This window comes from Lepus europaeus, chromosome 21 (genome assembly GCF_033115175.1).
Source record: "Lepus europaeus isolate LE1 chromosome 21, mLepTim1.pri, whole genome shotgun sequence".
NCBI classification, from domain to species: domain Eukaryota; kingdom Metazoa; phylum Chordata; class Mammalia; order Lagomorpha; family Leporidae; genus Lepus; species Lepus europaeus.
In genome coordinates this window covers 53,183,407-53,250,451 of record NC_084847.1, presented here as the reverse complement: position 1 = coordinate 53,250,451, position 67,045 = coordinate 53,183,407, and the positions used below count along the sequence as shown (strand labels likewise).

At 60.0% G+C, this 67,045-nt stretch overlaps 5 protein-coding genes and 1 long non-coding RNA gene across 7 annotated transcripts in view; 4 read left to right on the top strand and 2 right to left on the bottom strand.

The window, feature by feature from the left end:
* The window catches only part of MUC17 (mucin 17, cell surface associated), a gene marked incomplete at its 5' end in the record, with an annotated part of 29,899 nt that extends 28,834 nt beyond the window's left edge, over window positions 1–1,065 (top strand). The window contains 2 exons of the mRNA XM_062180118.1: window positions 1–23; window positions 1,024–1,065. The exon at window positions 1–23 is cut by the window's left edge and continues 51 nt beyond it. Coding sequence (XP_062036102.1) covers window positions 1–23; window positions 1,024–1,065 — 65 coding nt within the window. The remainder of the gene's footprint in view (window positions 24–1,023) is intronic.
* A 10,035-nt stretch (window positions 1,066–11,100) lies between these two features.
* Window positions 11,101–14,383, top strand: TRIM56 (tripartite motif containing 56). 2 transcript variants are annotated; one of them, XM_062180579.1, is made up of 3 exons: window positions 11,101–11,229; window positions 11,898–12,015; window positions 12,096–14,383. In XM_062180579.1, exon 3 carries the CDS (start codon window positions 12,097–12,099, stop codon window positions 14,371–14,373), a length of 2,277 nt encoding a protein of 758 aa, XP_062036563.1. In that variant the 5' UTR covers window positions 11,101–11,229; window positions 11,898–12,015; window position 12,096; the 3' UTR covers window positions 14,374–14,383. The 2 variants fall into 2 exon arrangements, with proteins under 2 accessions (XP_062036563.1, XP_062036564.1); XM_062180580.1 differs by having other exon boundaries at window positions 12,093–14,383.
* A 19,750-nt stretch (window positions 14,384–34,133) lies between these two features.
* SERPINE1 (serpin family E member 1) lies at window positions 34,134–42,197 on the top strand. Its single transcript, XM_062179897.1, has 9 exons — window positions 34,134–34,278; window positions 35,226–35,497; window positions 36,078–36,311; window positions 37,470–37,664; window positions 38,129–38,327; window positions 39,364–39,464; window positions 39,584–39,670; window positions 40,198–40,281; window positions 40,530–42,197. Exons 2-9 carry the CDS (start codon window positions 35,227–35,229, stop codon window positions 40,565–40,567), a joined length of 1,209 nt encoding a protein of 402 aa, XP_062035881.1. The 5' UTR covers window positions 34,134–34,278; window position 35,226; the 3' UTR covers window positions 40,568–42,197.
* Window positions 42,198–42,739: 542 nt separating this feature from the next.
* LOC133750928 (uncharacterized) lies at window positions 42,740–50,894 on the bottom strand. Its single transcript, XR_009864746.1, has 4 exons — window positions 50,848–50,894; window positions 49,431–49,538; window positions 48,657–48,757; window positions 42,740–43,159 (listed from the first exon to the last, which is right to left on the bottom strand). It is a non-coding gene; the product is annotated as an uncharacterized LOC133750928 (long non-coding RNA).
* A 70-nt stretch (window positions 50,895–50,964) lies between these two features.
* Window positions 50,965–56,702, top strand: AP1S1 (adaptor related protein complex 1 subunit sigma 1). Its single transcript, XM_062180447.1, has 5 exons — window positions 50,965–51,069; window positions 52,615–52,793; window positions 53,354–53,462; window positions 54,835–54,972; window positions 55,982–56,702. The coding sequence occupies exons 1-5, from the start codon at window positions 51,067–51,069 to the stop codon at window positions 56,027–56,029; spliced, it is 477 nt and encodes a 158-aa protein (XP_062036431.1). The 5' UTR covers window positions 50,965–51,066; the 3' UTR covers window positions 56,030–56,702.
* A 1,193-nt stretch (window positions 56,703–57,895) lies between these two features.
* On the bottom strand, window positions 57,896–60,364 carry VGF (VGF nerve growth factor inducible). Its single transcript, XM_062180775.1, has 2 exons — window positions 60,242–60,364; window positions 57,896–59,760 (listed from the first exon to the last, which is right to left on the bottom strand). Exon 2 carries the CDS (start codon window positions 59,744–59,746, stop codon window positions 57,896–57,898), a length of 1,851 nt encoding a protein of 616 aa, XP_062036759.1. The 5' UTR covers window positions 59,747–59,760; window positions 60,242–60,364.
* Between the last annotated feature and the right edge of the window lie 6,681 nt (window positions 60,365–67,045).

Genomic DNA, 67,045 nt, shown 5'->3' with positions numbered 1-67,045 from the left:
GCAACATTGACCCCGAAACAAAGGTAAGAGGGGCCTGGAGGAGGTGCCCCCCCCATCTCCCCCTCCTACACTCTAGGAGCTTTAGGAAAGCAAAAACCCTGGTTTTGGTTGGTGGGTCCAGGCTGTTGTCCCAGCCTACACTGGCGGGCTGGGGAAGAAGAACAGGTGGAGTCCCCTGAGGCTCCAGGCTCTGGGCTCCTCTTCCACGTTATGTCCTGGATGGCCAGCTAATCCGGCTGTTTTCACTTAGAAAACACACAAAAGTCAGAAATAATGAGATGTGGACACAATAAATTTCATTCTCTGCCCCCCCCCCTTTTTTTTTTCCTGTCCTTGGGTCTTTAAATCTAGAGCTGGCTCTTAGCTTTTCAATACCCTGATTTTTTTTTTTTTTTTAACATGTCTGGGATGACTGTTTGCAGGAATGTCCCATGCTCTGGCTGTCTGGTTTTCTCTGGTGGTTTCCTCCTGGGGTCATTCACCCCTCAGCCTTCTGTAATTCCCATAAAGGAGGTTAGGGCTGTAGCTTTCCTTACGGTCAGCTGAAACATTTTGATTATGTTACAGATGTAGCTAATGTGTTCCGTGCAAGGGTGGGGAGCATTTTTTCTGCCAAGGGTATTTATAACATCATTCCTGAGCCACACAAAATTATCCACTTAAACATTAGCCTGCTGTAGGTTTATTGGATTTTGAGTCCCACCTGCGGCTGCCTTGGCAGGGCCGGGCCAGATGACCTCATAGCCCTGGTGCAGCCCTGGGGCCAGACGTCCCCGGCCTCGAGACACCTGCTCAGGTTTTCAATCTATGGCTGAAGCCAAGATTCTTGGGCAGGGGCCCCAGCACCTGGGCCGGCCTCCACTGCCTTCCCAGGCACATCAGCAGGGAGCTGGATTGGAAGTGGAGCAGCCGGGACTCGAACCGCTGCCCACACGGGTCACAGGAGGCTGCTTAACCCGCTGGCCCCCGGTCCCAAACTTCTTAATGCCCTGCCCTCACCTGCGTCCCTCTCTCTCTCTCTAGATCCGAATTCAGAGGCCCCAGGTGATCATGACGTCCCTCTGAGTGCAAGGCAGCTCCGCAGGGAGCCCTGGAGTCTGGGGGTGAGAAGTCCCCAGCGGGGCGAAGCCTGGCGGAACACCTCCCCGCCGAGAGCGCCCCACGGACGCACGCAGCCCGAGGAAGAGGAAGCAGAGGCAGCAGCCCGCACGCGGAGCCCTCGGGACGCTGTTGCGGGGCTCATGAAACCGGGCCAGGCCTCCCCGCCGGCGCCGGCAGAGGCTCCCCGCGCGCCGTCAGCACCAGGGACAGCGCGCCCTGCCCCGGGCACCCCCGCTTCGAGGACGTGTATTTAAACACATAGACTTTATCTCTAGGTTTTTAAGGTCATGACTGTTTTATTTAAAGTTCCTGTTTGTACGGGTTCTGATATTTGCGTGTAAATATGATAGCATTGTAAATAGGATGGTACCTACGAGATCTGCCTCCCGCGTCTTCCTGTGCCTCCTGGGTGACATGGGGTGGGGGAGACGTCGTGCCACCCACCACTGGGGTTCAGCCTTGCCCTCTGCCCAGTAAGGCCTAGCTTGTTTCTGAAGTCCCTCCCGTCGCTATCATTTTTAACATTCTCACGATGTTGTACGATGAACCCGGGCCGAGCAGCTCCGGTTCCTCTTGTTCTGGGTGGGTGGGTGGGTGGGTGGGGGTCTCTGCCTCCAGCCACCCCATCACCGCTTAGCCCTAGCAGAGCCTGGATTCTGCTGCCCCCTCGTGGACGCTCTGAGCATCTGCAGGCGCCCTTCTCTGCCTTTGCCTCCCCGGATCTCCCCAGGAGATATCCTTAGCCTGCAATCGGTCCATTCTCACTGTTGGCCTCAGCTCCCTAAAACTGGGCTGAATTCATATGTCTTCACTTTCGGGGCTGCCTCCTTCGTCGCACAGGCCCAGGGTACCCTTGGTAGGTGTCCACTTCCCATCTGGGGCCCTGTCATCCAGCCCTTGGCCATTTTCTCCCTCGTGGAGCTTGGGGAAGCAGCTTCTCTCTGGGTCTCCATCCTAAAGCTAAGTGTGTGGCCAACACTGCTCCCGGCCCCAGTCTGCACACAAGGGCAGCTGAGGCAAAGAGGAAGGCCTGGCGGGGGTGGGGGGGTGGGAGGGGGTGCGGCTGGGGCCGGGGAGAGGATGTTCTTTCTTCCTTTCAAAAGATTTATTTATTTGAAAGGCAGAGCTACAGAGAGAGGTATGGATGCACGGTCGTATGCAAACCAAGGCACATGGAGGGGAGCTGTGGGGGCTCTAACAGCCCGCAGCAGCTCGGGCACAGTGCCTCGGCGCTCCTTGGCCAGCTACAGCATCCTCCTTGGCATGCAGACCCGCTCCCGCCCCTGGCTTCTGCCCACAGATGGACCCACAGGTCTGCGCATGGGCACCACCTCAGCTCAGCCCCTGGCGCCCGCGGGCCTCACGGTGCTCTCCCTAGGGCCCACCCTCCTGCCAATCACACCAGCAGTTCCTGTGCCCTTGCTCAAAGCATTGCCATCGCCCACCCCCCCCACCCCCCCCCGCAATCTTATCCAAGCCAAACCCACACTGCTGGGCTTGTGTGAAGATCCCTGGAGTCAGGACTCGCCCCCAGCCCTGGCTCCATCTCCCCCTCCATCCCATGTCCCTGCCACAGGTGCAGCCTGACTGGCAGCTTTCTCTTCCTCTCTAGACCCTGGGCCTCCTGTAACTCCAATTCCACTTCCTCCAGGAAGCCCTCCCTGATGTGACCCCTCTGTGTCTCCGTGACACTGTGCGTCCTTCCCCCGGCTGGCTCGCTGTGCCATGCACAGCATAGCAGCTATCATCGGTGCCTGTGAGGCTTAATCGAATCAGAACTCCTCTCCCCATCTCCTCTCTTCCCATCTGAGCCCTTCTCTTGCTGCAAACGGTCAAGATGAAAGGCATGGTCAGATGAGCTCCTTTGAGAATAAAACCAGCAGCCTGGCCTTTCTCCTTCTTCTCCGGGGTCACTCAGGTCACCTGCTGAGAACAGCAGAGGCCCCAAGGGTGGGTCAAGCATGGGGGGAGACCAGAACTTCAACGGCCCTCTCTTGAGACCCCCTCCAAAATAAAAACCCCATACTAATGCGCCTGCCCACCCCCTAAATGTGCAGAGCAAGAGGAATTGCCCGAGGGGTGAGACCTCTGCCGGCTGTGCCAGGCCCCCTGGTGGGTGCTGATTCTGCTATGATGATACAGCAGGTGGGGGCTGGGGGGGGCGGTGGCCCCTCCCTCAGCCGGGCTCCCTGATGGAGGCAGGACTCACGGGGGAGCCGGGCAGCTGAGGAAATTTACTGCGTGTTGGAGCCAAGGAAAGTGGAATTGAACTTGGGCGATAATCAGGCTGATTAGCTCAGTGCCTCCTGGAGGGAGACAAGGGCGGGAGGCAGAGCCGGCGAGGAGGGGGTGAGGGCAGCCGGCATCAAGGTGGAAGCCCGGGAGCTGGGGTTTGCCAAGGTCAAGAGCGGCTGGCACCCAGAGGCAGACTCAGGGAAAGCAGGACCAGTGTCTGGTTGTTGGAGAGAGGGTAGGGGAGTGGCAGGGGGAGCCAGGGTTGCCAGGCCAGTGCTGGCCAGCAGAAAGGACCAAGGTCAGTTGCCCGCAGCCCCCTTGAAGACACTCGGCTTCAGCCAGTGAGGCTTGGTGCGTGGCTGAGACCAGCAGCCAGCACTCGGTGTGGCGGCCGCCAGCTCCCTGCAGGGGCGCCTGCAGCGCCAGCTCGTGAGGTGCACCTGCTGCCTGCCGTCTCTGTCTGGGACCCCACGTGTGGCTCTCTCTTAATGCCCGGTGAGGACTGAGTGACGGTCCACCGATGGCCGGGCTCCGGATTCCCAGTACTGTCCGCACTGCAGTGACAGCTCGTGTCAGTCCGATGCCCCCTGTCGGAACAAAGTCCCCGCCGCAGCGACCTTGATGAGGACGGGAGGTGCGTTCAGCTCACAGCTCTGGAGTGTTCTGCCTCTGATGAGAGCCCTCTTGGCTGGGTCACGTGGGCGGCCGACATCCTGGTCGGGCAGGTGCTGGGGAAGTGGGGGTGGGGAGAGACAGAGAACTGGGGGGAGGGGTGGCACAGGGCAGTCTTGTTCTTCTATGACAGTGCTCTCTGGAGTCTCCCAGGAGGGCAGGGCCCCTGACAGCCCCCATGACCTGGCACTGAGCCTTGGCTCACAGAGGCCCCAGGCGTGCCAGCTTCGCCACCCTGAGCACCAAGCCTCCTGCATCTCCTGGGCTCCACCATTTGTGAGGCCTGGGAGCGGTCAGCCTCCCAGTCAGCAGCACACACGTGGGGATCCACAGTGCCCCAGCCCTACAGGTGCTCAGGTGTGCAGAGGGAGGGGGCCACTAGCCCCCTCCAGCCAAGCCCCCCCCCCAGCGGTCCCTCGGGGGCTTGGGGGTCGGCTTCCTCCTGCTACCTCTGTGAGGATGGAGTTTCAGTGAGAGATCCTCCCTCTGCACACAGGAGTTGACCAGATGAACCCAGGAGCGATGCTGCCCCTCCCTCCCCTGGCTGTTCCTGTGCTTGGGATTTGAACTAAACCCCCCTGGGGCATGGCTCCCACACTCAGCTGTTTCTGCCTCATCACTCCCCAACCCCCTTTACTGGATCCAGCCGGCCACGGCCATGCAGAGATCCAAGCTGAGAACAGCCAGGCCTGAGATCTGGTCCAGTAAGTCAGAGATGCCCCGAGCATCACCACCTCCATCTGTGACGCCCAGGGAGCCAGGGGTGTGCAGTGGCTTCGCAGCTGAGTCTGGGGGCCAGGGGTGGGATAGGGTCGGGGGAGCCCCAAAGATTTGAATGCCAGGCCCCAGATCAAGGCTTCAGACGCGCTGGAGAGGGGCTGAGCTCTTCCGTGGGTCTCTGTGGCTGCCCTTCCCCAGGGAGCACAAACTGGTCTTCTCCGAAGTGGGGGTGTCGGCAGGGCTGGTCCCGCCCCGGCGTCTCTGCAGCTGCGGGGTGCCTGGCTGGCCAGTGCTCCTCGGCTGGCAGAAGCGTCTCTGCCTTCCTCTTCCCCTTGGGGCTCTACCTCCAAGTGTCCGTTTTGTAGGGGCCCCAAGCGACGTGGGGTAAGGCCCCCCCCTCTCCTTGTATGCGCTCGTCTTTAGGAACTGCACCTGCCTTGAGCCTGCTTCCACGGAAGGTCACGTGCTGGGCTGCTGGGGTTCCAACTCGGACGTGGGACGCACAGCACCTCCCCTCTCCCAGGGTGGTGGAGCTCACATCTCAGAGGTCCTTAGAGCTGGAAAGGAACCCAGAGCCTCACGTACACGGTGGGGCAGGAGGGGGCCAACGGGACTCAGAAACCGCCAAAACCTGAGAAGGTGGGGCGGGGAGAGCTACAGAGAGGTCTTCCCTCCGCTGGGTCACTCCCCAGAGCTGCCCGGGCTGGCCCAGGCGGACGCCAGGAGCCAGGAACTGCATCCAGGCCTCCCACGTGGGTGGCAGGGGCCCAAGCACTCCAACAGTCACCTGCTGCCTCCCAGGGTGTGCACCGGCAGGAAGCTGGGATGAGGAGCAGAGCCGGGACTTGAACCCAGGGACTCCCATGTAGGAGGCAGGTGCCCCCCATGGCACCTTAACTGCTGAACCAAGTGCTTCCTGCCAGGGTCTCCACGTTGGAGGACTCATGATGCCCAGAGGACTGAGTCTCGGGGAAGGGAGCCAGCTCCTCTCTGCCCGAGGTTCCAGTGAGGCCAGACCAGCTGGCCCGAGGTGGAGACAGTGGACGACTTTGGCCGGAGCAGCCGCCTGGGAGTGCTGGGAGCAAGAATCGGATTGGAGCTGGTTTCAGAGCAGGACAGTAGAGGCAGGGAGCCAGGACCGGGGGTGGGGGTGAGGTCGGGCATCCAGGGGAGGGCAGGGGAAAGATGCAGAAGAGGCTCTTGCCCGAGCAGGAGGAGGCAGGACCCAGCAGGGCTGAGCCAAGCCACGGGGGAGCCCCAGGCAAAAGGGAAATCCAGTGGTGCCCAGCCCTGGCCGGCGCGGATGTTTGTCTTGATGTTTTCACGTGTTGCACTGCAATATGCCAGCTTTTAACACAGCCATTCAAATGCATGGCGATGCTGGCTGTGTTTCAGCTGCTTTGGCATTTGTATCTGAGGTGCCCAGGGTGCAGGGTGGGGTCCTGGGTCTCGCAGCCCAGCGGGGTCTCTGACGATCGGCAGGTGCCACCCACAGGCTGACAGCCTCACCCAGCCCTGCCTCCTCTCCGGCTGTCCTGTGCAACTGACCCTGCAGGGATCCAGGCTTGTCCTGGGGCCAGAGGCAGAGATTCCGGGGGTTGGGGGGGGCACAGATGGGGAGAGGAGCCGTCCAGGACACAGGATTCCCGAATACACCAACAGGATCGGCTACGGGAGAAAGAAGAGGAAGGCAGCAGTTGCCGTGGCAACGCTATGATGAGCGGAGAGGCTGCAGATGCTGGAGGAGGGGCAGGAGCACCCACGCCAGATTCAGAAATGGGTATAGGTGGCTGTTGTGGTACCTGCCGCTTCCCAGAGCTGGCAGGGAGCTTTAGCAGGGGACAGCGCGCCCTCTGGTGGGCCAGGATGGCAACGACAGCGCCGAGAGGATGGTGCTGCCCGGCTCTGGCATGGCAGGTGTGGCCGGCACCTGACAGCCGGCAGGCAGAGCAGAGGTATCCGCTGCCCGTCTCGCCCGGACAGCTGCAGGGAGGAACAATGTTTTTGGAGCAAGAGCATCAGTCCTAGCCGCACACCTGCTTCTCAGCACAAATGAACACCTCCAGCCGGATGGGTTCAGGACACAGGCACAGGCCACCGCCCAACACCAGGGCTGCAGGCTGGGCCTCGAACTATGATTCTGCTTTTAAATAAATATTATGAAATCATTGCACTCTGAACTATGTTGCAGCATAGAACGGAATGTTCCTTTTTATATCTATTTATTTATATATGTTTATTTTGTGAGAGACAGATGGATAGACAGAGCTCCCATTTGCAGGTTCACTCCCCAAATGCTTGCATTGAGCAGGACTTGGCCCAGGCAGACGCTGGGAGCTGGGGAACTCACATCCAGGCCTCCCACGTGGGTGGCAGGAACCCAGCCACTTGATCCGTCACTGCTGCCTCCCAGGGTGTGCACAACGGGAAGCCGGAGCCAGGAGCTGAACCCAGGCTCCTTCATGTGGGTTGCAGGTGTTCCAACAGGACAAACACCTGCCATGGAAGCAGTTCAACGATGCTGGCCTGGGATGCATTTGTCACCGAGTGTCCCGTTAGACCTGCCTGTGCAGGGGACACCCGAGGGAGCCAGCAGCTGGTACCAGGAAGCTGGGGAAGACTTGAGTACAGCCGGACCCTAAATGTGCTCTCCATTCCCACATGGGGCACGCGACAGAGAGCAGAAGCCCTAAAGGCTCCAGCGGTTGAGCAGAACCTCTGCACAAAGCACTGACGTCCACTTCCGATCCAGCTCTGCTGTGGCCTGGGAAAGCAGCAGAAGATGACCGGAGTCCTTGGGCCCCCGCCCCGTGTGGCAGACCCGGAAGAAGCTCCTGGCTCCTGGCTTCAGATCAGCACAGCTCTGGCTGTTGCGGCCATTTGGGGAGTGAACCAGCAGATGGAAGACCTCTCTCTCTGTCTCTCCCTCTCACTGTCTGTAACTCTACCTCTCAAATAAATGAATAAATAAAATCTTTTTTAAAAAAAACACAAACCCAGTTACAGTCAGCCCTTGGATTTTGGGGGGCTCTGCGTTCACGGGTTCACCCATGGAAAATGCAGTGAGGCCGCTGATGGCTGCGTGGACGCTGGTTCTTGTCATTATTTCCTGACCGGTGCAGCCTGCCAACGAGTTCCCGTGTGAAGCACCAGCGTGTGTCAGGTAGAGTTATAGACAGTGAGAGAGAGAGACAGAGAGAAAGGTCTTCCTTCCTTTGGTTCACCTCCCAAATGGCTGCTACGGCTGGCGCTGTGCCGATCCGAAGCCAGGAGCCAGGTGCTTCTTCCTGGACCCCGCTGGGGTCCCTCCCTAGGAAGCCTTTCCCGGAGTCGCCCCCTGCCCCACCCTCTTCCTGGAGGCCACGGTGCTCTCTAGCTGCTTCTGTCTCCATGGTAACCGTAACCGCTGGGCAGCATCCAAGGATTTAGGAATCGGTCCTCCCCATGGGGCCTGGAGCACACTGTGGGTCTTTGAAGCAATTGTTTCATGTTGGGGGCGGGGCACGAAGGGCTGCCTCTTCCAAGAAGCCTTCCAGATTCTTTGGGGAGATGGAAGACTTCCCTCACGTGTGAAGTGAAGATGATGTTGCCACTGTCTCACCAGGCCACTGTGAGGATGACGGGGGGGCGGGGGGGGGGGGCGGGGAGGTTGTGCTTATGACTTGCACACTGAGCTCACTGTGAACCCCAAATAAACCAACCCTGAGGGGTGGGGCTGGCGCTGTGGCACAATGGGTTAAACTGCCACCTGCAGTGCCGGCATCCCATATGGGCATGGGTTTGTGTCCTGGCTGCTCCACTTCCTATCCAGCTCCCTGCTCATGGCCTGGGAAAGCAGTAGAAGATGACCCAAGTCCTTGGGACCCTGCACCTGCATGGGAGACCTGGAAGAAGCTCATGGCTCCTGGCTTCAGGTCGGCCCAGCTCTGCCTTTAAGTAATTAAGTATATATATATACTTAATTTATATATATATTATATATTATATATATATAATTTATATATATATATATATATATATATATACACCTAACACTGGAGTGATTTCTTTGAGGCCTTAGCGTGTCATTTGTCTCAGAATCTCACACGGCAACATATCCATGTCCCCCCTCCCTCTCACTGCCAGCTTATCTACTCTGCAGAATTTCATCTCTCTGCCTATTTCTATCAGCAGCAGGCACTCAGCAACCCCATCTCAGAGGAAGCCACAATCCTCCCCTTGGTCTGGGGCCGTGTCCCCAGAAGCCCATGGTTACTTGGGAGATGCTGGGTCGATCACCCCCATGCCTTGAATGTACCGAACCCACTGGCCATGGTGACCCAGCCTGGCCTGCTTCAGACGTGTTGGGAACCCATGGGGTAGCCCACCGTGGGACTAGGGGAGCACATGGCTCGGGGCCGTGGCCCAACATGGCAAGAGAAGGATTGGGCCACGCTGCAAACCCAAGGTCGCATCTCTACTGAACGCTTATGACCGTCAAACACCGCTGGGGTGCTGACCAGGTGCAAGTGCGGGGCAGGCGCTGGGTGCAGCAGCTGAGCCAATGCTTGGGGCAACCGAGGGTCTGGGTCGGGGGTCCCAGTTCCACGCCACACTCCAGCTTCCTGCTGATGCACAGCCTGGGAGGCAGCAGGTGGTCGCTCAGAGAGGTGGGCCCCTGCCACCCACGTGGGAGACCCAGAAGGAGTTTCAGTCTCCTGGCTTCAGCGCCGCCCAGCCTCAGCTGTTGTGGGCATTGGGGGAGTGAACCCCAGAAGAGGGAAGTGCTGTCTGTCTGTCTCTATGCCTTTCAACTGAATCAACAATTTTAAAAAAATGCATAGTCAAGCCATCGTAAGTTGGGGGCCATCGGTACGTTTTTTCCAACCTCAGCTTGGGTGAGCGCCTGGCCTGGGGTGTCCAGCAGCTGACCCGCCCTCCTCCCCTCACCCTGCTTTCCCAGCCGTGGGTCCTGGGACTCCCTCTCTCTTGTGGATTTCCACCCCTTCTCTGGCACTGTCTCAGCCGCTCCATTTCTGCCTGGGCCCTGGATCTGTGTTCCGGCTGCTGCTGGGGAGTGAGCCCTTACCCCGTCTGGTAGCCGACGGACGCGCTCGCGGAAGCGCCACGGCTGCCCAGACGGTGGGGTGCAAGAACGCACGGCAGTGCTGTGAACTTCTTTAAAATGCTGGAGAAAACACCTTTCAGGGGTTATTTTGGCCTTTTCAATAAAACACAGCTGAGGCTAGCCTTGTGGTGCAGAGGCAGGGTAAGCCAACGCTTGTGATACAGGCATCCCACATGAGCAGTGGTTCAAGTCCCAGCTGCTCCACTTCCTACCCAGCTCCCTGCTAATGCGCCTGGGAAGGCAGCTGAAGATGGTCCAAGTGCTTGGGCCCCTGCACCCACATGGGAGACCCAGATGGAGTTCCTGGCTTTTGACTTTAGCCTGGCCCAGTGCTGGCCATTGTGGCTATTTGGGGAGTGGACCAGCAGATGGAAGACCTCTCTCTCTGCCACTCTGTCTTTCAAATATATATCTTAAAAAAATGAGAGGCCAGTGCTGTGGTGTAGCAGGCTAAACCTGTGCCTGCAGTGACGGCATCCTATATGGGTGCCAGTTCAAGCCTTGGCTGCTCCACTTCCCATCCAGCTCTCTGCTATGGCCTGGGAAAGCAGTGGAAGATGGCCCAAGTCCTTGGGCCCCTGCACCCACATGGGAGACCCAGAAAAGCTCCTGGCTCCTGGCTTCAGATCAGCGCAGCTCCTGCCATTGCGGTCAGCTGGGGAGTCAACCAGTGGATGGAAGACCTCTCTCTCTCTCTGTGTCCCGTAATTCTACCTCTCAAATAAATGAGAATCTTAAGAAAAAAAAAAAAAAAGTTAAGAGGCAGCCTCCCTTACACACTGCCTCCCTCTCTAACCTTATCTGCTACTGCTCACACCAGCTGACGTAAACAACCTGCAGCCCCTGGGGAGGCCCGTGTGCATTCCTCTGGACCCACACACCTGCTGCTCCTGGTTCCCAGGATGCCCTCCCCACGTTCCCCCAGAAGCCCAAGGAAGCTGCTGCCTCCTGTAGGAACGCTCTCTGGTCCCTGTAGCCTTTCCTGTACTCAGCAAAACTCACCCAGGTCTGGAACTGTGGCACAGCTGAGGTCTGGCCTGCAGACTCGGAGCTGGTTCCCTGTCTCGCTCTAATCTCTCCCCCCTCCAGTAAACTCTCCGAGAGCCCTCAGGCGGCTCTGCGGGTTAATCCGAGGCAGGCAGACCTGGCTGCGGCTGCAGGGGGCCCTGCCCTGATGGGGTGGGGGCCCCCGCGAGGGAGAGCCTCCCAGCTGGGGTGGGGAAGAGGGCGGGGCCTGGGCCGGGGCCAGTCCGGGTCCGGGCTAGGGACGGAAGTTGCACCACAAGTACAATTAGTTTCAGTTTTGTTTCTCTTGCAGGCAACCAGCTACAAACAACCAGGTCCAGGCCTGGGAGTCTCTCTAGTTCCTGGAGCCCAAGTTCATCTCTGGCTAGGTACCGGGTGGGAGGCTGGACTGGAGGGAGGGGGGGAGAGGGGAGGGGAGAAGAGGAAGGAGATGGAGAGAGCGAGAGAGCTCGGGAGCCAGAGGAAGAGGAAGGGGAGGGAGGGGACCAGGGGCCGGAAGGCCGAGGAGGGGAGTCGGGAAGCAGCGCTGCCCCCCGCCACCCGCCCAGGCTGTGATCAGGGGCTTCCCCAGGACACCCCTCCAACTCCCCAAGCCCCCACCAAGGGGAAATGCCCCCAGGCCGGCCGGCTGGGCAGGCAGTTCCTGCTTGCAGCGGTTTCTGGAATGTGCTCACCAGCAAGAGAGCCAGGGCAGGACAGAGACGGAGCCTTCTTTCTGCCTGCATCCATTTCAGGAAAAGTCAGGGCAGGAGCGGGGCCCCCACCACCCGGAATGCCCCCCAGGGCAGGTGTATAGGCCCCCGGGGGTCCTGGGTCCCAGCCACTCTGTCCACCAGACTTGAATCTGTGAGACTTCCTGCCCGCCCCTGGTACCCCAGCCCCTAAACCACCAGGACCCCAGGACCTCGTCCCGCAGGGAGGGCGTGCAGCACACTAGCCTGCAGCCCGGCTCCCTGTGCAATCCTTGGCGCTCCAAGATGGGGTGGGGGTGGGGGTCCTAAGTCAGCGGCTTCTCGCTCTTGCCCCCTGCACACAGGCGCCACTCTGCAAGCGGCATTACTGAATGTGTCTCAGGAGTGGGAGGGGAGTCCCCTAGCTGGAGAACAAGTGGCCCAAGACGCCCGGGGACCAAAAGGACCTTCCTGGCCAGTCAGGTAAGGCCACAGGCCTGGGGGTCCTGTGGGGCTCGGGGAGGGGGCCCCCTGCGGCCCTGACCGTGCCCTTCTCCCAGCAGAATGGTTTCCCAGGGCTCCGCGCCCTCCCTGCTGGAGGCCCTGAGCAGCGACTTCCTGGCCTGCAAAATCTGCCTGGAGCAGCTCCGGGCGCCCAAGACGCTGCCCTGCCTGCACACCTACTGCCAGGACTGCCTGGCGCAGCTGGCCGACGGCGGCCACATCCGCTGCCCCGAGTGCCGCGAGACCGTGCCCGTGCCGCCCGCCGGCGTGGCCGCCTTTAAGACCAACTTCTTCGTCAACGGGCTCCTGGACCTGGTGAAAGCCAGGGGAGACCTGCGGGCAGGCAAGCCAGCCTGTGCCCTGTGCCCTCTGGTCGGGGGCACCAGCGCCGGGGGGCCGGCCACGGCCCGCTGCCTGGACTGCGCCGACGACCTGTGCCAGGCCTGTGCCGACGGGCACCGCTGCACCCGCCAGACCCACAGCCACCGCGTGGTGGACCTGGTAGGCTACAGGGCAGGCTGGTACGACGAGGAGGCCCGGGAGCGCCAGGCCGCCCAGTGTCCCCAGCACCCGGGGGAGGCCCTGCGCTTCCTGTGCCAGCCCTGCTCACAGCTGCTGTGCCGCGAGTGCCGCCTGGACCCGCACCTGGACCACCCCTGCCTGCCCCTGGCTGAGGCGGTGCGCGCTCGCAGGCCAGGCCTTGAGGAGCTACTGGCGGGCGTGGACAAAAACCTGGCGGAGCTGGAGGCCGCCCGGGCGTCGGAAAAGGAAGGGTTGGCCCGGCTGCGGGAGCAGGCGGCCAGGGTGGGGTTGCAGGTGGAGGAGGCGGCCGAAGGCGTCCTCCGGGCCCTGCTGGCCCAGAAGCAGGAGGTGCTGGGGCGGCTCCGGGCCCACGTGGAGGCTGCCGAGGAGGCTGCCTGGGAGAGGCTGGCCGAGCTGGAGAGCCGGGAGCAGGTGGCCCAGGCGGCCGCCGCCTTTGCCCGCAGGGTGCTCAGCCTGGGTCGCGAGGCCGAGATCTTGTCGCTGGAAGGAGCCATCGCTCAGAGGCTCCGGCAGCTACAGGACAGTCCCTGGGCCCCCGGGCCAGCCCCGTGCCTGCTGCCCCGGCTGGAGCTCCACCCTGGGCTCCTGGACAAGGACTGCCACCTGCTCCAACTTTCCTTCGAGGAGCTGCCGCCCCGGGAGGATGACGAGAGAGCAGGTGCTGACACCCAGAGAGGGGACGGAACCCAGAGCCCCAGAGAGGACCGGGCCGAGGCCCAGCCCCCGAAAGAGGAAAAAGCCCAGGCAGCCCCGGAAGATGGAGGCTCCCAGGCTCCCAAAGAGGAAGCCACGGCCAAGGTGTCCCAAGCAGAGAAGGCCCAGGTGACCCCAAAGGAGGACAGAGCCCAGTCGCCCCAAGAAGACCGAGGAGCCCACACAGAGAGGGGTGCCAGGGCCAACAAGAAGAGGAAGTTTAAGGGCAGGCTCAAGTCCATTTCCCGGGAGCCCAGCCCCGCCCCGGGGCCCAACCTGGAAGGCTCCGGCCTCCTGCCTAGACCCATCTTCTTCTGCAGCTTCCCCACGCGCATGCCGGGAGACCGGAGGTCCCCGCGAATCACGGGGCTCTGTCCCTTCGGCCAGCGGGAGATCCTGGTGGCAGACGAGCAGAACAGGGCACTGAAACGCTTCTCCCTCAACGGCGACTACAAGGGCACCGTGCCTGTCCCCGAGGGCTGCTCCCCGTGCAGTGTGGCCGCCCTGCAGGGGGCGGTGGCCTTCTCGGCCGGCGCCCGGCTCTACCTTATCAGCCCCGAAGGCGAGGTGCAGTGGCGCCGGGCGCTGAGCCTGTCCCAGGCCAGCCATGCGGTGGCCGCGCTGCCCAGCGGGGACCGGGTGGCGGTCAGCGTAGCGGGCCACGTGGAGGTGTACAACATGGAGGGCAGCCTGGCCACCCGCTTCATCCCCGGGGGCAGGGCCAGCCGCGGGCAGCGGGCACTGGTGTTCCTCACCGCCAGCCCCCAGGGCAACTTCGTGGGCTCGGACTGGCAGCAGAACAGCGTGGTGGTGTGCGACGGGCTGGGCCAGGTGATCGGGGAGTACCGGGGGCCGGGCCTGCACGGCTGCCAGCCGGGCTCCCTGACCGTGGACAAGAAGGGCTACATCTTTCTGACCCTCCGAGAAATCAACAAGGTGGTGATCCTCGACCCCAAGGGGTCCCTTCTTGGCGACTTCCTCACGGCCTACCACGGCCTGGAAAAGCCCCGCGTGACCACCATGGTGGACGGCAGGTACCTGGTCGTGTCCCTCAGCAATGGGACCATCCATGTCTTCCGGGTCCGTTCTCCCGACAGTTAAAGGGGTCGGGGTTGGGGTTGGGGCCGGGGCTGGGGCTAGGGTGGGAGGGCAGGGGAGGTCAGGAGGGGAGCAGGGTGGCCCTTGGGGTGCGGTGGCCAAGGAGGGGGCCCATTTTTGCAGAGGGCAGGGGCTGGCAGCTTTTCGAGGTGAGATGACGCTTGGGGACGGGGACCAAAGCGGCAACGCAGCAGCAGGGAGAGGGGAGCGGAGCGGGGCGAGTGCTGTGTCTAGTTCAGGTTTCTGGAATCGATCGATGCGTTCTTCAAAACCATTCCTGGTGGAGTAGCCGAGGCAGAGTCCTGGGAGCTGGGCCAGGGCATCCTTGAGCCCAGGAGGGGAGGCCAGATGAGCACATTCCAGAAGGGAGCTGGGAACCCGGCCCCCCTCAGCCTTGCCCGGGTGCACGTGGGGTAGAAGATGCCTGAGATGTGGAGCTGGCGGGGAATGACCCCGTCTCCCCGGTGAAACGCAGGTGCAGGCACCGGGGTAGGAGGCCCAGGGAAGCCAAACCCTGTGGAGTTGGGGTTCTGAGTATGAGCAGTGGGGAGCCCGCCACGCCGCTCTGTGGGCTGTGACGTCTCCACGGGGCAACACTTGTGTTTGGATGGCTTTGCGTTTCCTTGAGTCTAGTTTTTATTTCCTCTTTGTTTTCCAGCAAAATTTCCTTTTGGGAAAGGTCAGTTTTGGTTTGACCAAACTAAAGGGGAAGGGAAGGACCCCCAGGATCTTAGGAGCCGGGGGTGGGGCTGGGGGGTGGGGGAACCTCGCTCGCTGGGAAAGCAGTGCGGTGGGAATGGAGCTAGTGAGAGGTGAGCCAAGACCCCGGGTCCTTTCTCTGGGCAGAGGTGGCGATGGCCGTCGAGAGGGTGGAATCGAATGTTAGCGCTGGGATTGGGAAGGAGTTGTGAGGGGCATTTGGAGTTCAGATGCAGGCAGGGCATCAGGGCGGGAGAGGGGGCATCCTTGGTAGGAGGCCTTTCCTTGTTTGTGGAGACCCTGAGGGACAGCAGCACCGTCCGAGTGGACAGGCTCAGTTAGGGAAAGACGGGAGACGCACGTACAGCGCATCGCAATGGAGATTTCAAAACAAAACAAGCCGGTGAGGAAAACTGCGCAGAATTGATTGGATGATGGAGAGAGGCGAGACTCCGATACGTGCAGGGCCGCCTGCGGGCCCGCTGGGAAGAAACACACACGGGCAGGCTGCAGCAACATGAGAGCAAAGTGAAGCCACTTGCATTCCTCAAAAATAAGCTTTCAAAAATGCTGTGGAGAAATCCGTAGGCTCTTGGCACTGTGTAGCGTGATGTGTGAGGGAGAGGAATTTGCAATACTTGACAAGTGTCAAAAAAATGTAGGAATGTTTTATCTCACTTTGGGGAAATATATTCTGGGAAAATAAACTCAAAAGGAAAAAAAAGAAAAACAGTTGCATAGAGATAGCCAGTGACCACCTGGTATATTACAAGTCAGTAACTGGAATTGCCCGAATGTGGGGTGATAGCTAAGTACATTGCGGTCTTTGGGAGAATGAGCTGCTACTGTCTTTGTACATGACAGCTCTGAGGACTATTTGCAAGACATAGTTGTGTGGTACAGTCATAAGAAAGAGAGAGTGAGCGAGAATCTGGAATGACCATCACACTGTGATAACAGGGTAAAAGTATGTCTGACTCGTGGTCGAGTGGAAGCAGGTTCCGGCTCTGTACATAGTGACTGGGGGGGATTGGGGCCCTTTGGAGTTCTTTTGTGCTTTGATTCAGACCTGCATATTTCTGCCACAGTGATGATTAGCCATGGTGTAACGTACATGCTCGAATATTTATGAAAATGCACCTCTTTAACACCATTCGGGAGTAGCTAATGGCACTGCCCTTTCTGAGAGGAGACCGGAGCCCGGGGAAGGGATTCCCAGCTGGGCGGGGCTCTGCAGGTAGGCAAGGGCTTGTGTGGGCAGGGCCGTGTGGTCCCCTGGTGTGGGGCCCCCAGAAGGCAGGGGGAATGACATTGATGTCGGACTAACTGGGAACCAAGGGCTGGTTCTGCAAAGCCAACATGCCTAGGACTAGGTTGCATAAGGCTGGGGACCATGTCTGTTTTCATTGCAACTCTCTCCCTGCAGAGCTGGCTTAGTGGTAGCTCATGGTAGGTGTTTAGCAAATGCCTGTGAACCGAATTAGTGTCAGGAAAGGGATGAGACGGTGGTAGGAGCTGGCCTGTCTCAACTGCCATTGTCCCAGCCAACCAAGCGGTCCAAAACCTCAGCTTGTGGCGATGTGGACATGGTCTACCAGTTGCCCCCCGACCCGGGGCTCCACACCAGAGAGGTGAGATTGGGGTGTATTGGGGGCAGTGGCTGGGAGACATGGCCTGTGGGGGCCATGCACCGTTGGGTTGGGGCAGCAGGTCGCCAGAGCTGCATAGGAACCATGGGCAGAGGGCCTGGCTGGGGAAATGGCTCCAGCCATGTGGCCCAGCCAGGGAGCAAAGCAGGAGCAAAGATCTTCAGGAATGAGGTGTCACCTGGGTGCAGGAGAAGTGCACAGGTGGGGAGCCAGAGGGCCTCTCGGGGGGCACTGGGAGATGGAGGGAAATCCCAGATGTTCTTCCTAACGAGGTAGGAAGGCCCAGAACCCTGGTAATATGGGAAAGGTAGTTGGGAAGGGTGGCGTCGAGCCAGAACCTTAACCATGACCTGCGACTCCTGGTGAATCCCACAGGAAGTGCCGCCCGGCACCGAGGGAGACGTCCCGGGTTAAGCCACAGGTGTTAAGAAATCAGGAAAGACACAAGCCCTCCCCCACCCCACGGGGGACAATGACAAGTCCAGGTTGGGCAGGGCCTGGCGGAAGGAGCATGAACCTGGGGTAGGGAGAAAGGGAATGGAAAAACCTCTTTCCTAGTCTTTGTGTGGAAAAGCAGGAAGCGAGGAAGGTAGCAGAGACCTGGGCTTCATGCTGGCTTCTTCCTTTATTCCTTTCCCACTCTGAGCCTCCCCGTGTGCGTCTGTGACATGGGAATAATTAGTATCCACCAGGCCCGCCCTCCATCCCTGTAAGCTCAAGTGGGGCTGTCAGGTGCGCCGCTACCTGGAAACCTCCCTACCCTTCGCGGAGACAGGTAGAGCTACCTGCAGGAGCCACAGGCAAGGACACGATGGGCACTGCAGAAACAGAAGGGACCAAGGGCCAGCTTGCCGGGACTCAATGCCATTCCTAGCAGCCAGCTGAGAATCAGATGACTAATTCAGGACCAAGAACTCTAGCTTTTAGAAAAAAAAAAAAAAATTCTAAAATGGCAAGCGAGGCCCGAGCTTTTGATAGTTCTGAGAAACGGTTTTCCGGAGGGAATAGCTCTCCTTTCACTCATCTTATTATTACTGTGTCTAGGATGTCATAGCCTAAATCTATAGAGAGAAAATTCCACAGAGGCAGAAGTCCGAGAGAGAAGCCAGGAGCCTTCAGGGGAAATGGGTGAGCTTGATGACCCGCGCTGGGCAGGCTTTGCTTTGTGGGTTTGATCTGTCTCTTCCCGAGGAGGCCGGCTGGGGACATGAGATGGAGGTACAGGCTTCTGTGCTGGGGAGGAAGCCGTATTGGACCAGCTGGGGCAGACAGCACACAGAGAGATGCTCTCTCCAGGAGAGAGCCACATCCGGGTGCAGGCTTGGGACGACAGGTAACTTGGGAGCAGGGAGCAGGGAGCAGGATCCAGCCTGCCCAACGGGCTCATGACTACAGTTTAATTAAATGGATCAGGATGGGACCGAAGAAATAGGTTTGCTAGGGAAGATGCCAGAGAGCATGCAAGACCTCACCCGAGGGCTGGGTGAGGAATCTTGGGGACCAGAGAGGGGGCCTGTGCAGAAAGAGAGGAGAGGGAGGCTTGGGGGCAACCTGGCCGACCGAGGCTTGGGTACCGGTGTGTTCGTGGCGTCCACCCAGCCCGCCTCTCTGGTTGCCATGGGGAAGCTGTGAGCTGTGAATGTATCTCTTTGTATTTTATATCTTTCCTCTGTTTCTGAATAAAGCTCTTTTGGAAATGTCACACCTTGTCTCAGATGGCTTTGTGGGTAGGTGGCCCCTCAGTCACCCAGGCCTATTTGACAATGAGAATCAGTGCTCCATGGCCACCCAGTGGCGACTCCCAGGATGGCCACACACATTTTTGGGGGACAGGAACAAGAGCAGCCAGTCCCCTATCTGTGATACCACCCTGTCCTGTTGGCCACTCCCTCCTGCAGGGCCTCTGGGCAGAGATGTGCCAGCAGGTGCCTGCCTGTGCCCATGGGTGGGGGCGTCCCCCACAGGCTGTGGGTGAGGGGGCACAGAAGAGGGTGGCTGTGCCCACAGGTAGGGAGGCAGGAGTGTGACACAGAGGGTGTGGGTGAGGGTGGACAGAGGGCTGGCCTTGCCCACCACGTTGGTCTTTGCCAGTTTTCTGGTTTGCAGGAGCCAGGACAGCATCCGGGGCCTCCATCCAGCACATTGCACACGTCCTCCCTGCAGGGCTGGGGGCACCGGGGCCCAAGCCACTCCCCTGCCCGATTCTCAAGCAGCTTCCTCCATCTCCCCTCTGAGCTTCCCTGAGCCAGAAGAGGAAAGGCCTTGGGCTGTGGCCTCCTGGTCAAACACAAAGGGTCAAATCCCAGCAACTGAGTGCCGGCCCCAGCTGCTCCCAGAACCCCAACAGCTACAAAGTAGGGACCATCCCTTGATTTCACAGACAGCGAAGCTGAGGCCGGGCACGCTTGCCCGGGGAGAAGATCCAGGCGAGGGTTTAACGCCACTGCTTCCCTTCCCAGCATTCATCAGCTTCCCCTCCATCCTCCCAGACTGCTCTGAGCTCAAACCACACCTGGCTCGACTCTGTCCTCCTGTTTGTAAAGACAGGGCGAACGACATGAAATCGGGGCTTCCTCCTCTACTGTCACCACCCCCCTGCCTACCCCAGGCCCCACGCACCCCACTGCTGTTCGCCCGAGCCCCCGAGATGGGGGGGTGACAGCCAAGGAGGGAATGCTTTGAATGGCTGGGCCAGCACGCAGCGCCCTCCGCCACTGTGGTGACAGCCTGAGCAAGAATTCCACATTCATCACGAGATGACTCAGCCGGCTCAGGCCGGGCGCCTCTGAGCGTGACTCAGCAGCCGAGGGGGCTGGGTGGCAGAGCAGGCCTCCGTCCATGTGAGCGGTGACTGGCGGAGAACAGCCTGTTCCCAGCTCTAAACCCCAAGGCGGAGCGTCCGCCTCTGCGGTCAGACACACGAGGGCCTCATGTTCCCAGCCATGTGGCCACGCTTCCTCCCTGAGACCTGGGGGCTGCCTCCTTCGCCGTAGCCCTGGGGAACCGCCTTGGGTGCTGCGAGAGGCCTCTCTCCTCTGCACCGCCTTTCCCGGGTCAGGCCGGCCTCCCAGAGAGAGCAGCAGGGGCCCCCACGTAGGGGTGGCGAAGGCGGGATGTGTCACAGGCTGGGCACCCGCTGCACAGATGGTCACAGCGTCCTGCTCTGCTCCTGGGGGCTGGGAATGGGGCTCCCTGGGCTTGTTGGTGCTCAAGGACTCAGCTCAGAAAGCATCTCTTCTCATTGGGAAATTTCCCAAAACCCGAGTAGCAGGTTAGGGACAGTCTGTCGGCTCATCGGGAGAAAGCAGCCTGGGCTGGGGGTTATGGCGCAGTGCGTGAAGCCGCTGCTTGTGACCCGCACGTCCCATATTGGACTGCCTGGGTTCCAGTCCTAGGATCTGCTTCTGATCCCAGCGTCCTGACAATGCACCCTGGGAAGGCAGTGGTCCCCCTGGGGCAAGGGGGCGTTACTATAAGCCCTGTTTGAAAGCCAAGGACGATGAGGTGAGACTTAGGGAACTTGTGCAAGACCACCAGGAGCTGGGCACGTGTCACTGGACAGAGGCCAAAGCCAGCCACGGCCAACCTGGGCCAACTTCACCACACCCTGACGAGGGCTGTGCACCAGGCCATTCGGGGAAGCCATGCTCCACTGAGCCTGTTCTGGTCAAAATATTTTTCTATGTCGTGGCTTCTTCCGTGCGGGGAAGATCGTCTTCCTTGTAGGAGAACAAGGGTTGGCGGGGCCCTGGGGCAGAGAGGGGATGGGGTGAGGTGGAGGGAGCCAGGCCGATTCCAGTTCCTGTTGGTGTGGACCCTGGAAGGGTTCCATCCCTGGCTCTAGCTCACCGCTGATGCAGACTTGGGGATGTAGCAGGTGAGGCTCAGGTTCCTGTCACCCACGTGGGCGACCTGGATTGAGGTCCTGGCTCCCGGCTTTGCACCAGGGCCATGGCGGGGCCCTCCCCACCCCTCCCCTGCAGTCCTAGACTTGTAGGGTGAGCAAGGCCTCCCCCGCACTTGGGCTCCCCCTCGGGCGCCAGGAGCTTGCAGCAGAGTGATGCGGGCGACCCTCTTGGTGTCCTGGGAGGCACCATGAGGTCTCAAGGGGAAGGAGTGAGTGCCGGGGAGTGAGCTCCATCAAAGGGCATCTCCTGCCAGTGGTGCAGTGGAGGGCAAAGAGAGCCCAGCCTGGGGGCCTGCGCGCGGACACAGGCCCGCGCTTCTGCCTCGCCCTCTGCCCCTCGTCCCCGACTCTGCCCCAGGCCTCCATCAACTCTTGGTTCCACCTCTGGGCCCCTTAAGTAAAGAACCAGGACCCCAGAACAGGGAAGAAGGAGGAGCAGCCACAGGGAGACGGGAGCAGCCCCGGGGGCGCGCAGGCACCGGCCGGGAGAGACGCAGTGCCCAGTGCTGGAGAAAGCTCCGAGCCCCTCTGGTGCTAGTGTTGGGGGCCGGGCAGCCTGGTCGCTGCTTCCAGGGGAGCAGGGGTGATTCCTTGTGGTCCGCCTGGGTGTTCCTGGGCAGGGCGCTGGGCCAGCTCCCGCCTCATCAAAGCATCAGGACTGGAATTCCCCAAAGCTCATTTCCTACCATTTAATCTTCCGCCGAGGACCACAGCTGCCAAGGCTGCCTCCCAAAGCTGCCGCTGGAGCAGAGCCCACCTCCAGCCCCTCCCTGCCCCGCCCACCTCCTCCCGAGCCCGGGGAGGAAGGCACAGCGCCCCCTTCTGGGACTTTGCTCCCCCCTCTCCAAGGGCGGGGTTCCTGGCACAGTGGGTTAAGCCACTGCCAGCGACGCCTGGCATCCCACAGGGGTGCCAGTTCGAGTTCCAGCTGCCTCACTTCTGATCCAGCCCCATGCTGATGTACCTGGGAAAATGGTCCTAGTGCTTGGGCCCCTGCCTCCTATGAGGGAGATCTATTTGGAGTTCCAGGCTCCTGGCTTTGACCTGCCACAGCCATTTGGGGGGGGGGGGGGGTGTGAACCAGAGGATGAGAGATTTCTCTCTCTCTTTCTCTACCTCTCCCTGTGTAACTCCTTCAAACAAATAAAATCTTACATAATAGAGTAGGGCTTAGGGCAAGGAACACATCGTTTAATCTAGCTCCGCCACCATTCACTGGGCAACCTCTCTGAACTTCTGTCCTGGGGGCCCCAGACAAATACACGAGACTAAGAATGGAGAGGCACGGAGAAGCTGCCTCAACGTGAACCTGCTCGTTCCTGCCCTGGCACCTTGGGGCCCTACGCCTTCCCCTCATCCCTTTCTGACACCAAGCTCTGGGACTGGGTCTTGCGCACTCAGGCATCAGGCCACGGGCCCTGCCTCCAAGGACCCAATGGAAACAGCAAGTGTCAGGTCACCCAGGCCAGGGAGCACGGCCCAGCACCTGGACATCAGCTGATGTCTGCATAGCACGGACGGACCGGTCCATCAATACGAACCGGATAACACAAGAAGCAAGGCAGGAAGCCGAATGCCAGCTTCCTGAGGGACAGAGACGCAGTCCCCAGAGACCCAGGTGGACACCTCTCTCCAGGGGGCCTCGGATCAGAACAAGATCAGGTGCTGGGTGATCTCAATGGCTGTTGTCATCTGACCACACCACCACCACCACCACCACCACCACGGGACAAGCCGACCCTGCCCCGGGGGGCATGGCCACTGGTGTGCACCGACTCCCCCGGCTAGTCTGGGTGCTAGCACCAGATCACGCCTCTCTCTGGATCCCCTTCCCCAGGCCCAGCTGGAGCCCCCTCCCCTGCCCCATCACCCAATCACCCATGCTGGCATTTTCCTCTATACAGAGGCCCCGGCAGTTCCCCCATCAAGTCCCAATCAGAACAGCATCCGTTCCTCTGAGGTTTCGCCCAGGTCTCCCTAATTGGATCTGGGCTATTCTCAGACAGACAGTCTCCTAGGTAATTTCCACAGAGAGCTAATATCCTCCGCTAAGCTGGGCTTCTTCCTAATTGAATTCCCAAATGCGGTGTTGGGCCCAGGCCCCGTGCACACCGCGCAGTGGCGAGGGACGCAGGTGGAAAGCAGACCCCCCGCAAGCGGTTCTGACCCCCGCGGGGCTTCCAGTCCACTAGATGTGTATATACCAGGCGCCATCCACACCTAGACGTGCAGCTCAACGGAGAGGCAGCTTCGGAAAAGGGTGGACCCTAAGTGGCCAGGAGGAGGACAATTCCAGGGGCCAGTAGGCATGGGGGGGGGCAGCTGAGAGGACCCCAGAGGCAGGCGTTGGGAGGAGGGAGCTGTGAGTGCTCCTACGCAGAGCACGGTGGAATGAAGATGCTGCAGATGGAGGTGAGGGGCAGCTGTGCCCCCAAGCCCCTTGGCGAGTGCTGTCCCCCCTCCCCTCTCTCACCCACAGGGCTCCTGCTGACGCCTGTTGAGAAACAGGAAGTCCAGGGAGGCCTGCGGTGAACACAGCCCTGGTGGGTGCCCTGTCCTCACAGTCTCGTCCATCCAGATGGTGGGACCACGGGGCCAGAAAACTCTGTCTGAGAGGAAGGGCCGGAACACTCTGCCCAGGCCAGGAGAGGCGGCCCCTCTGCCTCCCACCTGCTGCGGGGCTGCTTCAGCGAGGAAGACCAAGGCCGTGATAGAGATGGGACACGACCTCTCACCTGCCGGCTCCCTGGAGTTCTCAGAAATGGTGGCAGGGGGTTCCCAGGCTGGGACTTTCCATCTGGGCTAAGCCCCCGCCTCCCAGCTCCTCGCCACTCTTCCTAAGTAAGCCCTGACCCTTGATGACAAAGGGCCCCTGCACTCAGATGCATGACACAACCAAAGGAAGGGCTCAGGAGGAAAAAAAAAAGGGCACCCCCACACAGGCCAGACCCCAAAGACCCTCCGTGGTCTCTCTGTAAAACTCGGAAGGAGCTGGACCACAGGGACCCTGACAGCTGCCCCTCTGCTCCCTCAATGGTCTGATCCTTAGCAAAGCTGCCCAGCCAAGGACTGGAGGGTTCAAGAGGAAGAAGTCTCTGCCCACAGGGCCTCCGGCTGACCCCGGTCCAGTGGGAGCTGTCTGGGGCCGGGGCCAGCCCCATGGCAACAGAGTGAGCTGGCAGACCCGGCTGTGCTGGAGGGAGCCGGCTGTCGGCTCAGGCTGTGAATAACGGGAGCCTCATCGCCAGCCCGGAGCTGCAGGGGAGGGAGCACCTGGTACACAGGTGCTGACTCAGTCCGCAGGTCCAGGCAGGTGGCTGCCGGGCTGGGAACGGGGAAGCTCCTCCAGGCTCCCCCTCTCTGAGCACACCCTCGGGACCCTGGGCCTCCGGGCCCTTCCACCCAGTTCTGGCTGAAATGTCCACCCCTCCTCCACTCTGCACCAAAGTCCAGGTCCAGGTCCACCCCTCTCTGGATTCCCATCGCATGTGTCACTCAAGAGGCACGTGATCTTGACGACCTTGGAAGCTTCTGATCCCTGGGGCGGGACCCTGAGGCCCCCCAGACTAAGCCCTGTCTCCAGCCCCGGCATCTGTCCATGCCCCGGATCAGAGGAACGCATTCTCCCCACTGCTTGCATGACAATCCCGAAGATGACGGTCATTCTTCAGGGTCTATCTCCAGGCTGCAGGGCCCTTCCTGCACTGTTTGCTTCCAGCTCTGTCCAGCCATCTAAGGCCTGCCCGGCCTTCCACCCTAAAGGCGGGAGTCCCTCCGATCTCCTGGAAGAACCCCTGTCTCCTCTGTCCCTTCAGCTCCCACCCCAGAGCACCGCCTCAGGTCCAAGGCCGGCCTATGACCTGTCTGAAGACAGGGACAGCACCCGGGGCAGAGACAGAAAACTGCTCACCAAGCAAGTGGTCAAAGGGCAAGGTGGCTCCTCCCCCGCCCTCAGGGTGTTGTTTCTCGTTCCCTGGAAACCGAGCTCTGGAGAAAAATGACTTCTTCCCCAGCTGGCTCCTTTTAGTGTGATATGAGGATCTGTGGCCCCCATGGCCGCTGCAGGCAGCAGGTGCCTGCAGTTCCACAGCACTCCCTCACCGGGACTGACACTGCAGGCTCAATCCTAGAAGAATGAGCACAAGCAAACCGAAATCAAAACCCCAGGGTCAGGGTTAGAGGTTAAGGTTAGAGTGAGGGGCTAGGGGTTAGGGTTAAGGGTTGTTAGAGGTTAGAGGTTAGGGTTGGGGTCAGGGTTAGGGGTTAGGGTTAGAGGTTAAGTTTAGAGTTAGGGGTTATAGGTTAGGGTTAAGGGTTAGAGGTTAGGGTTAGGATTAGTGTTTAGCGTTGGGGTTAGGGCTTAGGGTTAGGGGTTAGCGTTGGGGTAAGGGTTAGAGGTTAGAGTTGGGGGTTAGAGTTAGTGGTTAGCATTGAGGTTAGAGGTTAGAGTTAGGGGTTAGGGTTAGCATTGGGGTTAGAGGTTAGAGTTAGGGGTTAGGGTTAGTGTTTAGCACTGGGGTTAGGGCTTAGGGTTAGTGGTTAGGATTAGGCTTCTGATCTAACTCATCAGGGGCAGGGGTGGTGCTCAGGATTTTAGGGGAGCTCCTGGGTGCATCTCATGGGCAGACTGGGTGAGAATGGCTGGCCAAAGCACAGAACTTCACAAGGCAAAAGCCAGAGGGCTTCTGGTGGCCTGAGTTGGAAACAGGCCCTTGACTTGGCAGGTACTGGGGGCAGAGAGGTGTGGGAAATAGGGGGACACAGCATGAGGAGCCCGGACCTGTCCTGGCTTGGGGGCACAGGGGCCAGGCACGCAAGAAGGGACACCTAAGAGGGCAGCTGTGGTCTTGAGAAACGGACCTGAGCGGCTGCTGCTCTCTGGGAAGGCAAACATTTAAAAGCAAAGCAAAGGCAAATGGATTCCAAAAGTCTTTGAAAAACGACTGGGCAGGCAGGGCAGGAACCACTGAGAGGGGCCAACAAGGCCGGCCCCAGTCCAGACTTGGCCGGAGTGTGCCCAGGCTCGGCATGGACCCTTCCTGCAGCCTGGCCTGCCTGCGGTCCCGGGGGCCGTGGGGCCTGTGGGGTGTGTGTGTGGGGGGGTGGTTCACTGCCCTTTCTGCACGGAGGCATCTTCTCCAGTCCTGGGGGCTGCCTCCCTTCCTGCTCTGCTGCCTCTCTGGCTTCTGAAAGGGTCTGGGGTCTGAAAGAGAAAGCGAGGGTCTCCCCTCTGGTGCTCCCTGAGCTGGCCTGGTCCACGCCTCATGGAGCTCTCCTCAAGTTCTGATGCCCGAGAACCCTGCCCTTAAACCCAGAGCTGGCTTACTGCAGGGGGCCACGGCTAGCCTGGCCTCAGCCACAGCTGGGCTCCTTTAGCCAAATGACCTCCATTCCCTCCACCCCTGGCCCACTTTGACCTCCCTGCAGCCTGCCTGACCTGGGCAGTGGGTCCTGCTCTCCCCATAGGAGCTCATCTGCTTTCTGAGCCCAGAAAGGGGTGCAGGGGCCATTTCTCCAGGGGCCCCAGGTGGTCCCCTGGCTCTGCACGGCTGCTCTCACACCTGGAAGACCAGAGGGGGCGGGGGCTGCCCCGGCCGGGCTGTTTACCCGGCGCCGGGCTTTGCCCAGTGGCTCCCTGGAGGTGACTCTGTCCCCTGCGCATTGTTTCCTTTCCGGTGGAATTTCTGCTCCTGAGGACTCACTGTCCAGTTCCCCGCATCCCGGTTTCCTCCTGTCCAGACGGGCTGGCCCCTGGCCATGAGCTTGACCGTCCACGGGGAGGCTGAAGACTTGAAGAGCAGGCAGGAGGCTGATGTCCCTCCCTGGACTCGGACGGTGGGGTGTGTCCCTGGCAGGTGGGCGCTGTGTCCACCGTGGGCAGCAAGCCCTCCCACTCTGATGCAGGCAGCCAGATCAGGTGGACAGGTGAGGAGGGCCCACGCAGCGGGGATACGGCCTGCCACCTTGGACCACACACTGCCACGTGGTTCCTTCCCCTGTTTGTTGCAAGACCCTCCTGGTTCAAGAGGAAGGCAAGGAACGCAGACAGACAGGCGTCAAGGCCACCCCCCAACGTCATCACAAGGAGGCGGTGGCTGTGCCCCACACCTCTGCCAACTCCCCTGCCCCGGCCCTTCCTGCGGGGATCTGCAAGGTGGGGGGGGGTGAGGAGGAAGCTCTGCTCCCCTGTCCTAGGCCCTGGCCCACGCTCCTGAGTCAGATCCCTGGGGTGCCAACTACACCCCCCAGACCAGTGGCTTTCGGGCCTCAGGGGGAGCAGGGGCGCAGGGCCCACCGTGCAGTCTGCGCTGCCTCCCATCAGCCACCTCAGCTCCTCTGGCCCTGACTGTGCCCCCAGGCGGTGCTTACTCGCCTGCCTGCATCAGCCTTACTCACTCGGTCCTGTTAGTTCTTGACCCTGAGGGGGCCCAGCAGGGGTGCAGCAGAGCCCTCCCCACCCGGCCCCCAGGAAGCGTCTGCCCTGGGAGGAGAGGCAGACAGCAGGGGTGGGGAGGTCAGCTTTAGATCCAGGCTCATTTACTGTATTGTATTTTGTTGTGTTACTTTGAAAGATGTATTTATTTATTTGAAAGGCAGAGTTAGAGAGAGAGAGAGAGAGAGAGAGAAACAGGCAAGATCTTCTATCTGCTGGTTCACTCCCCAAATGGCCACAGGATCAGGGCTGGGCCAGGCTGAAGCCAGGAGCCAGGAGCTTCATCCGGGTCTCCCACGCTGGTGCAGGGGCCCAAGCACTTGGGCCATCCTCCACTGCTCTCCCAAGCACATTAGCAGGAAGCTGGATCAGAAGTGGAGCAGCTGGGACTCGAACCTTCGCCCGTATGGGATGCGGGCACTGCAGGCTGTGGTCTTAACCTGCCGCACCACAGCACTGGTTTCATTTTACTTTGTTTTGTTTAAAAGGCAGAGAGACAAAAAGAGAGCTGCCAGCCAGTTCACTCCCCAAATCCAGCAACGGCTGGGGCGGGGCCAGCCAGGAACTCAAGACAGGAGCCCCACGTGGGTGGCAGGGACCCCAGTACTTCAGCCGTCACCTGCTGCAGCTGGAGTCAGAACTGGAGCTGGAACTCGAGGGAGGCCTGACTACAGGAGGAGGCAGCTATGGGCACAGAGCTGTTGGGAAGGGAGTGGGTGCAGGTAGCAGCAGAAGGAGGAAGGGCTGGACCGGCTCGGGGGAGCCCTGCCCCGTGGCCTCCAGCTGCCCATAGCCAAGCACAGCACAACCCCCACCCCACGCTCTCATGAGGACCCGACAGCCCCATCCCAGAAAGACCTGTGCAAGCTCCTGTGTGCCCACGCTGGCTGTGCAGGAGGAAGGGCGAGGTGGCCACCCCGGGGCCCCCTGGCTGGTAACAGCCCCGCTGCCTCCCTCTGTCCCACGACACCTGCCCCTTACAGTCCCTAAGCCCCACAGGGGGTAAGGAGGACCCTGGGCCCAGCCCACCCAAGCCTGGCTGCCTCACACTGGTGACTCAGACCAAGAGACATGCGAGAGGTCTGCTCCCATATAGACAGAAAGGACTGGTCAGTGACTCGGGGTGGGGGTGGGGTGGGGGTGTCCCTGGGGTCCCTGCGGGGCAAATTCCATCCGTGCTGTATCACCCAAACTGTGCATCCCCCGCACGTCACCCACCCCCGCTCAGCCTCCCCTGACCGGGGGTCACCATCCTCTCCCTGGGCGCCTGCCCAGCCTGGTGGGAGCTGAACGGAAGAACCACGTCCAGAGAGCCAGGCTGCAGCCCCGCAGAACACCCATTTCCGGCGGACGTGTAGGGGATCAGGAGAACTGAGCTCTGTAACACGGGTTCATGAAGGGTCCAGAACTGGGTGGGGGGAGGGTGCTCCCCGGAGGTGGAGACGTGGCAGGTGAGAAGGAGACCTGAGCCACCCCAGCACACCCACTCATACTGCACGCTGCCCCACAGACTCCTCCTTGAGACCTCCTACCCTCCGCGCTGCTTCCTCCAGGAAGCCTGCCATCCTGCACCAGCCCCCATGTCTCTGTCTTTATTACCTGGCTTCCTGTCTTTTCTAATCACTGCATACATTCGCTCTTCTGCCCCAGTGAGTGTGCCCATTCCTGCAAGACAGGAAGGAACTGATATTCTTCCGCGCTGCGCCACTCGGCCGTGCGGGCTGGCCATTCTGGGGTAGCCAAGGACCACACCGGAACCAGGGTAAAGAACAACAGGACCGTATACGGGCAAGTCAGAAGAGGGGGTGGTCAGGAATGTCGAGAATGAGGAACGAGGCCTGGTAAAGATGAAGGCGCGTGAATCAGAGTCAGATAACCCAGTTACAGGGCAAGAGAGGAGGATGCTGGGCCGGGCCCCAGCCAGCGCGGCCTGGAGGTGCCCCCAGGGCCCGCACTGGCTCATCTGAGCCGCACGCACGCCACCCTGCCGTGGACGTCCGACTTCCTGCTGCAGGCCACCCTGCGCCCAAGGGCGGCGAGGGTCTTTTCTGCTCACGGAACGCCAGCATCAGGAGAGGCTCGGCTGGAAATGAGGAAGTGAGGACGCCCAAGGCCCTAGCTCGGCCAAGCGCAGATGGGAAAGTGGCAGAGGCCCAGGCCGGGGGAAGTTGGTGCAGGAAGTGACGGGGACCAACAAGAGCAGGGAGAGGGCCTGGCCTGGGAGGGTAGGCCAAGCCCTGCTCTGTTTGCACCTGGGGGCCCATAGCTGCCTCCATCCTGCTGCTCGAGGGACTGGGATGCATGGCAATGAGAATTTTGACCCTGGGACCCAGAGAGGAAACTTCCTGGGAGCTAATGCCTGCAATGTGGGGCTGGCGATGTGGGTGCCATGGGGTAAGCTGATGCCCGGCATCCCACACAGGAACGCTGGCTTGAGTCCTGGCTGCACCGCTTCCAATCCAGCTTCCTGCTCACACACCTGGGGAGGCAGCAGAGGCTGCACCCACATTGCCAGGCCCAATACTTGGGCCCCTGACACCCACATGGGAGACCCAGATGGAGCTCCTGGTTCCTGGCTTTGGCCTGGCCCAGCCCTGGCTGTTGCAGACATGTGAGGAGTGAACCAGCCAATGGAAGATTCTCTCTCTCTCTCTCTCTCTCTCTCTCTCTCTCTCTCTCTCACTTGCCTTTCAAATAAAGAAATCTTTTAGAAAAACGATGAAGCTTGCAGAATCAGCCTGTGAGGGTGTGTTGGGGCTGGGGTGGAAGCAGGAAACAGATGTGCAGGAGGGGACCAGCAGGCATGCTCTCCTGAACCAACCAACCTGCTCCGGGGCACAGAGGGCCCACACTGCCAGACACCGGGGAAGTCAGTGAGAACCCTGGGAAAGGCCCCCACCCCACCCCAGGGAGCTCTCACTCTATCAGAGTTGGAGCTCGGGCTGCCTGTGGCCCCGTGCTGTGCTCTCTGAGAGGCTGCCCCTCAGTGAGAGCTTAGCCCGTGCCTGATGGCTCACACCCCATGATTCTCACAACAGCCCAGAGCCTGAGGATCACAATCTGCCTTACAAAGAGGGAAACTGAGGCCCAGTGGCAGGCACGTGGCCCAGGGAGCACCTGACCCAGCTCCCTGCTCACGCACACCCTGGGAGGCAGCACGGATGGCTCCAGTCCTTGGTTCCCTGCCACCCACGTGGGAGCCTGGATGGAGTTCCAGGCTCCTGCCTCTGGGTTGGCCCAGCCTGGCTGTTGCAGGTATTCGGGGCGTGAAGCAGGAGATACAAGATCTCTGTCTCTCCGCCATTCAGATAAAAGGAAAACAAATACATTTAAGAAAACAGAAAGGAGACCACAATTTAAAAAGAAAAAAAAGGAAAGAGAGAAAACTGAGCCCCCAGGGGTAAGGTTTGCCTAAAGACACACAGAGGACAAGGGTCACCTCCCCGCCTGGAGGCCAGTTGGTCTGATCCCACGACCACTGTTCTCTCAGTCACCGTGTGGCCTTCAGCTCATCACTTGGTGACTCTGAATCTCAGGCCTGCAAACTTAAAGCCCTGGGTTAGACGAGTCTAAGAACCCTCTGTACTGGCACTGGCGCCGTGGTAGGCTAAGCCTCCACCTGAGGCACCAGCATCCCAAATGGGCACTGGTTCATGTCCCGGCTGCTGCTCTTCCGGTCCAGCTCTCTGCTATGGCCTGGGAAGGCAGCAGAGGAGGGTCCAAGTGCTGGGGCCCTGTACTTGCACACTGAAACCCACACCAAGCAACCACAGGCAGCAAGGGCTGCACTGGGCGCAGGCACAGGTTTGGGAGTCAGGGGGCTGGAAGGGAGACAGGCTGGAGAAGGCCGAGAGGAGGGGAGGCTGGGCACAGAGCAGGTCTGAGGAGGGGTCTGCACAGGCCCCGGCTGTCCTGTGTCCAGCCGTCCCAGGACCAGGACCTTCCATAACAGAGGCCGAGACACCCAGCACTCGGCCAGCTCACTCCTAGAGAGGACGGAGCCGGCCGCGTCCACACACGGGCTATTTTTGGAGCCGTGGTGTTTGGAGAGCCACCAGGCCAGAAATAGGACCTTGTGTTTCTGCCACCCCCAGCTCTCCCAGTGAAATCACCGAGAGGCAGGAGGCCCGGCCCACATTCCACGGAGCCTGTGTAACCGCCGGCAGCATCTTCCCCTCGGGTAGGGCCCAGGGGCCTGGCGCTTGCCTGTAAAAGGGGATTCTGGAAGGCGCAAGGCCAGGGAAAGAGAGCTTGAGTCAGAGCGAGTAGAAAAAAGAGAACAGGGAACAGGGAGCGCGCGCGGAAACGGGCGAGAACAGCAGGCTGATGTCCAAGGGCGGGAGAGGAACTAAGGGGCAGGATAGAGAGGGCCAGTGGGAAGGGGCCACAGGAAGATGGCCGGGCTGAGATCCCCAGTCGGGGTGGGGACCACCGTGAGTCTGGGACAGTCACAAGCACTTGCTGGGGGGCAGAGAGGGACCTCTTTCCCGTCTTTCCCCAGAGCGGGAACTGGAAGTTTCCCAAGAAGTCCAGGGCCCTGTAACTCATCGCTTATCTCTGAGCCTCCGGAAATTAGAGATCCTGCTATTTCAACAGCTGGGACTTTTCTCTCCCCCTGACCCCTCACAGAAGAGGTCACGGTTTGGACAAGAGGACTGCGCTCAGGTGGCCTGGGGTTCGGGGTAAAAGAGAAAGTGACGGCTCCTTGGCGGGAGGCGTCCTGGGCGGCGGCTAGGTGTGGGAAGGCCCTGAGCTGGGGCAGACGAGGCCATGTGCACCCAGAGGAGAAGCGGTGACCTCGGTCAGGTCTGGGTTCTAGGTCGGCTTGGCAGCTCCAGCTCATCAGGGTTAGAGGCAGAGTTGGCAAAGTCAAAATGCTGGCCTCGGCTTGTGCCACAATTTCTCCTTCCTATATTTTTAAAAGATTTATGTATTTGAAAGGCAGAGTTACAGAGAGAGAAGGAGAGACACACAGAGGGAAAGGGATCTTCCATCCACTGGTTTACTCTCCAAATACCCACAACAGCCAGGACTGGGCCTGGCTGAAGCTGGAAGCTTGGAACTCCATCTGGGTCCTGCATGTGAGTGGCAGGAGCCCAAGTACCCAAGCCATCACCTGCCACCTCCCTGGACACGAACAGGACTCAAGCCAGAGCCGGGACTTGAACTCGGGTACTGGACTATGGGAGGCGGGCATCATAGCTCCTCAGTCAAACACCCAGTCCAGGCCTCTGCTGCTCCTAAGCGCTCAGTGTGCGCCTCCAAGTCCCCTCTACATGACACAGGGCTCCCCAGCTCTCTCACGCGGAGAACGGAGACCCTGTACAGGAACGGCATCACAGTCGAGTACCAGGTCTGAGAGTGGGCCCTGAATCGCCCTAGCAAGGCCCAGGCTGTCCACAGAAAACAGCTTCTTACACCGGGGCCTGCCGAGGCGTGGGAACAACAGGGTTACAGGGCAGCTGCCTGTAGTGGCCATGTCCAGGGCTGTCAGGAGCCACTGCTCTTCCAAGCACTCCCAGGTCCCTGTGCCCCGCTGGCCCCCGCGCAGGGAAGGAGAGGCCTTGCCGGTGTTTCTGGGGGTAGGGGCTGAGCTGGGGGCTGGACTCTGTCTTCCTCAGCGCTAATCACACTCTCGGGGAAGGGGAAGACACAACGCAGGGCAGGAAAAAGACAGGCCCCAGGCAGCCTTGGTGTCCATGATCCCGACTTTCCGAGGAGGTTTCCCTGTCTTTCCCTGCCATGCCTCTTCCCGCCCCCACCTGGGAAAACAAAGCCTGAGGCAGCGGTCAAAGAAAAAAAAAAAAAAAAAAAAGAAAGCTGTGGGGCTGCGGTTGCCCTTAGTATCTGTTTACTGAACAAATCCAAAACAAACATCCCGACACCACCACCCACTTACGCTTCCTGTGACTGCTCCATGTCTCCATGGATACGCCCTGTGGAGCCCCATCACCTACACAAAGCACAGATGTGAGGACCCCCACCCAGGTCAAGTGCGTCCTGCCCCATCCCCCACGGGATGCCTCCCTCCGCAACCCCAGGCCAGCACCTGATCCCGCCAACACCCCAAGCTCCCCAGTCTGCTCCTGCGCGCTCCCTGCTAGCCAGCGTCCGCCCCCTTTCTTCCCTCATCCCAGTGCCCTGAAATCACACCCACAAACCCACCAGCAGTGGACCCTGTCCTCCCAGCCTCCTCCTGCGAGTGCCTGGTGCCACTGCAGGATGTCACCGCGGGCAGCTCGGAGAAACCAAACTCACTCACCTCGCCTGCCAAGGCTTGACCACGCCAAACCCAACCCCCGCCGCCCTCTCAGCTGCTGCACCTCAAACCCCAGCCCAGCTTGGCTGCGGACAATGAGAGCCCTTGGGGTGCCCGGAGAGCCTGGACACCATGTGCTAGGCTCCAGCCACACACCTCCGGAGGCAGGCCGCCAGACGGGCACATGGTGGGGCCCAGCCAAAGACCGGGAGCTCTCTGTTGGGCCCACAGCCAAGACAATCAAAACTCAGACGAGCACACAGCGCACTCCGTGCCCTCTGGCCACTGGCGGAGGCCCAGGGCGGGGAGCTGTGTTTTCCTGGAGGTTGGCTGGGACACAGCACCGGCTGTACTGGTGCAGGAAAGCCTGCAGGCTGGCTAGTGTCATGGACAGCGCCACAGTGACCTGCTCCTCCAGGTGGGAAAGGAGGGGGAAAGTGAGCGTTTTGCCCCCAGCTGAGCACTAGGGAATGTCAGCCTGAGCTCTGTGTTCTTGGCTGCCTGCCACTGTGGGGGGGTCGCCCCAGCAGGACGCCCAAAGACAGGCACCCAGGCAGAGGCCAGATCAAGGGACGACCTTGAACCCGGGCAACCCAGGCTTTGCTTGGTGGCTCCCGGGGCCGCTTGCACACGTACACACACAGAGCAGCACGCACACACACAGGCCTCCACACGTCAGGGGTGGGTGGTGCCTGGGGTGGGGGGTGGGGGCCGGCCACCCGCTTGGACACTTCCAGAGCCAGTATGTGGGCGGGGCTGGAGCATGAGTTCATCTACTTCCTGCCTACATCTGGTATAAAAGGAGGCAGCAGCCCGAGGAGCAGCACAGCTAGGGCTGGCCTAGAGTGCGATCCGGGCTGAGCCACACACCCCCTCTCTGGCCGCGGCACACCAGGACTCCCGGAGGCAGTCAGCCACAGCTGCAGAACCCGCCCGTCACAGGTGCCGCGGAGAACTTCAGGTAGGTGAAAAGCAAACTCTCTCCATCTCTGCCCGCCAGCCTGAGGCAGGATACTCCCTTCCCCAGCATCAATGCCGTCCACAAGCCCCACTTTTCCTCCTTCCTCTCCAGACAGCCCTGCAGCCTTGGGGGGATCCTGCACAGCAAGGCCCGTAAGAGGGCAGACAGGGGGCCAGACCCCACGGGCAGCCCCACCACCCAGGACCCAGGGCTGACTTTCTCTGATTCCCACCTTTGCCACCTTGGGCAAAGGTTTTTTCAAGCCTTTGCTGGTCGGAATGGGTTCTAAGACTATCGGAAATCTTCATGCAAATCCAAGAGGTTGTTAGAATTCAGTCTTCCTGGCCGGCGCCGCGGCTCACTAGGCTAATCCTCCGCCTTGCGGCGCCGGCACACCGGGTTCTAGTCCCGGTCGGGGCGCCGGATCCTGTCCCGGTTGCCCCTCTTCCAGGCCAGCTCTCTGCTGTGGCCAGGGAGTGCAGTGGAGGATGGCCCAAGTGCTTGGGCCCTGCACCCCATGGAAGACCAGGAGAAGCACCTGGCTCCTGCCATCAGATCAGCGCGGTGCGCCAGCCGCAGCGCGCCTACCGCGGCGGCCATTGGAGGGTGAACCAACGGCAAAAAGGAAGACCTTTCTCTCTGTCTCTCTCTCACTGTCCACTCTGCCTGTCAAAAAAAAAAAAAAAAATCAGTCTTCCTGCTCCTCCCAGGGAAAGGCGGATATCCCAGAGTGGGTCCCAAGTTGCCACTGGTGGAGATGGGCTTGGGACTCCTTGGGGCTGACCAGTGGTAAGAGTCAGTGTGAGACAGAGTGGGCAGCAGCTTCTGGACTTGCTGAATCTGATGTCAGGGCTGCTCTCCTGGTGCATAGCCAGGCGCCCTGTCCCTCCCCACTCGCCATTCCTCTGGAACTGTTCCTACATCAGACCCTTTTCTGCTTGCCCTAGGATGCCGATGTCCCCGGCGCTTGCCTGCCTGGCCCTGGGCCTGGCCCTCATCTGTGCTGGAGGCTCCACCTCATACCCTCCCCAGCCCCAGGTGGCAGAACTAGCGGCAGACTTTGGGGTGAAAGTGTTCCAGCAGGTGGTGCAGGCCTCTAAGGACCGCAACGTGGTTTTCTCCCCCTATGGGGTGGCCTCAGTGCTGGCCATGCTGCAGCTGACCACGGCGGGAGAAACCCAGCAGCAGATCCAAGCGGCGATGAGATTCAAGATAGATGGTGAGAGACGGGGCAGAGCGGGAGGTGGGGAGTCATGGGGTCTTCAAAGAACCAGCTGGAAGCTGGGGGAAAGGCTGACTCCAGTTCAGCCAAGTGAACCCATGTACCTGCAGCAGGGGCCACCCCACTTTGTTCCCACCACACCCTGAGTTACCCGTACCACTGATCTCCCCAGGTGGACCGGCTGATGGCTCTGCCACCAACTACCCGTGCGACCTTAACTCCACGAAAGCTTCATTGCTCATCTTCAGAATGGGGATAGTACACACACCTACTGGACATAACTGCTATAAAAATGAGATAGAGTGATGTATATGAAACGCTCAGCACAGCCGTTATCGTAGGGGAAAATTCAGGGCCCCTAACTTAAGAACTGAGAAAAATATTCGACCCCAAAGAAAGGGTCAGGAGTTGAGCTCCAGAAGAGATTAAGTGATGGGATGAGGTCTCCTGCCAGGGACCATGAGTCCGGGGGTCAGAAGCGCTCTGTCCAGGACTGGGTCTCTCGGGGGGAGACGGCTCTGCCGGGTGCCCCTGGTTTAGTGTGAGCCTAACGTGTCCTGTCCTTGCCTCGGCACAGAGCAGAGCACGGCCCCCGCCCTCCGCCACCTGCACAAGGAGCTCATGGGGCCTTGGAACAAAGATGAGATCAGCACCACGGATGCCATCTTCGTGCAGCGTGACCTGAAGCTGGTCCAGGGCTTCATGCCCCGCTTCTTCAGATTGTTCCGGACCACAGTCAAGCAGGTGGACTTTTCCGATGTGCAGAGGGCCAGGTTCATCATCAATGACTGGGTGGAGAGACACACGAAAGGTGAGCATGCTGGGAGAGGCGGCTGGCTCCCCAGGGTCTGCAGGCAAAGGGACTTTGCAAACACACACTTCCCAGACTCTCGTCTTCTGCCTATCTTCTCTGTGGAAGGCCAAGTGCTTTAAGAACCCAAAGGTTCTTGGCCATGTCGGTCATCACTAGGCTTTCTCATGAACCAACATGGAGGCCATCGCCAAAAAGTGTTCTTAGATTGTTTAAAAATTCATGTATTTATTTGAAAGGCAGAGTTACAGAGAGAGGGAAATACAGAGATATTCTATCCATTGGTTCATGCCCTTAATGGCCACAATGGCCAAGACAGCCAGGCTGAAGTCAGGATCCTGGAACTTCATCCCAGTCTCCCACGTGGGTGGCAGTGGTCTCAGGACTTGGGCCATCTTCTGCTGCTTTCCCGGGTGCATTAGCAGAGAGTTGGATAGGGTGTGGAGCCGCCAGGACTTGAACTTGGCACCTATATGGGGTGCCAGTTTTACAGGCAACGGCTTAGCCTGCTATGCCACAGCGCCGGCCCCAGATTTAATAAGAATAGCGATAAGCGGGACAGGGAACACACAAGAGCCTTCAAGAATGCAGCTTAAGGGTCCGGCGCTATAGCATGATGGGTAAAGCCTCCGCCTGCGATGCCAGCATCCCATATGGGCACCAGTTCAAGTCCCGGCTGCTCCACTTCCGATCCAGCTCTCTGCTATGGCCTGGGAAAGCAGTGAAACTTGGCCCAAATACTTGGGCCCCTACACCCATATGAGAAACCTGGAAGAAGCTTCTGGCTTCAGATCAGCCCAGTGGCCAATTGGGAGTGAACCAGCAGATGGAAGACCTTTCCCTCTCTCTGTCTGTAGCTCTATCTCTCAAATAAAATCTTAAAAAAAGAAGAAGAAGAATGCAGTTTAAGGGGGCAAAGGAAGGGAAGATTGAGTTTCCATCTCTGACCCTGGACAGGCTCCTGGGGCCCGGGGAGTGCAGTCAGCTGGAAGGCATCCTGAGGCCCTTGGGGAGACAGATCAGGTGGAGTCAGCTAGCCTGATTCATTTCTCCCTTGCTGGGTCCCTCCAGTCCACATCCCTTTGAGAACTGGCAGCTGGAGGGGACCACCCCAGAGGCTGAAACACAACAGCTTCCCCTCACCCGGCTCTCCCACAGGCATGATCAGCGACTTGCTTGGTAAAGGGGCCGTGGACCAACTGACGCGCCTGCTGCTGGTGAATGCCCTCTACTTCAACGGCCAGTGGAAGACGCCCTTCCTCAAGTCTGGCACCCACCACCGCCTCTTCCACAAGTCGGACGGCAGCACCATCTCTGTGCCCATGATGGCGCAGACCAACAAGTTCAACTACAGTAAGCACCAGACCTCCCCTCCCCATATCCCAAGGCTACACCTCAGACCCGGGGTCTCCCAAGGAACAATCGTAAAGGTTGCCTTCGGGCAACCAATGGATAGGAGCAACCCTAGAATGCACCCCAGTTTAGCAAAGATTTCCCAAGAGGGAGACCCCAACAATGGGAACAGAAGCACGGAGTTTTATCTTCCCCCACGCCCACCTCTGACCACTGGACCCTGCCCAGCATCTTCCAGCCATGACCTGGGACCAACCAATCCCCAGGACTGTGTGGAAGTTGAGATCAAGGGGAAAAGAGAAGGCTCTGAATTGGCAGGGGGGACGGAAAATGAACACAGGAACCCTGGAGAGGGAGGGCAGGTCCCCCAAAGGGAGCCCAGCTTCCAGGAGGAGAAGCAGCTAAAGACCCCGTGCAGGGGATAGAACCCGGCCGTTCCCCACGTACCATCTCGGTCTTCACAGCTGAGTTCCTCACCCCCGACGGCCACTACTACGACATCTTGGAGCTGCCCTACCATGGGGAAACCCTCAGCATGTTCATCGCCGCCCCCTATGAGAAACAGGTGCCCCTCTCTGCTCTCACCAACATCCTGAGTGCCCAGCTCATCAGCCAATGGAAAGGCAACATGACCAGAGTGACCCGCCTCCTGGTTCTGCCCAAGTAAGCCACACTCGCCAGCGCCCTCTGCCGCTCCCCTCCCTCCTGGCTCCCTGACATCAATCATTGCCCTGGGGTTGTTTCTCAGATTTCCCGATGCCTGCCAGGCAGGGATGTGTGTGGGAGGCTGATTGGAAGCACTCAGGCCTGGGTTTGATTAAGAGAACTCTCGTCATCCCTCCGGGGGTGAGAGGCGCGCGGGGGGGGGGGGGGCGGGGTGTTTCTAGACCGACCACCCCAAAACACCCCCATAAAAGCCAGCAGGAAGAAGAGCCATAGCAGTCTTGCAGGGGAAGAAGGCAAACTGGTCCACACCCAGTGCGCACCCATGTGCGCCTCCCCCTCCCCCTCCATCTCCCCTTGTCATCATCCAGAGGACGGCCACGGGAGGACTCTCTTCCCAGATGCAGTTCGAGCTGGGGCTCCAACAAGGCAAAAATCTGCAAAAGCAAAGGGAGCGGAGAGGGCTGAGGCTGGGTGATTCCAGGATTGCAGGCGAGCTCCCATCTACCTTACCCCACATCTGCAGAAGCTGCCAAACCAGGCTTGGGGGAAGACGAGAAGTGAGGTGGCTGACCACCGTCCCTCACACCCCTACCCCGTAAAGATGCAGGCAATTAGCTGTGCCCTGGTAGGAGGCAGCGGGTGCCCCGAGCCTCACTGCTTGAGTGCTCTTCAGAGTTAGCTCTCAGATCCACAGTCTACGGCCCGGATACTCGCTCAGACTTCTTGGCAGGAGAATTTGCCCTTGGCACCCCAGCCAGACTGCGTAAAATTATGCTGGCATGACTGCCTTCTTTGGGGAGAGCAATTAGCCAGAGGCTTGAGGGGGTGGGGAGACTGAAGACAAATGTTTATGAATTTCAGAAACTTCCAGCAAGGGAGACACTTTGCAAACAGATGTCTCAAAAGCAGGCCTCCTCCTCCAATGCTCACATCTGTTTCCTGTCCTGTCGGCCTGCCCCGGGGTGGGCACCCAGGAGGGCCCTGGGAGAGGCAGGTGCTGAGCTAGAGCTGTGTCTCCTGCTGCCGTCTGCAGGTTCTCCCTGGAGAGTGAAGTGGACCTCAGGGCACCCCTGGAGAACCTGGGGATGACCGACATGTTCAGGTCGGGGCAGGCGGACTTCTCGAATCTGTCAGGTGAGACATTTCTCCTCTCTGCTTCCACATCCCAGTGGCCTTACGGGGCCCCAAAGCGGACAAATGAGGGTATCTCAGGAGCAGGGCTTGACCTACCCTCGTATCCACCTCTGTTTCAGACCAAGAGCTTCTCCACGTGTCCCGGGCCCTGCAGAAAGTAAAGATCGAGGTGAATGAGAGTGGCACCATGGCGTCCTCCTCCACAGGTGAGTTTGCTTGGGGGAGGCTCCCTGGGGCGCAGCTCGGGGCTTCCTGGAGGGGCCAGTGTGCCTCAAGCTTCTATAGGACAGCTCGGCCCAAAGCTGGCATGGACCCCGCAGCCCTGCACCACGCGGACCTCTGTCCCAGAACCGTTATCCTTCCTGGGCCACGAACGAGGGCTCTGCCAGCCTCTTCCCTATCTGTTCCTTGGCCTGAGTGTGAAAAGGCTTCCCCGGGGAGAGCCCCAAGTTGCTCCCACGGTGGGCAGTGGACTTGAACTTGCTTATCAACAGACCCCAACAGGGCTTAGGCAAAAGCGAGTTTGTGAGTGACCAGGTGAGAGGTCTCCAGCAAACCCTGAAGCTGTTGGACGTTGGTCAGGGTCACTGAGAAGGCTCAAACAGGCCTCCTGAAGGTGCCCTCCCAGCAGCACCTGCACGGGGATGGCCGTGGTCACCACACCCGCTCCCCGATCCAGCCAGGCCCCGGCGCCCACGTCCCCCGGCCTCACACACTGTCCCTTCTCTTCCAGTCATCCTTGTCTCAGCCCGCATGGCCCCCGAGGAGATCATCATGGACAGACCTTTCCTCTTTGTGGTCCGGCACAACCCCACAGGTGAGCCTGGACCCCACGATGTCCCCGACCCCTGCCCATCCTCCATGTCTCAGGCACCAGTCTAGATGGAGACACCCCTCCTACTGCTAGAGGACTCTGGGTAGGGAACCCCAGCACAGTCCCACTTCCCAGACCTGGCTCAGCCACACAGGCAGCCGTGACTCCAGACCCACCCCCCCTCATTAGAACTGGGTACACGCACAAACACGGAGATTCCACTGCCTGACTCCCACACCTTCCATCCACAGGCACCATCCTTTTCCTGGGCCAGGTGATGGAACTCTGATGGGGGCAAGAAGCCCTCGGCTGGGAAAGCACTGGAAAAGACTCACCGGCGCTAAGACTGTTTGCTTGAAGGACCCTTCCTGGGAAAAGAGGAGATGCGTGCCCTGCCTTCAAAAACACTAAACCTTTTCCGTTTGCCTCCTGGACCTGAGCTCCCTATCAGCAGCCTGGGAGCTGGCCCAAGGCCAGGGTCCCTGACCGTCTCCATGGAGACCTGCAGGAGCAGGTGCAACGGCCCAGCTCTGCCTGGTGCAGGTGTCAGGCCCGGTTCTGGCTCCTCCTGCAGCCTGGGCAGGCTGGGACCCTGAGGCCTAAGGCGGCAGAGTGATTTGTGTTCCGGTCACACTGCTGTCACTCTCCTGCTGTCTGCCATTGCCGCGGAGGCTGGCGACAGCCCAGAGGAGGCCGATAGGAGAGCCACCCTTTCATCTCAAGCTCCACTCTGCTACTGGCCACCTGCCCAGCTCAGAGGGGCTTCGGACTGGCAGGGACAACGCCCACACCTTCTGCCCTCCCCCCCCACGCCACCCCCGGCCCCCCGAGCAGGGCCGTGTCCCTCCCCCAGAAACGGTGTACATACAACTATTGTGGAGTGTAGGTGACTTGTTTACTTGTAGAAGCAGGTTTCTGCTTCCCACGAACCTGACTGTGCAGGAGGAGAGGAAGTGAGGCCAGATGTGTGCCTGGCTCTTGGTCCCCGGCCTCCTGCTGCGGTTGGGGGGTGCCTGGGATGCCAGGGGCGTGCTTGACTATTTATCGTATCCTTACCCTTGTGTGCTTGCGGAAGAGAGAGACAACTATTCTTGAAAAAAGTATCGTTGAAATGTCTGCTTCGGGCTCCCTTGGGGTCTGTGGTCTGTGGCCTTCCTCTCAGGGGTCCCACTGCTCTGGGCTGTCACAGCCCTCAGGGCGAGGAGCGTGATGGGGGCCACACTGCCACCTTGTGGCTGCCGGAATCCCAGTGCGCCGCCTCCCTTTTTCCTTGCCTGCTCACTCGATGGCTTGGCCGAGCCCGGGGGGCCACGATGACCTAACTTCAGGCCACCCTGGGGACCAAGAAGGTGGGGGTGGGTGAGAGCCTGGAGCGAGGACAGAGCGGTGTCAAAGTTTTCCAATATCTGTAGGAGCAGGAATTGCAAGGGGCTCTGCCACCTACCAGGACAGAACCTTCCCCAATTACAGGGTGACTCACTGCCGCATTTGGTGACTCACTTCAATGTGTCACTTCCGGCTGCTGTGTGAGAGCAGGGGGACACGTGAGGGCGGCAGGGTGGGGGATGAAAGCAGCAGCGAGCTCGGACCCACCCACCTGGGTGAGACCCTCTTGCAAACCCGAGTGAGGGGCACGGCGGCACGGGACTGTGGAACGCACGCCCGCCGACGGGAGCCTCACCGGCCCCTCCAGGCTCCTCCTGAGAATCCCTCACCCTGTGCTTTCTCTCCCCGGTTTGTTGTTTTCTTTTTCATGATGCACTGGACAGTGACAGCCACACGCAGCACCCACGGGGGTCCCTGAACGCTCCGTTTCCAATGTTCTTGACACTGTGTTGAATAATGTGCTTTTTCACTTTTGATATATAAACGAGTAAAAATGTTCCCAAAAATAATAACAATAAATTATAAATAATATACCAAACAAAACAGTCCTGGTCTTTACTGTCTACGTCCCACACGGTACAAGATATCAAAATCCTGTTGGGAGGGCGAGCGATTGGTGCCATGGTTAATACGCTGCTTGGGATGCCCACATCCGATTTCAGAGTGCCTGGGTCTGGGTCCTGGCTCCGCTTCCAATTCCAACTTCCTGCTAATGCACACCCTGGGAGGCAGCAGGTGATAGCCCAAGTAGGTGGGTCCCTGCCACCCATGTGGGAGACCCAGATGGAGTTCCTGTCTCCTGGCTTCAGCCTAGGCACTCAGGAAGCAGACAGAAGATCTCTGTCTTTCTCTGTCCCCCTCCCTTTCTGCCTTTCAAATCCAGTGAAAATAAATAAAAGAAAATCCTGCTGGTCCACAGCCCCCTGGGGCGAGGGGCTACACTGTGAAACACACGCCTACCGGGGCAGGCCTGCTGGCGTGCCCGCCAGGAGTCCATGAATCTGACCACCACACAGGCTCTGCAGCAAGGCCCAAGGGACACGCTGTGGGGGCCCTGATTCCCCCTGGGGTGTCATCTCCCCCCGCCAAGTTGGGTCTGCCCAGTCACTCCTGCTGTGGGCGCCCAACTTGGTTTGTGCCATTTCTTTCCACCAGCCAGTGACCCCCAGGCGCCCACCAGCCACTTTCCATTTCTCCAACCCCAGACCACGTTTCGTGTCCTCCACCGGGGATTTCCCCCTGACACAGTCAACAGCATCGCTTGCAGCTCCAGCCCGACTGCCTTTTCTTTGCCCTGGCTTGTAGCAGTGCCTGCGTTCACCTGTGCTTTGCACTGTTCCTTGTGTCGCGCCTTCCCCAGCCCCACGGAAACAAGGCTCTTCTGTTACACACACTCTTCACGGCCTCCTCCAAAGTCTCCCTCCGCAGTCTTTCATCACCTTCCTCCGGTATCTTGAAGGCTCTTGGCAGAGAGCACACCTCCTCGAATCGGTCCCTATTCATATATTCAAAAATAATGTTCAAAAGATTTATTTGAAAGGCACCATTACGAAGGAAGAGAGGCAGAGAGAGAGAGAGAGAGAGAGAGAGAGAGAGAGAGAGATCTTTCAGACACTCATTCACTCCCCAAATGGCCACATCAGCCAGAGCTGGGCCAGGCTGAAGCCAGGAGCCAGGAGCTCCATCCGGGTCTCCCACGTGGGTGCAGGGGCCCAAGCACTTGGGCCATCCTCCGCTGCTTTCCCAGGAGCATTAGCAGGGAGCTGGAGGGGAAGCGGAGCAGCTGGGACGTGAACCAGCGCCCATTCGGGATGCTGACAATGCAGGCGGTGGCTTCACCTGCTACACTGAAGCGCTGGCCCCTCAAAAACAATTTTTAAACTGAAAATCAATAGAGTTATCCATCACGATTTGTCAAAAGTCTGCGCCCTCCAGCTGCAGCTCCCTGAAGACAGCACTGAGAGATCCAGCCCTCTGGGTATCCAACTCTTTTTTTTTTTTTTTTTTTTAACATTCACCTATTTATTGGATAGGCAGAGTGATAAAGAGGGTGAGATAGACACAGAGGAGGGGGGGAGGAAGGGAGGGAGGGAGGGAGAGAGAGAGAGAGAGAGAGAGAGAGAGAGAGAGAGAAGGGAAGAAATATCTTCTATCTGCTGGTTCACTCCCCAGATGGCCTCAACTGCTGGGACTGGGCCAGGCCAAGGCCAGGAGCCTGGAGCTCCATCTGGGTCTCCTCTGTGTGCGGCAGGGGCCCAAGCACTTGGACATCTTCTGCTGCTTTCAGGAACACATTAGCAGGGAGTGGATCAGAAGTGGAGCAGCCTGGACTTGAACGGCCCTCATATGGGATGCTGGCGTCCCAGGGAGTAGCTTAACCCACTGCACCACGATGCCGGGCCCCAGCTCATTTCTTAACAGAAACAAATTAGGATCTGGGAGTTCTTGGTAAAACACTGGTAGTTAAGAGGGAGTGAGTTCCCTGTCACTGGAGATGTTCAAGGACAACCAGGGGGCTGGGGCTGTGGCGTAACGGGTAGAGCTGCTGCCTGCAGTGCCGGCATCCCATATGGGCACCAGTTAGAGTCTCAGCTGCTCCACTTCCCATCCAGCTCTCTGCTATAGCCTGGAAAAGCAGTGGAGAATGGCCCAAGTGCTTGGGCCCCTGCACTTGCATGGGAGACCTGGAAGAAGCTCCTGGCTTTGGATCAGTGCAGCTCCGGCCATTGTGGCCAATTGGGGAGTGAACCAGCAGATAGAAGACCTCTCTCTCTCTCTCTCTGTACCTCTCCTGTCTCTGTGTAACTCTGACTTTCAAATAAATAAATAAATCTTTTTAAAAAAAAAAAAAAAGAAAGAAAGAAAAGGTAAAACTGGAAATTAAGAGGCTCCAGTGTCTTGGATATTCTTTAAGAACTCTGCTAAGCAATTACAAGCATGTTTAAAATAATCGTTTTCTTCCCACACAAATAAAACCATCACAAAGATGTACAGTGTTCTACAGGTCGCTTTACTTGCCCGGTGACACAGCCTGGACACCGCGCCTGAATCATCTTTGCCGGCTGCACACACAGACGCACTACAATCCCACAATCCCACAATCCCTTACCCACCCAGAGCGGGCACTGCCCACAAGGCTGAGGCAAGCGCCCTTCCCTCTGTCCTGCCCTCGGGTGCTCGTGTACCCGGAGGATAACTTCCCATCAACACGACTCAGCGTCTCGCTTTTGAACCTCCCAATCCTGAAACCGTCTGACGCTGGCAACGCAAACATTTTCAAACAGTGCAGGACAATCAAAAGGAATCCTTCCGCCTGGTGAGATCTGACATTTTCTCAAGCTTAAGAAGGACCTCGGGGCCAGTGCTGTGGCGTAGCGGGTAAAGCCACCGTCTGCAGTGCCGGCATCCCATATGGGCACCAGTTCGAGTCCTGGATGCTCCACTTCCGATCCAGCTCTCTGCTATGGCCTGGAAAAGCAGTGGAGGATGGCCCAAGTGCTTGGGCCCCTGCACCCACATGGGAGACCTGGATGAAACTCCTGGCTCTTGGCTTCAGCCTGGCTCAGCCATGGCTGTTGTGGCCACTTGGGGAGTGAACCACCAGATGGAAGACACCTCTTTTTCTCTAAAATGTTAGACTTCCTGGGAGCAAGTTCTGATCATGTTTTCTTTTTAATTTTTATTTGAAAGGCAGAAAGAAAGAGACAGAGCTCCCATCCACTGGTTCATTCCCCAAATGCCCACCACAGCCAGGACTGGGCCAGGCCAAAGCCAGGAGCCAAGAGCTCAATTGGAGCCTCTCCCTTGGGTGGCAGGGACCCAAGTACTTGAGGCCTCACTTGCTGCCCCCAGGGTGCATGTTAGCAGGACACTGGATTGCACACAGAGGAGGAGGGACGCAAGCCCAGGCACTCGGATAGGGGGAGTCCCAGGCTGTATCTTAATCAGAAGCAAATGCCTTCCCTTGCCTATAATGTAAAGAGTAAATCCATTCATCTACTGTTTACTCCCATCCTAATCACGCAGCCGAAGGCCTCTTGAGCGTCCCCCTCTCTTTCTGTTTCCCTCTCAAAGGTCACTCTGGGGGCGTTCCTGGCTACTCTGACACGGAGTGCCCAGATTCTCAGGGGCACGCTTGTGGGCACCCTTCCACCTAGAGCCCATCTTCAGATTCACCCAAGGGGCCTCAAAGTCCAGGCAAAAACAGAAGCAAGGGCCTCTCCCCAAAAAGCCTCTCACCCAATCCATCTTTTCTCTCTTGGTCTCCGTGTGCCACTGGCAAGCTTGCAGGGTCAAGACGGAGTCACGGACCTAGCGAGAGGAAAGCCGTGAGCCCACACTCCCTGCTTCAGCCAGCTTAGCCAACGCACAGACACTGGCTCCGAACCGATGGGGCTGGGAGAGCCGTGCTGGCGCTGTGGCCAAAACTCCAGCTTCCCTCCTCACGCCCGATTCGTGCAGACCCACCTCTGGGCTCCCGCGGGGTAGCTGGGGTCACGGAGGCTACAGGGACACGGGGACCTAGATATAGCTTTTGATTTCCTTCTATCCTAAAATAAGAACAATTCCAGGCCCCAGGCTAGTGGCTGGAGAGTCGCCCATCTGTAACGGATTTGTTCAGAAACCTAAAGATCCTCTTCCTCGCACAAAACGCTTCACAAAGCAAGACAAGTTAGCCCCGATTCTGTGGCCATACACTTCAAAGACCGTGCGCACCTGCTGGGAAGGCTCCAGAGAAAGCAGTGGCTCAAACGGCCCCTCGCCCCGGGGAAGGCTGCTCCAGGCAGTGCCCCACTTCACAGCACTCCCCCCTGCGCTCAAAGATAACACGGCCTCACAGCACGCAGCCTGCCCGTGACCTCACCCGGGCCCCCTTCCTGGGCTGTTGTAACTGTCTCCTCCTTTTGCCATTTCTGAGAGGTTGAAAAACGAACTAGATCTGCCCCCGGCCAGCACTGCCACAGATTTCTTGTAAAAAGCTCACTTGGCGGAATTAGTGATCTGCCTGTGTGGGCAAGCAGTATGGGTGTTGTAGAAGCCTTGAAGGGAAAGATACGGTGCTGGGCCTCCGCCCCCGTCTCTGTCTGTCTCTGTCTCTCTCTCCTGCTGCAACTCTGCCTTTCAAATGAATGAATGAATGAATGCATAGGGCCAGTGTTGTGTGATGCCGGCATCTCATAGGAGCACCCGTGGGAGTCCCAGCTGCTCCACTATGATCCAGCTCCCTTGGGAAGGCAGAAGATGGTGCAAGTGCTTGGGCCCCTGCCACCCACGTGGGAGACCCAGATGGAGTTCCAGGCTCCTGGCTTCAGCCAGACCCAGCCCTGGCCATTGCAGCCATGTGTGTGGGTGAACCAGTGGATGGAAGCTTTCCCTCTCTCTGTGTGTGTCTGCCTCTTCTCTCTTTGTAACTCCACCCTTCAAATAAATATTTTTGGAAAAGCTATTGGAATGACATTTGGCAGGGAGATATCTGTTTTCCAAGCCTCCTTTTAAACGCGATTCCCCAAGGAAGTCCGGTTGCCATCAGGGCGGCACTCACAGGAGCAGAGATGTTGAGACGGAGGCTGAGAAAGGTGGCAGCTCCAATGGCGTCCGTTCTCTCGGCGCCATCTGTGAGCAGGAGTGAGTCTGCTCTGGGCACCGGGAGGAGCTCGACACACTCAGGAGCCCAGGGACCGCTCTCCTGTACCCGGCACCAGCACCCTCTGCCTTCGCGTGAGCCTCCTCACTGACCTGGACACTTCCTGGAGGGAACCTTTTATTCCCCAGCCACCAGATGTCGCTTTGATGCCAAAGGAAAGTTCTCTGAAGCAAAGCAGCTGGGCCTGTGACCAGAATCTTGCCCAGTTTGAACTCCATTCAATCGAACAAGTATTGATGATCAGCTGAACTTTATACTGGGCACTGAAAACACTTTTAAGATGTATTTTACTTATTTGAAAGGCAAAGTGAGACACACACAGAGAGAGAGAGAGAGAGAGAAAGAGAGAAAGATAGAGTGTCTATCTGCTGGTTCACTCCCCGAAATGACCAGGGCTGGGCCAGGCCAAAGTCAAGAGCCTGGAACCCCATCGGGGTCTCCCACGTGGGTGGCAGGGGCCCAAGCACTGCTGTGTTCCCATGCACATTATTAGCCGGGAGCTGGATCAGAAACAGAACTGCCAGGACTCAAACTGGTGCTCCAATACGTCGTGCCGGCATCACCGGCGGTGGCTTAACCCACTGCGCCACGACGCCGGCCTCGTGAAGGAAAGTGGTGCTTCTCAGTTTCAGGTTCCTAAGGGGTCACTGAAAAACTACACAAGTCGCTACAAAAACAATTGATGGAACATTCTAGAAGTGAGCCCTAGCTATCATCTACACGAGGACCTAAAGGCTCATCGGAGGAACGGCTGTTTAACGGAAACCTTAGAAAATAAGTGATGTGGGTTTGGGTCTGAAGGGAGGGAGTGGTAGAACATTCCAGAAAACATCATGAACAAAACCACAAAAGAAAAATCACAGCAAAAGGCAGAAGACACAGGTGGCCAGGTCGGTTTCCAAATGCTCTCCTGCCTCTGCTAACGCTGCCAGCTTCCTCTCTCTCTCTCTCTCTCTCACAGCCTCTCCCAGTCTAGTTGGGCAAGTCTGACCCATGTCCCTTGAAGAAACCAAGCTCCAAGGTTACCCTTCATGTGCCAGGCTTACCACCTGCAAGTCTAGGAAAAGGCGATGGCCTGTCAACCCCGACAGGACACCAGGAGACGGGATGGGCTCAGGGGAAGTAGGAAGGGAGTGGTAAGCCACTTGTGCAAGGTCTGAGACAACGGAATCCTCAAATGGGGAATTCAACAAACGTCAGGTCAGCATCAGGCACCGTGCTAGGGGCTGCAAAAACAGCAGAAGGCGGCAGCGCATCATCTACTGGAAATAACGGATAGGAGATGTGTGATACGAAGCGCGGAACTGAAAGGGTACGCCAAGATGCCACTCCACATGCCAGCGCTCACCTCCGGGTACCAAGTTCAATATTCAGCTCCGACTCCTGCCTCCAGCTTCCGGCTGATGCAGGCCCCGGGAGACGGCAGAGATGGCGCAGGTAACTGGATTCCTGTCAGCACAGGCACATCTGAACTGAATTCCTGGCTCCCAACTTCAGCAGGCCCAGTCCCAACCACCGTGGGCATTTGGGAAAACTAGCAGATGGGCACACTCTCCCCCATCCCCAGCTCTCTCTCTCTCTCTGCCTCTCAAAAAAATATTTTAAAGTAAAAAGTTATGAAACTAGAATTTAGCACCTTTGGGAAGAGAAATCAGATTCAATCATCTGCCTTAGTCTGTTTGCTAGAACAAAACAGCTGAGATTGGATGAGTTATTTATTTAAAAAAAAAAAAAAGATTTTCTGCTCCTGGCTGTGGGACAGGTGCACGCCGTGCCTGGTGATGGCCCTGGGCTGCTTCAACTTATGGCAGAAAGTAGACAGGGGAGTGGGTGTGTGCAGGAGAGAGAATGCCAGGGGTGGACTCACTTGCTAACTACCCACTCCCTGGGTCACTAATCCAGTCCCACGAGAGTGAGAATCCACACATAAAGCCACTGATTCTTCCTAAAGACCTCCCAAGTCTGCCACACGGAAGAACTGAGTTTCTAACACACGAACTTTTGGGCGACACAGACACACCCCATTGCTATCACCACCCGGATCCTAACTGAAGCTAACCAACCAGCTACGTGCTGGCAAGAAACAAAGGCAGTCTATGACGCCAGCCCGGCAGGCACTTACGGTCCAGGGGAGAGAGGAGGCCGAGTCACACGGGCAGCAGGGTAATGGAGTCAGCGGGGCAGAACTCTTGGTAACAGGCAGCAGAAACCAAGTCTGGCTGACAGAGCGCTGTAGGGAGAGGGACGGGCAGAGAGGGGGAGGCTCAGGAAACAAGCAGGACAGCCAGAGACCCAGGTTGGAGGGAGGTCCCACACTAGCAACAACCACCCCACCCCCCGCCTTGCGGCCGTGTCCCCACCCACCCCATCGCTGCTGCCCTGGACCCACTGACCCTCTGCCAGAGTCGTACCTACCCCCATCACGTCACGCCCACCTCCTTCCCCTCCTGACCTAAAATATAGAAAGGTGCCCCTCAAAGATGGGCAGGGCTCTGCGGTCACGTGACACAAAGAATGCGCGGGGGGGGGGGGCTGGACATTTCAAAGGCTCCCTGGTGGGGGGGGAGTGGTGGGCCCGTCTCCCCCTAGACTCACAAAGCCCGGGGACTCCCAAACTCTAAGGCGGGGGTTGAGAGCCTGGGAGGTGACACAGAATGACAAACACCCACCACCGAAAGCATCCAATTGTTCAGGGCTGTTAGAACAGCACACGGATTGCTCAGGAAGAAATAAAAAGAGTTCAAAAAAAAAAAAAAAAAAAAACCAGAGATGATTGCAAATGACACTACGCACTCCCTCGTTAGTCACTTAATAGCTGTCTCGGTTATCAGCTTGACGGGTGCCGCATCACGGTGCGTGCGTGCAAGTAACTCTTAATAATGGCCCCAAAAGGCAAGAGTAGTGATAAGGGCAATTTTCTCCCAGCATATTGTTATAATTTTTCCATTTCACCCTCTTACAGTGCCTTATTTATAGATTAAACTCTATCGGAGCCTTGGGTTATGGGGTGGGGGGAGACACGGTCTATCTATGCACAGGGCTTCAGTTCCACCTGCAGGGGTCTCGGAGCACAGCCTAGGAGAGGAGGAGGGGTCCCGGCCCCGTCGCCCACCGGGACACCACGTCAGGGCCTCCTCGGCCCTCGGACACACACACACACACACACACACGTGATGCCCTCGGGTCTAAGGCATCGGAGCTTTGGGGTTCTGACCCCACTGACCCTCCGAGCCTCTATTTCTCCTTTACATTCCCTGGGGGCGCCCCTTCCTCTCGCTTCAGGAGAGGCCAGCGTCTCGAAGCTTCTCCACACCTCGCCGCCCCGCCGCCCAGTTCTCCACACCTAACGCCCACCCTGGGCCTCCTCGCCACCTCCCAGGATCGCCCCACCCACCTCGCACCCCTTTTCCCGCCTTTTGCCCCCACAAGGCCCCGAAGCGCGAGGACCACGCCGGCCTCCTCCCCCATCCTCCGAGCCAACCCACGGGGGCAGCCTTGTTTCCATGACGACCGAGCTACTCGAAGCCGAAGTCGAGGACCTGGTTGCCATGGCTTCCGCTTCTCCGCCTCCAGCCCCGCCCGCGCGGCCCCCGGCGCTGGCGCCTGCGCAGAGCGTCCGCGCGGCGGCACTCCGGGCCTGGGCGGGACGGGGCGGGGCTTCAGCCGAGAGGGAGGGAAGAAGCCGAGAGGATAAGAAAGGGAGTGGAGCTGGCGCCTACGGTGGCCGAAGAGGGACGCGCCGAGCCGGAGGCTGCAGGATGGTAGGCTGTGCGAAGAGCGAGGGGAGGGGGAGCGGAGGAGCGTGGGCTGCACCTGCGGGGGTCCTCGGGGGCCGCCCTCGGAGTGAGCCGCTCTTGCTTCCCTCTGGCCCCCAGAGGGCCTCCCTTAGCCGGGCGGGTGGGCGAGCCGGCCTGGAAGCCAGAGCTGGAAATGGCACTCGGGAGGGAGCGACGCGGGGAGGGGGCGCCGGTGTGGGACGCGAGGAGGCTGACCGGAGGGCGGCGGGACGGTCGGGAGCCGGGAGGCGCGCTCGGGTCTCCGTTCCAGGGGTCCCGACCTGGGCCGCAGGGAAGCCGGGCGCGGGCGGCCGTGTCCGCGAGGAAGGCAGCGGGGGGCACCGAGACCCTTACTCCGGGGCGGCCCGGACCTGCGCGGGGCCGCGGGGCGCGCGCGGTGTGCGAGGGAGTAGTTTCCGGGTCCGGGAGTGCCCGTCCTGCCCCGGTTCTTGGCCATGCTTGCGGGGAGGCCGGGCCGAGGTGGGCAGGTGGAGTGGGCTCCAGGTTTTGCTCCCGGGGACCCGGGTTCTGGGCTCCCCAGACCTGGTGCTCCTCGCTGTCCAGCCCCCGTCCCACTCTCTTTCCGGCACCCAGACCTTCCGTCTTCCTGCTCCTTCTCCGCCACCTGCTTATCTTAACCCCACACGGATCCCCGTCCCTGCTCCCCCTCCCCCCAAATAATCCAGTTCTCTCGAACCCTGATTTTTGCCCCTTAAGCTAATACTACTGCGCACACCCAGGGGTTCCAGCTCTGGGAAGACTCCAGGATGTGGCTCTGGGCTCCCAGCTGGGGATGTACTTCTCACTACCCAGCTTTCTCTGGGTCCACACACGTTCCCTGGGGGAGCCACCCTGGGTGTTCACCTCCTAACTGGAATGGGCTCCGGGTGTCTGGGGAGGCGTGGGCTGTCAGAAGCACGCACTGGGAAAAAGGAAAGTTAAGAGGAGCACAGCAGGAATGCTGGATGGCTGCAGAGAGTTGGTTGAGCATGCCAACACCAGGTGGGCTGTTGGGGGTACTGCCCTGGGCACGGGGCTGGCCCTGGTGGGCAGGGCAAGCTTGGGACATCAGTAGGCAGAGGGTGGAAGATCGAGGTAGCTTCTAGAGGCACAAAACACCCAGCTTCTGCCCAGGGCAGTGTGGAAGAGGGCATTCCTGTGCTGTCAGCTGTGTGCCGCCCTTGTCACTATAGTGTGCATTTCACTCTGGGTAACAGGGTTAGGAAAAGGAGGCCGGGGAATAACAGTGCGAATACGTCATGTGCTACAGCGCCTGCCTTGTGCCAACCACTGTCATCAGCTCCTTTGATCCCTCCTAACAACTCCGTAAGGACGTCCGTCTGACAGTTAGGGAAACTGAGACCTGGCCGCAGAAAGTAATCTGCCAAGGCCATGCCCGACCGGTAGAGCCGGGATTTGACCCAAGTGACAGACACAGGCCGTCTGCTGATGGGAGCGCCCCCAGTCGACAGCAAGGGGCTGAGGCAGGGCTCCCTAACGGTTGCTGCGCTTCTCCCTCCCCACCCCCAGATGCGGTTCATGCTGTTGTTCAGCCGGCAGGGAAAGCTGCGCCTGCAGAAGTGGTACCTGGCCACGTCCGACAAGGAGAGGAAGAAGATGGTGCGGGAGCTCATGCAAGTGGTTCTGGCCCGCAAGCCCAAGATGTGCAGCTTCCTGGAGTGGCGAGACCTCAAAGTCGTCTACAAGAGGTGACCCCTCCCACGCACACACACACACACACACACCTGCAGCCGTCCATGCCCGGGTCCTGCAGGGCTCCGATGCTGAGACATAGTGGTGAGGGAAGGCTGGGAGCTAAGGACATCTGGGTGACAATGACGCACGGCCGCCAGCGTCCCTGACAGAGAAATTCTCATTCCCCCACATGGTTTTGCTCAAGCCAGACACCTGCCCCATGCCCATCCCTCTGTCGCTTGCTGTAGACCCCACCTTTCTAGTTCCAGAGGCCCTGCCTCACGCTGTGCAGTGTGCACGCGCTCACACACGATTTCTGCCTCCTCCTCTTCCTCCTCCTCGGAGCAGGTAATTAGTTGGCTCAGGTTTTTGCTGAGTCAGACTGAGCGGGTCAGAGGGCAAGAAGGAAGAGAGCACGTGTCTTTGCTGGTTACTGAGAAGCCCTTAGTTACCCTTTGCATACCCTGGGGTCTCCACCCCCGTGGTCAGCCAGAGCAGAGACCCTGGGCCGGTCGCCCCGGATGTGTGGGTGCTAAGGCCAGCTGCCAGCCAAGCCTGCTGTGCCCTCCCTCAGATACGCCAGCCTCTACTTCTGCTGCGCCATCGAGGGCCAAGACAATGAGCTCATCACGCTGGAGCTGATCCACCGGTACGTGGAGCTCCTGGACAAATACTTTGGCAGCGTAAGTCTCCCCCTGCCCCGCCAACCCCAGCTTCCATGCCCGGCGGTCCCCTCTTTCTGCTCTACCTTGAGGCCTTCCTAGTCTCTGCCCCAGAAGTCTCAGGGCAGAGGTCAAGCTGGAAGCAGTAAGAGCGGTAATTAATCCCCCTTTTTAAGCTGTAAGCCTATTAGCCGTCCCTTAATCAGCCCTCAAGCCGGGAGTGGGGGGAGAGCGGGGGTTGCGAGATCTGGCGCTCGGTCATGACGGCGCTGCTCGCTCGGACTTCTCACCCAAGGACGGCCACCAGGTTCCGATTTTATCAGCGGATCTCGTCCTTGGCTTTGCACAGAAGAGGTTTTAAAAATAGCAGTGCCCCCACCCCAGCCCCCAGAGATTCGGAGGGAGGGTTAGCCTGGGCATTGGCAGGCAGCTCAGATCTTTGACGGGGAATTGCAATGACCCCACCATCTGTGTCCCATCTCACCATTTACAAAGTGCTTTGCAAGTTATCCTGCCTGCTCCCCAGTCTGTCCCCTACGTAGGTGTTGGGCTCCCTGTTTTCAGCTGAGACGCCCAGGTGCTGAGCAGCACCGTGCCGGCTGGAATATGTGTCTTCTACCCCATGGTCCACAGTCTGCTCCTGGCCCACCACACCGTGCCTAGGGAGGGAGGCCGGCCCAGCCTCTGCTGGGAACAGTGTGACGGATTTTGCCAGAAGGGCAGCAGGAACCGCAGCCAGGCGTAGATGAGGACAAATGTTTCATGACCAGGGAGGAAGAGGCAAGGGGAGGGGAAGAAAAAGCCAAAGCGAGTATAAGGCTTGGGAGTTAGGAGCCCGTGAGACCTGGAAAAACCCAGGCTGGGAAGCGTGGCCATGAGAAACCTGGGGGTGAGGGCGGGGTGTATCTACTTCGAGAATGGGGACCAGGCTTGGGGACCAGACTGTCAACATTCCAGAAAATACCAGCTTCACTCCGGAGGGACACATAGTCACGTCCGTGTAGAACGAGTCTCCTTGCTAAGAAAAAGAGACTTGGGGTTCACAAATGGTGGGGAAGTGGAAAGGACCTGGCTCCCGTGTGCACCATCATGGGGCTTACCAGATGTGGGGTGTGTGCCCCCTTCCTCATCAGTGTGAGGAGGGCAGATCCCTTACTGAGATCCAAGATCTCTGGGGGAAAAATTACACCTGCAGGCTTGGACCCAGGCCTGGTGTCGCCTGCTGAGTGTCTCGCGCCCCCGAAAGATGAGTTAATCCTTGAAGGAAGCGACCCTGAACTTGCCTCCCTCGCAGCTGTTTTCCTGGAGGAGGGTCTGGGGGTGGTGTCTGCATCTGGGGTGCCGGGCAGGTGCCGGCCCGTCCCGCTCAGCCCGGCCTCGGCCCCGTTCCCAGGTGTGCGAACTGGACATCATCTTCAACTTTGAGAAAGCCTACTTCATCTTGGATGAGTTCCTGATGGGAGGAGACGTCCAGGACACTTCAAAGAAAAGCGTGCTGAAGGCTATCGAGCAGGCTGACCTGCTGCAGGAGGTACGGGCCAGGGACTGTGAGGCGAGGTGGAGGGACAGTCCCATGGCCGGCCGAGGGGCCCGCCCTCCCCCGGCTCCCTGCCCACCACCACCCTGTGGTGTCTGGCTTCCGCCATGCCTAGCGGTCCAGCTTGGCCTCCAGCCCTGACCCCTGGGAGGAGGCCTGGCCAACTGCCTACCTGTGCCCACCCCCTACCCCTGCCCCGTGCTGGCCTCTGTCCCCTCAAGCCCCAGGGTGTCTGGTCCCAGCCCAAAGGCCTTTGCCCCACACTTGTCCTGAGAGTTGAAAGGGCACATGGTAGATCAGTCTTTCCTCTTCCTGATTTCAAACACACACAGACCCCAGAGACACTGCTTCCGGGGAGCAAAGGGCCGTGGGCCCTTGGGGGCCGCTGAGAAGGGTGCCTGGATGTTGGTTCTCCCTGCTGGCCGGCGCCCCCGCCCTCAGCCCATTACTGCCTGCCCCCTCTCTGCTGGGCCACTGCTGAGCCTTGGTGCAGGGGATGAGTCACCGGAATCTGCAGTGACAAGCAAGGCCTGAGCTGGCTCTGAGGAGGGGGAGCGGTGGGGGCGGGGGGGGGGGCAGCAGAACTTGAACCTGGCAGCACACAACTCGCTCACCCTCACACCCACCCTGGGGCCCTGCTCCGACCCTGGTGACTCATCTGCTTCACCTCCCCCCAGGGACCTGGGCCTGGCCTCTCCCGCCTCTTCCCAACCCTCTGCAGCACCCCCCACCCCCAAGCAGGGGTCCTTTCCTCCAGCCCCTCTGATGTTGAGGCCACGCCCCCTGCCCACCCGGCTCCCAGCTCTGGATTCTCTGGGTGGAGGTGGACTCAAGTCTCCCTCGCGCCCTGGCAGGGCTGCAGGTGGTCCTGGGAGGCCCCGGGCTGTTCCGGGCCAGGCTCATCTTGGTTCTTCTCCCCATCCTCACCCCCGCGTCGCTGTGCCTCCCCTACTTGGATCCGGCCTCCTGACCGCGGCTGCCTTGCCCACCTTGTCTGTCGCAGGAGGATGAGTCGCCGCGCAGTGTGCTGGAGGAGATGGGCCTGGCATAGCCCCAGCCTGGCCCTGGAGACGGGGCCACGGGGGTGGGGGAGGAGCACGCACCGGCTGCCTCTCCCCCGCCTCGCCCAGAGCCCATCCCCCGCGGTGGGCCCCTGCTGTCCACGCCGTGGGTGGGCCCTTCAACATTCCCTCTCACTACCCCTGGCCTCCTGCTTCCTCTCCCTCCACCCAAGGCTTCAGGAGCGAGGGGGCAGGGCTGCCTGACCAAGACAGGGGTGCTGTGTAGCTCCTCACGTCCCGCCCCGGACTTCCTCCCCCCATCCTTCCCCACTGTAAATATATAAACACGCCAGGTTCCAGGGAAAAGGTTTTCAGGGCTCTCGGCTCCCCCTGTGCCCCACAACCTACCTCCACCCCTCCCCCTAGCCAGCTAGGGCAGTTTCTCTGCCTGGGAGGGGGGGCCTTTTTCCTCACCTGCCCCCTACTTCCTCCCTGGCAGTACTGGGGCCTCTGTCCAGTGCCAGCGGAGGAAGAACAAAGTTAATTTTTTTCTAGCCTTGCCACTTTGAGGGAAGCAAGGGTGGGGAGAGGACGGGCCATCTGGGCCACAGGCCCTGTCCCTCCTTCACTGCCGTGTTCTGGGGGAGGCTGGAGCCGGGGAGGAGCAGGGAGCCCCTGCCTTTCTTCCATTTCTTCTGAAATAAAAGGAAAAACATTTGTGGACTTTGTCTGCCTTGGGCCTGCTCTGTGAGGGAGGCAGGGCTGCTGGCTCCAGGGGGGTGGGGGTAAGGGGGTGTGAATGCAGGGAACTCTGGCCTTAACCCGTCCCTGGAATTGGGGTTGCCACACAGGGAAGAAAAAGGATGCAGGCCATGAGGTTACAGCGGAGTTTCAAACCACAGAGAATTTTTTACAAGTGTGTCCCACGCAGTGTTCAGGACACGCTCAGGCTAACCAAGTTTCCGTTGTTTATCTGAAATGCAGATTTAACTCTATGTCTTGAGTCTTACCTGGCACCTGTACACTCAAGGCCGCTCGGGCACCCAGGGGACGTGGGTCCCTGCGTCTTAAGATTTTATTCCTGGGGTTTAGTTTTATTTCAGGAGAGAATTGGGAACTCCCTTCTGCTTAGAAAAGGGCCTGGCGGCTAAAGCCAGGTGTCACTGTGACTGCTGTCACCTCCTCCCTCCAGTCCTGTGAGATCTCTAGGGACCAAGGAATCCCAGCAGTGACACAGGGGCTGGGGGAGCCACCCAGCATCTCCTAAGCACCCACTGCTTTTAACTAGAAGGTGCTAGGTTATTCCAGAAGCTTGGGCCCACTCCGCATCTCCCTACCAGAGCCTGGGACTTTACCACCACCCCCAAGCTGGAAGTGGAGTGTAGGGTTTCCTGCGCCACCTTCTACCTGCACGAAGCCCTTCTTAGAATCCGGGCCTTGCGGCTGGCGCGTCCCTCACCGCCCCTTGGAAAGGACCACGCAGGCCCAAGGGGACGGGTGAATAATGGAAAACAAAGTCCTAATAAAATAGTCACTTTTATTTCTTAGCAAAACTATTTCCTCCGTGAGGGGTATTTACAACAGAGAGGGGAGAGGAGAGGGTTGAGGAGGTGGGCTCCGGGAGGCCCGATGGGCAGGAGACAAGACACTTTTTTTCTCACACAATTAACTGGAACCGCTTTTTCCGGTTTTGGACAGGGGCGTCCCGACACGGGGTCCCGCGCGGGGGCAGGGACCCGCATACATCACCTGCCCAACGGGGCTGGCCCCGGATCACCCGCGAGCGAGTTCGGGGAGGTGGGGCCTGGGACCCAGGCGGAGGCCGAGCCCGCCAGGTCCCGGCGCCGGACGGGGCGGGGCGGGGCGCATGCAAACCCCGGGGGCGGGCGACACGGAGGGGGGCGGGGCGGGGCGGGTCACGGGCGCCGGAGCAGCACGTGCTCGATGTAGTTCTCCAGCTCCTCCTGCTCCTGCAGCCGGCGCTCCTCGGCCTCCGCCGCCCCTTGCGCGCGCCGCGCCTGGGCCTCCAGGCCCGCCGAGTGCCGCGAGGGCGGCAGGGCGTGGTGGTAGTGGCGGCGGCGGGGCGGCTGCAGCGTCCGCGGCCGGATGTAGTTGGGGAAGGGGTGGTAGGGCCCGGGGGGGAACACTTCGTCCTCCTCCCGATCCCAGGGCGGGAGCACCTCGTTCCAGTCCTGCAGCTCGTCTCGAGCAGGGGCGGGGGCGGGGGGCGGGGGCTGCGGGGAGCGCGCGGGCGCGGCGGCGGCGGCGACCCGGGGGCCCGGCACGGGCTCGGGAGGGGCGTTCTTCTTCCGCTTCCGCTTCTCCTCCACCTCCTCGATGATGCTGACCACGTCGTCGGCCGGCAGGTGCAGTTTGGTGGACAGCTCGATGAGGCTGTCGATCGTCTGCGGGTCCATCTCCTCGTCGTCGTCCTCCTCCTCCCCGCCCTCCTCGGCCCCCTCGGCCTCCTTGCGCCGGTGGCCCGGCGTCTCCTCCTGGGAGCGCTTGTCCTCCGCTCCGGCTTCCCCGTCCTCCTCCTCGGCGAACAGGAGCGCGTTCTGCCGCGCCCTCTCCGCCTCCTCCGCCTCCGCCTCCGCCTCCGCCGCCTCCTCGTCTTCTTCCCCCACCCTCTCCTCCCCGCCGCGTCGCTCCTGCTCCGCCTCCGCCTCCTCCCTCTCGCTCTCTCGCTCCTCCTGCGTCTCCTGCAGCCCCCGGCTCCCCAGGCCGCGCTGCCGGGCCCCGCCCTGCAGCAAATACTGGAGCAGCAGGTCAGAGGCCAGGTCGGCCAGCCGCTCCTCCTGCGCCGCCGCCTGCCGCGTGGCCTCCGCCTGCCGCCGCCCGGCCTCCACCTGCGCCAGCCCTTGCTGTAGGAGGCGCTCCCCCGCCTCGGAGCGGCTCAGAAGGGAGCCCTCCGGCCGGTGCGCCTTGGGAAAAGGGGAGCCCAGTCCTTGGTACGCCTTGGCTAGGGGTGCCAGGGCCTCGCCTAGGTGTGTTTGGGGGGGAGGCACTCCTTCCCCGAACTGGCGGGTTTCGGGAAGAGGCCCGCTCTCGGGCACGCGCGCCTGGAACTGCGAGGGGACGGGGGGTGGCAGGGGCGCGCGCTCCGGGACGCGCGCCTGGAACTCTCCCCAGGAGGCGCGCCACACGCGCTCAGGCCCGGGGCTCTCCAGATTGACGCGGGTCAGCGTGTGCGTGCGGGTTTCCGTCTCCGCGGCCGCGGTCTCTTGCTGGCGCTTGGCGCTACTCGGGCTGAAATCTCGCAGTTCCTGGAGCAGGGCCGCTAGCGCCTCCAGCTCCTCGGAGGGGTCGCCCGCCTCGGGAACGCTCTCCTGAGTCTGAGGACGAGGCGGCGTCGCGGGCGCCTGGGGCTCTGGCGCCGGGAGGCTGTGGGTCTGGCTGCGCACGGTCTCGGTCAGCAGAGCTTCTGCCGCTTCGTCCGCCGGCCCCTGCTGGGAACCGCCTGGCGCCGGGGGCGAGGCGGGGCGGTCGAGCGCCTGCAGCAGCACCGCGGCCAGCGCCCGGGGATCCACGCCCTGGAAAAGCTCTCCCTCGTCCTGCGGCTCAGAATTACGAGCGGCTCGGACCTCTGGGACGCTGCCATCCTTTGGCTCCGGCACTGCGTCCCCAGCTACCGGCTCTTTATGCTCAGAGCTGAAGGGAGGCGGCTGCGCTTCAGGGCGCCCCGGAGGCGCTGCTCCTAACCCCTTGATGAGTAGAAAGAAGCAGAGGAGGGCGGACGCCGGCAGCCTGATGGGTGTCATGACCATGGGGCTGCCGGAAACTGAAAAACAGAAGGGGCCAGAGAAAGAGATTTATGTAAGGGTTCCCGGCTAATTTGCCCTTCCCTCCCCCCACCTTTAAGCAGGAAATCCCGGGTTTCCCTGATCTCCTCCTAACCTTACCCAGAAGAGGGACGTTTAGGAGCAAAGGAGGAAGCTGCTGAGCCGGTCTCTGGAGTCGTGCGAATGGGAAGAGGACGCCCGAAACCCTAGCTCACCCCCTTTCCTGAGCAATCTCACTGCCAGCGCCCACGTACTGAGCAGCGAGGATTGGGGGGGGGGATTCTCTGCTCCCTCCCCACAGGACTCCCCGGATGGCGCGTGGGCGACTTCGGCAGCAAGAGAAAGCCTGCGACTCCCCCTCGTACTGGGGACCCTTTCCAAGGGGCTCCCCGCTAGGCTCGCGACACCCCCGTACGGAGGAGACTCCTCTCAACGCCCACGGCTGCTGAGGGCTTGCGGGAAGGACAGCGCAGTATTTACCAGCTGGTGTCACGACGCGGGAGGTGAAGAGGGTTGGGGCGGGGTGGGGACAGGGGAGGATCAGGCCGCGTCCGCCTGGGCTCCGAGCGCTGGCTGGGGTGCGAGCGACGGTCGAGGGCTGGCGTCCCGAGGGCAGGGCTCCGATGAGTTGGCGCGGCTCCGGGCAGCTTGCTCGCTCGGGCTTCAGCACGCTGGACAGCGCCCGCGCCTCCGCCGCCTTATAAAGGGGAGCGCGCGGGGTCACGTGGGCGCGCCCCGCCCCATTGACGTCAATGTTCATTCATGGGGAAGCGGGCGGGCGTCTGGAGCCTGGAGGACGCCCGGCGATTGGAGGGTGCGCGCCGCTCCCGGCCTGCGCCTGCGCTCTGGGGGCCCTCGGCTTGGAGGGGCGTGCGCCAGCCGGAGCTCCGGGAAACGAATGAATGAATGAATGAATGAAATGCCGAGGCGGGCGGGGCGGGGGGCTATGAATGAATGAAGGAGGGACGAGGAGAAAAGGATGAATGAATGAATGGGAGATGAATGGAGGGTGGCTGGAGAGGCGCTGGGAGGCGGGAGGGTGGTCGCACAGCCACTTGCAGACGCGAGACTCCGCGTCGTTGAGCGGAACGGAAAAGGGGCACCCTCAGCATCTGACTGGGCACCAGTAGGAGATCGAGACTGGGGCAGGGGGACAAGGACGCGAATGCCGGGGAGGAGGCCGGGCGCGCAGTCCGCGCTCGCGCCGTCCACGGGGAACACGCCCAAGGACAGCGTGAACCTGGGAGAGGAGGCACGACTGTGCGCGCCTGCGGGCGCTGTCCGCGGAGCTGCGGTGCGGGGTGCGGGCCCTGGGCCGGGGCGGATGGGTGGACCTTGCAGTTTGGTCAATCCCATCGCAGAGGGTCGGAGTCGGAAGAGAAGGGGGACAGATGGAGAACGTGTGTACCCCTGGGTCGTGTCGTGTCTGTTCACGACCGGTGCGTGTCTGGAGAATAAGGTGTGTCTCTCCTTCTGTCCGCTGGCTCTGGCGCGCGTGTCGGGGTCCTGGCTGTGCCCCTTTTCTTCCCACATCTTCCCCTGCCCCTCCAGCTTCTTTCCTCCCCTCCGCTTCCCCCCTCAAAGGACGTTTGGAGGGCGAGACCAGACCAGGTGGGGAGGGGGTTGTGCAGGTGGTGGTGGGGAGGAGGTGACTGAACCCCAGCTCCCTCCATCGCTCAAAGGGAAGATTGGAACGAGATGGTGTGGGGAGTGTGCAACGTCAGAAATAGCCCCTCTCTGCCACCAGACCCCTTCGACCGTGTCTCCTGCCAGAGAGGTTGGGGCTGGGGGCTTGGACCGCTAGAGGTTCCGGGGGTGGGGGCGATGACGCACAGATTGCGCAAAGAAAATCCATCAGCCAGCCGAGTCCGGTGAAGGGAGGCCAGCCGTGGGCGGGGGTGGGGGGGACGGAAATGGGGAGGGGGTGGGAGAGAGGGGAGTGTGGCAAGGAGCAGCCACTGCAGGAATGAAGGGGAGGGAGGCTGGAGGGGGCTGCGGTGCAGGCAGAGAGCAGTGCGGGGGCGTGGGCAGGGAAAGGGGGGAGTGACAATGACACACACCAGACACACAAGAACTGCGGACACAGGGTGCTCATGGGCACATGCAGGACACCCGCCCCTGAGACGCTGGACGCCAGGATCAGGGCTGCTTGTCAGGGGCTCTGAGATTCCTTCCCTGCCAGTCCTCGCCCCCTCCTCAGCTCATCCAAGAACTGACCCCCATTGTCAGCCCCCTTCCCTCTCTCTCTCTCTCTCTCTCTCTCTGACACACACACACTCACGTGCTTTCCCTCCAGAGCCAGCAGTGGCTTCTCGCTTCCATCAATGGCTTGACTTTCCCAGAAGAAAGCCCATCAGCTCTGCAGGGAAAGAGGTGGGGAGGAGTGGAGAGGAAAGAGAAAGGGGATTGGGGGCAGGGGAAGGAAGGAAGAAGGAACCTGGAACAGGTAGAAGGAGCAGGCTAAAGGAGAGAGAGAGAAAAAAAACCATTGAGAACCAAGGTGACTGTGGCGATTCCAAAGAAACGAGGCAGGAGAAGGGGCAGGAGACCCCAAGGCAGTGCCTTACCCCTCCCGACAGTTATCCAGGATCTCCCCCCGCCCCTTTGGACCCCTACCCCTCTCCCTCTTCCCACCTCCCCTCCATCTTCCCTGCCTGGTTACAGAGAGCAGTGGGTTGGGGAGGGGGTCACGTTACCTTTCGGAGGAGGATGAATCAGAGGGAGATGGCTCAGACATCTGGAGTGGGGGAGGGGAAGTCATCCGAGGGAGAAGGAAGGGGGAGAGGGAGGGAGCGGGGCGGGGGGGGGCTGACTGAGCGGCTGATGGGGACAAGAGACCAAGAGAGAGATGAGGGGAAGCGGGTACTCTAGAGAAATCGTGGCTTGTGTGTGCACAGGTACCTGTGTGTGTGTGTACATGCGTGTGCATGTGTGCTTGTATACGAAGATGAATGAGACACATGGCAGAGGGAGGGAGGAAATGGGAGGGCTAGCTGTGTATTTAATCAGATCAGGAGTGGGTGGGCATGGTAGGATTTGCAAATTAAATATGTGGTCTTCTCGCCCAGTTTGTGTGGCTAAATGTTTGCCTGTTTCCAGGTGCCCGTGTGGGGGCTCTGATCTCTTCCGAATGCCTGTACAGCTTCCGGTCTCTGAGTGGGCACCCAGTTCTGGGCACCTGCTGGTTTCTGCCTGGGTTGGTGACACATAATGTGTGTGTGTACACATGTGTGCCTGTGTGTGTCTCTGAGTCCTCCCATGCCTACTGGTACATATATGCCCCTCCCCCCTCCCCACTTCCATGTCTGGGTCTCTTTGCAATAGAGCCTCAGAGTCTCAGCTACTCAATTGCAGCCCCCACCAGCTGGTCCTTGCCCCTAGCTTTCAGGGCATTGCCCCCTAACAACCCAACCTCTGTCCTCCCGGGATGGGGGGGGAGCAAGGTGGAAACCCGGGGCACCAGAGACAATAGGCTTGGTGATTCTACCACCTGGGTCTCCATCTCTCTTGTCTGTGTGGGCTCTAGGCTGTTTCTGCCTCTCTCCATCCAGTTCCCTACCTGGGTCAGCGCACACACCTTTCTCAGGATGAGCCATGCCCTTTATACCCTGCTGCCTCTTGGGCTTCTGGACAAAGCTAGACGTGTGACAGGTGCCTGGAATCAGACAGGAGGGAGGTGGCAGGGAAGAGAGAGGAATGGAGAGAATGCTGCAAAAGGGAGAACTGAAATGGAGACCGGGGGGATGCCTGGTATTAGCTCTGAATTGTTTGTGTGACTCCATCTCTCTTTGTCTTTGTTTCTGATTCTCTCATACCCTCCAGGAGGGTAGCACGAGAAGACGGGGTTCCCAAGAGTAGTGATCCAAGCTGAAGATTTGGAAAACGAGGGGAGGGGGCGGAGCACTGGGTCTTTTCCCTGAGAAGGTCTGGGAGAGGAAGAGGCAGGGGCTCGGGGCTTCCGCAGCTCATGGTCCCTCTCTTCCCCTCCCCTCCCCAACCGGTGACTCACCTCTGCAGCCTTTCATTGCGTCAGCCTTGGGGGGGACAGGCAAGGAGGGGGAACTTTCTGAGGGGGGTGGGGGTCTCCACTTTGAACTGAAAGCAGGTGCTGAGGCCCCCTGAAAATTGCTCCACTGAACACGCACGATTATGCTACCCCCTGCCCACTCCCAGGGAGGGGGGAATTCTGGGAAGGGGACTGAGGAGAGGCTGGGGGCCACTGGAGGGTCTGCAATGACAAGTTGGGGTGCCCACCCTGATTTTCTGTGCCAGGGTCCCATTCCCTCAGGCCCCACCCACTCCTGAGTGGGGGAAGGGAGACCTAGCAAGCCGGGGGAGGGCATCACCGCAGAGATGAGTCACCAAGAGAGGGAGAGAGAGAGACAAAGATGGAGAGAGACACAAAGAGAGACAGCTCCTGGAGAGATGGAGCAAGGAGAACACGCACATCCCATGAAGGTGCTACCCACAAACTAACAGGAAGAAGGAAACTGTACTTCCACAAGAGTGACCCCCCCATCAACCTGCCACATGCACCTGCCACTCAGAGTTACCCCGGGACTGAGACACACCCACCAACACAAGCATAGTGGCAGCACACGCAGCCCGGCAGAGGCACCCACACCCAGATGTGTCCAGGGCAGTGGAGCTCGGCACCGAGGGCTCTCGTTCCCTTTACAAAGAGTGGAAGGAAGGGGCCAAACCCCCCGAGTTGCCACCATGGGGTTTCGGCGACTCAGAGCCTGCACCGTGCACCCACCAGGGTACATACCACTTGCCCACCTCCCACCCCCGCACACAATCAACCATCATCCGAAGGCCACTTGGGGTAGCTGTTTCCGGGGTACCCCAAACACGCTGTTCCGACCCCCCTGACTCGCACATACATGTACAGAAACGCAAACACACAAAGACGCCCGTGGACACACTCACGCGGACCAAAACCACCTTGAGCTGCCTCGCCTGCGTCCGCACACGTCCTGGCGCCCCCGCGTGTTACTTTTCGGGATCGCAGCCTCCGCCGCTCCCAGCTCGGCTCCCGGGGGGCGGCGCCCAGGCTCCTTCTACCCACTCCCCGCTACCCCCCTCCGAACCACGCGTCGCCCACCAGCGAGCACCGTGGTCCCCGAGCTGAGAGCTGCACGCCTGGATCCTGGGGCTCAGGGAGACTGGTCCGGGGTGCGGGGGTGAACTTGGGAGACACTCAGAATTTGGGTGGCAGGTCCGGAGGCGGGGGGGGGGGGGGAAGAGAGGCCCCGGGTTCGGCTGCTGCGCTGCTGCCCTCCTGGGCTCTGGGCTGCCGTTGTTCGTCAGGGCTGCGGGTGGGGGTGGGGGCGCACAACGGCCAGCCGCCCGCCCCACCCCCCACCCCCTGCAAGTCATTAGCCCCATTGCCACCGGGCTTAGAGATCCTCTCTGATACAGGCTGCTAGGGAAGGGGGGGGGACATGTCTCATCCCTCCCCACCGAGAAGAGGTGAGACAGACGCAGAGCGTGGGCAGAAGGTCCATTTTATTGTCATAGAGCCAAGGTCCAAATGACAGGGTGGTGGGCCAGCTGGGGGGCAGGAGACAGAGCAGCCAGCCGAGAATGCTGCCCCCTTTGCCCACCTCCTACCACCATCACACACACAGTGAGGTTCTGGGATGCGCTCTGGCCTTGGGCTACCTGGGTTCTAGTCCTCATGAGGCTCCCGGCTCGGGTGGATTACATAGAAGAAGTGGAAATCACCAGGTTCTTTGTGCTTCCTCCCTCTGGTGGATCGGATCCAGCATAGGACCCAGAGCATCACAAATGCAGCTGTTACTACTTGCATTTAAATAGATGACTTTCAAAGTCCAAAAAGCATAAATGATCCAGAGGAAGGGAGCTGTGTCCAAAAATACTGGCAGTGGGAGTTCCAGTGGCATAGAAGGCAGCCTGGTTGGAACCAGGAGATAGCCCTTGTGCCAGGCAAGGGAAGCTACCCTGAACTGTACCAGATTCTCCAGCCAGAGCACCCCGGTGAGTAAGGGGGATGGTGGGGGGAAGGGCAGGAGGCGGCAACCTGAGTTACAGCAGCACTGAGCCAAGCGGGAGGAAACCCTAGTGAGAGAGGCGGGCTCCAAAGAGTGCATCACCAGAGGCACACATTGGGGAGCATCACAAATGTATTCCCTTTCGGGGTCTCTCTCCATATTGTACCCTGGGCCAATGATGAGGACCTCACAGGCAAGGGGAGCGGAGAGGCAGAAAAACGGGCTCTGAAGACTGTCGAGGGGCTCCCGAGACCAGGAGGATGGGAGGGACAGAAAGCCAGGGGAGGCTGGGAGGCTGAGGGGGTGGCGAGGAGGCCAGCGCCGAGCTGGGAGGCACAGAAGTTGCCAGGCCTGGGCCTGACGTCGCACTCCTCTGTCCACTTCTGCTCACCGAGGCTTAGAAGGGAGAAGCCTGGACCGGGTGGGCTTCACTCCCCAGCTGGCTAGGGGCAGGGAAGGGGAGGGTGGATAACAGCACAAGGGGCTCCCCCCAGTCCAGCGGCTCCGGCCAGGGCATGGACACCAGCGTTTGGAAGTGCTTGAGGCCAGAAGGCAGAGCGAGGTAAGGAGAGAGGGGAAGGCTGGGGATAGGCACCGGGTAAAGGCAGGCATCCGGGCCACCTGCGAGGGGGCGGGGCTGGCTGGGGCTCCGCGGGAGGGGCGGGTCTAGAGAGCAGCTTCTCCCCCCTCCCAGAGGAGGTCCTCAGAGGCCGGCTTGCAGCAGATCTGGTTCGGCTGGCACCCCAGGCCTGCTTGGTAGAAGTCGGCCAGGGTTGATTACAGGACCGGCACCAGGAAAGCGCGGGGATGTGGCGTTGAAGCCGGCAAGGCGGGGCCTAGCGCCCGCAGGTGCCACAGCAGCTGGCTATGCACCTGCGAGCCGTCGCCCCCGGAGCCAAGGAGGCACGTGCAATCGCTGTCCTGCAGGAAGGAGGAGGGGTGTGTGCCCAGAGTGAGCATTGTCCACACGCCCCTCCGGGCTCTGCCGCCAGCAGGTGCAGGCTCCTGTCCTCCCGCCAGTAGGGCTGGCAGTCCTGACTGATGGTCCCGCTCGGAGCACGTCGCTTTGCAAGAGGCCTGCCTCGGACACGGCCTCCGTGGTCAGTGGCGAGAACATACCAGAGGTCTGCAGCGCTGTCAGCCGCGCACCCAGCCCCGCCAGGAACGCTGTGGGGCCGAATGGGAGCCGAGAGACACCCCCAGGGGGCGCGAGCGAATCCGCAGCGGGCGGGGCCGGGTATCCTGGAGCTGCTCCCGCATCTTCACT

What these genes read in the sequence shown, in the direction of transcription:
- TRIM56 (XM_062180579.1), top strand. Translation starts at nt 12,097, where the DNA reads ATGGTTTCCCAGGGCTCCGCGCCCTCCCTGCTGGAGGCCCTGAGCAGC.
- SERPINE1 (XM_062179897.1), top strand. Translation starts at nt 35,227, where the DNA reads ATGCCGATGTCCCCGGCGCTTGCCTGCCTGGCCCTGGGCCTGGCCCTC. An exon ending in GGTGGAGAGACACACGAAAG is followed by an intron (nt 36,312 to 37,469) that starts GTGAGCATGCTG and finishes GCTCTCCCACAG; the next exon opens with GCATGATCAGCGACTTGCTT. An exon ending in CGCCTCCTGGTTCTGCCCAA is followed by an intron (nt 38,328 to 39,363) that starts GTAAGCCACACT and finishes TGCCGTCTGCAG; the next exon opens with GTTCTCCCTGGAGAGTGAAG.
- AP1S1 (XM_062180447.1), top strand. An exon ending in CTCAAAGTCGTCTACAAGAG is followed by an intron (nt 52,794 to 53,353) that starts GTGACCCCTCCC and finishes GCCCTCCCTCAG; the next exon opens with ATACGCCAGCCTCTACTTCT. An exon ending in AGGCTGACCTGCTGCAGGAG is followed by an intron (nt 54,973 to 55,981) that starts GTACGGGCCAGG and finishes TGTCTGTCGCAG; the next exon opens with GAGGATGAGTCGCCGCGCAG.
- VGF (XM_062180775.1), bottom strand. Translation starts at nt 59,746, where the DNA reads ATGGTCATGACACCCATCAGGCTGCCGGCGTCCGCCCTCCTCTGCTTC.